Consider the following 72,089-nt stretch of genomic DNA (forward strand, 5'->3'; position numbering starts at 1 on the left):
ATTTTTAAGTGAGTTGCATCTGACTGCCATGGTTGTTAAGTGAATTGTCAAGATTTTTGGTGGGGGGGGGGGGAAGGATCTCCAATTAATATCTCTGAAGCAGGGGTGAAATCCAGCAGGTTCTGACAGGTTCTGGAGAACTGGTAGCGGATTTTTTGAATAGTTCAGAAAACCGGTAGCAGAAGTACCGGTAGTTTGGAGAACTGGCAAATGCCACCTCTGGCTGGCCCCAGAGTGGGGTGGGAATGGAGATTTTGCAGTATCCTTCTCCTGCCATGCCAACCAAGCCATGCCCACTAAGCCACACCAAACCCACCAGCCATAATCACAGTAGTGATTACCAGTAGTAAAATAAAAGTTGAATTTCACTACTGCTCTGAAGTAAGTTAGTGTTGCATCTGAATTTTTCTTGGTCCTGCACCTTTAAACAAACCAATCTGATTCATACTTTCTGGGTGACTATTTAGAACAAGCTCTCTTTGTCCTTCTGTTTTCTCATTTCACTGGATTTTGTAATCTAAATTGCAATTTAAAAATACACTCCAAAAGGAGTAATTTGTAAGCATGAGAATTTGAAATATGCAGGTCTTGTGTAACCTCAGCTTTGAGTTTTTTTTATGACAGCTTAACTGTAATTTGAGGGGGGAAATGTAATAGCTTTCTCTTTGTATCAGTATAATTTGATGGAAAATAGGAGAAACCACTGATACAAAAAAAAAAGTCTTTTTGTAAGCCCAAATAACATTGATCAGATGTTGCCACTCAATCTCTGGAAAAGAAAACAGCAGTTCTTAGTTCTATGCTGTGATCTTCTGTTCTTCTAGCCATTAAAAATCTTTGATAAAGCTATCATCCTCTGATGAAAACAGAAAAAAATGTTCTGATATTCAGCTTGATACCTTCCTCACTAAAAAAAAACCCTCAGCTTTTTCAAAACTGGGTTTAATGTTCTGCATTATCTTCCCAATTATTCGTAAACTTGGCAATTTTTTTGAGATTAAAATGTGTTAATTTTAGCCTATTTGCATGGGATCTTAATTCTGCTGTGCTTTGTGCAATTAAATTTAATAGTAATTAATGGCTAAATTGGTTATCATACACATCGTAGAACTGAGAGTTGTGGAAGGAATCACAAAGATTAGCAAATTGCTAATCTTGAACAAATTGGTGATAGCAGAGATAACAACAGATTATCTGTTTTAACCTTGATCAAATAAACTAACTTTAAATTCATTCCTTTTACTTTTGACAATTTTGATCTCTCACCCCTTCAAATAATGTACTAGAACATTATTACATAATTGGGAGCCTCTAATTTTAATTTCTAATAACACCCAGGAACAATTTTAATTTGGGCCTTCATGGGAAGTATGGGAAATCTGGCATTTGCCAATCTTAGAAAAGTTTGTAAAAATCAGCAAATGCTTGAGAAAGTGTACATAGGCAGCAGATATTTGGGGAAAAATAAATTAAAAATACAGAACTAAACTGCCCTTCAATATACAAACAAATGTTTGTATAATGGAAGTGGCATAAAGAAAACAAATATATCTTTGTGTAGAAGAGATTGCAGAATTGGGATATTTACATAAAGAAACAGTAGATATTGGGACAGTCAAAGTCGTTGAATGGATTGAATAGGAAAAAAGACACCTATTAATTATTAAATAGTTAATACACTAATTATTGGGGAAATGTCAAAAGGATTTGGCTCAAAAACTACTGGGCATTTCTTTTCGATGAGTCAGTAAACAATTACCTCCAATAGACCGATCAGATCCCACAGATTAGGCCTCCTCCGAATTCCATCCGCCGGCCAATGTCGACTGGCGACTACCCAGAGGAGAGCCTTCTCTGTGACTGCTCCGACCCTCTGGAACGAACCCCCCGTGGAGATTCGAACCCTCACCACCCTCCAGGCCTTCCGCAAAGCCCTTAAAACCTGGCTATTCCGACAGGCCTAGGGCTAAAAAGCTTCTTCCCCCCCTTCTCGAATGGTATGGTTGTTGTGTGTTTTTAAATTGTGTACTGTTGTGTTTGTTTTTTACCCCCTGTCTGTACCCCTTCCCGGACTGAATTGTGAGCCGCCCTGAGTCCCCTTCGGGGAAAAGGGCGGCATATAAATGAAATAAATCCAATCCAATTAGATGAACAGGCAGAATAACTGTAAATATGTCATGATATGCACTGAATTTCTCCCTATTTGTATGATTGCATCTAATTCTCATAGCAGACACTCAATAGCCAATCACTTAGTGTATTTCACAGTGTCCTCTATGTGTTCTAATTGTCATAGGCAGCAATCCAGGTGGATACGTAAATTGAATGCAACGTATTTTATGAATACTTAAAAAGCACATTCACATATTTTAATGGGTCTTCTGCTAGGTTAGGTCACATTAAAATCCCCCTTTTATAAATATGTAGTGTGGGAAAACTGTTGCTAACCTGTCATAATAAACTAGCTAACTGAAGCCTTCCAGGAAAGGGAAGAGGGGAAGGAAAGGAAAGGAAAAAGAAAAGCAAGCAGTATTTGCCTTTTCTATGAAGTTTATGAGAGTCTCTACGTACCAGCAACCGTAAACTGGTCATAAAATAAAATTGGAATTTATATCGAAATCATTCTTAACACCCTTGGGCCTTTTTTTTGGATCACTGCATATTTTACCCAGGGAGATTTAACAGAAGACGTTGATGCTAAGTGGCTAAAAATTATAGCAAGCCTGTCAGTAAAATTACCTTTTGGGGAATTTATATATCAAGACTATTTATTCTGATGTTACTATACAATCTACCGCCTTGGAAAAAATTCACAGTCTGGTGTTCTTTGCAGGAGCTGGTTTCTTCATTAGGCACCACAACCACAGATAAGTCTGTTAATAGTTGTGGATGGAAAAATGGTTATGTGCAAGAAACCCCCAATATGTCTAACGATCTGTTAGCTCAATCCTATAGATCAGTGGAGGGATCCTCCCAGCTTAACAACCGGTTTAGTGATTGTGCAATTTGCGCCCGCATGTACAGTTCGAAGAAATCTTCACTTCTGGGTTTCTTCAGAGGAGTAACCACAGCTGATTCGCGTGGCAAACTGCTCTGCCGCACGAATCAGCTGAGAAGATAAAGGTAAGAAAATAGCACAGATGGGCCCATCTGATCATCGGGGCGAACCAGTTCGCTCCCAGCTGATCATCGGAGCTACCGGTTCTCCAGTGGTGGGTTCCAGATCCCGTTGCAACCGGTACGCTGCAATGGGGCCGGGCATTCACCATCTGCACGCGTGCAGTGCGTGCATGCGTACCCACCGCCTGTGACGCTCCAGCTGATCAGCGGAGCGTTGCGCAGGTGCCGTATGCTCCGTGTGCATGCGCAAATGACCCAGTTGGGTCAAATACAGGTAAGAAGAGCAAGCGGGTGGGTGGGCCCTCAGAGCACCATACAAGAACGGTACCTGGTGCTTCCAGCAGGCACCTGTACGCCCATACCGGGGCGTACCAGTCATAACCCACCACTGTGGTTTACCCAAACCAGTCTGAACTGGTAGAATCCAACCCCTGATACAGATTGAAGAGAATATTTGTAGCTCAGAGGTGGACTGTGGAGTCCTTGGTGCTCTCTCTGCTTGCAAGATCCAATCTTGGTTGGTGACTGGGATCAGAGGGGGCTGCGCTGGCTCATATGGTAAAGTGCTACTCCTGTGCACTGCCGAGGTCAGCAGCTCGATTCCCAGTATTCAGGGTAAAGATAACACTGCCCCCACCCCCAAAAAAATCCTTTCATTTTATTAAACAAATGTGAATTCCTCTCATTCACATTCAGCAAAGGCCTGGTGAACAGTCTTTCAAACATGAATTAATAGCAATAGCAATAGCAATAGCAATAGTTAGGCTTATATACCGCTTCATAGGGCTTTCAGCCCTCTCTAAGCAGTTTACAGAGTCAGCATATTGCCCCCAACAACAATCTGGGTCCTCATTTTACCCACCTCGGAAGGATGGAAGGCTGAGTCAACCTTGAGCCTGGTGGGATTTGAACAGCCAAACTGCTGAACTGCAGTCAGCTGAAATAGCCTGCAGTGCTGCATTTAACCACTGCGCCACCTCGGCTCCTTGAATTTATGACCACGGACTTTATCTAGCTTGGAAAGCTGCCATGTAAAAGGTTTCCACAATTGTGACCACTACTGTACTTATTAAATTCCATTCAGATAGGAAATAATGACATGAGCTCAACTCAAACAGGACTTATTTACTTACTGACATTCCAAATGTCCCCAAAACAAAATTCTCTTCGTCCGTGAGCCTGAGAGAGGTCAACTCTTGGTTCCAAGCACGTTTTAGGAATACTTCTTCTCCCATCATTCATGGACCTCCTAAAATTTTGGGACACCATCTCTGAAAATAGAAATACAATCTCAGTTGTTCAAAAGAAAAGGGGGTTGAGAAAACCGACATGAATCTGAAACACAGTTGGCTGGACAGTTACTGCTTACTTTGGCCAAAGAACAATTTTGGCTCTTCAAAGGCTTAAAAAAGAAAATTATTCCCATGGTTCATGAGCTTGAAAGCCAAGGAAGATTTTCATAGAACTCTATTTCAGGATTATTTGCTTTAGCTTTTGTTTACCCAACGGGTAATAAGTTTAATACAATTTTTCCCAGGATTGTAGTGAGACACAACTCAACATGTAAACATGTGAATTGGGGAGGAAATACTGCATTTGCTAAACAAATCAAAACAGGCCATAGATTGAGGTGGGTGGGTGGGGAATTGTTGTGGCCCGCCAGCAGAGCTGACAGTGGATTCGGACAATGAGGAGGTTGGGGAGGAACACGGACCAGTCCTGGAGTCTGGTGAAGTCTTTAATGAGGGCTCTGTGTTGGAGGCAGATAAGGGGCCAGAGCCATAGTAGTTAGACTTATATACCGCTTCATAGGGCTTTCAGCCCTCTCTAAGCGGTTTACAGAGTCAGCATATCGCCCCCACAGTCTGGGTCCTCATTTCACCCACCTCGGAAGGATGGAAGGCTGAGTCCACCTTGAGCCGGTGAGATTAGAACCGCTGAACTGCAGATAACAGTCAGCTGAAGTGGCCTGCAGTACTGCACCCTACCCACTGCGCCACCTCGGCTCACTGGCCATATGCCAGTTATCAGCTGCCTTTGGAGTCAGTCATCAGTGGGACAGATGAACAGCTGGAGCCTGTTCCCAGTGTGCGCATGCACAGAGTTGCCAGACAAAGGGAACAGCTAAAGAACAGGGGTCGACTTGGGAGTAAGGCCACAGGTGGACAATTAATGGCCCCTCCCAGAGGAAATAAAAAGGGAGCAAAAGGGGAGTGGAGTTTGCAGGAGACAATTAGTTAGCTTAATTGGTTCGTGATTCTCCGAGACCCCTTGCCAAGTTTTGCAGATATTGGCCTGGCACCTCTCTACGCCAAATAAGGTCTGTGACTATAAATCCTCCCTTGGAAGACTTGGCTGTATATGAATGAGCAGAATTCACAGTAAATTAATAAAAGGGACTTTTGTCGGAATCAGGAGTTCATGCTCTTGGAAAGCCTAGGTCAGAACAGGGGGCTTAACAAATAATAGGAACAATATGAAAATTTCAGCAATGCAGGTATGTCTTGGTGCAGTTGACTCCTTTCCTTCTCACCTTCTATTATTTTAATAATCTCATGGGAAAGAGGAAATTTGGATAGGCTTTCAAAATTCTGATTATCTATCTTAGTACAAGAGATTCATAAAATCTCTGCTGGGCCATTTTTCTATCTTAGCTTACTCAAAGGGTAGGCAGTGCCATTTTCTTATCAACCAACTCAACCCAACTCAACTAAATTCAACTAAAGGATACGTAAATATCAGCCCTATGGACCCAGAGTAGAGTATTCAGAGATACACACCAATTACACTTATGGTAGCACTCCAAAGCCATCTCCATGTGTTAATAATGTTTTTTTTAAAAAAATTGAAGATTTTAGTCAAAATAGAGAATAGAGAGCCTTAATTCATTTTAGGGTTTAATTACTCCCAAAGAGAGAAAAACACACACCTCTGACTGTTAATATTTTGGCTCCAGAATGTTGGAATTTTCAAAGGTTATCAATGTACCTGTAGGAGCCCTACATGCTCCCCACCTCTTCTACAAGTTATTAATTCTGCATTAGATAATTACCAATCTGTCCAAGATGTATTAAACCAAGGAAGACATCTTTTGAGCAACTCATGATTTCCTGTAGAGTGAACAAAGGACAAAAAAAAAAAACTTCTTCAATTGATCACTGCAATTCTGTCACTAAGAAAGCATCTTTGCTTGAATTTTGCATGGATCTGTTTTTCTTAGAAACTCCACCAAGTCACTTCCTCCAAATAAATGGTCTTGTGTTTTTTTTGGACAGTGATTTTGTAAGGGTAAATATACCTCCATACCTTTTCTACATAGAAATGATCAACCATATTCAAACCATCCGAAAAATAACCAGAAACATTGGGTATGGATGTTTAATAGCTACGTAGCTCTGAAATTTAAGAAACTGCTGAAACACAATTTAAAAAAAAAATATTAAAAGGCTTATTTGGTTTACAACAGCTATATTAGCACTGTAAAAATCTAGAAGGCAGGAACAAGAAAAGTCAAATTCTTTGCTGCTAGTGAAGCTCTGACGGATTTTTGCAAAATAGGTTGTTCCTATGACCACTTGTTTAATCACGGTTTGAAGTTACAATGGGGCTGAAAAAAATGACTTACAACCTGTCCTTCAGATTACAAGCATTGCACCACTTTCATGGTCACACAATCACAATTTGGCCTGATGAGCTACCATATTTTTCAGAGTATAAGATGCACTGGAGTATAAGATGCAGTAAGGTTTTGAAGAGACAAATTTTAAAAAAAGTTTTTGCACTCTGCAAACATCCCAACAATGGCCCATTTTCATGAAAATGGGGCCGTTTTTTTAAAAAGGGGGCATGAATAGCCTTTAGGAGGCTTGTAGAGTACTCCTGGGGTGGGGGGGAGCAAAATGGTCCTTTTTTGCAAAAAAAGGACCCATTTCTATCAAAAAAGGAGTATGGATAGCCTTTAGGAAGCTTATAGAGTGCTCTTGGGGACTGTGGGGGGCAAAATAGAGCAAAAATGGCCCGTTTTTTGCTCGTTTCTGCCCTCCCCAGCCCCCAGGAGCACTCTGGAAGCTTCCTAAAATTTATGCACAGCCATGTTGGTGAAGGGGGCGGGGTTTTGGGAGGCCAAAAATGCTGCATTCAGTATATAAGACGCACCCAGATTTTCAGCCTCTTTTTTGAGGGGAAAAAGGTGTGTCTTATACTCCAAAAAAATACGGTAGTTAAATATATATATTTTGGCCAAGTATATAAGACGCACCCAGATTTAATAGCACTTGATATTTATTTTAATTCATTTTGAACTCAGACACAAACACAGAGGAAGAACAGCAGGTTTTCCAAAGAGGCAAAAATAAAAATAAAGTGGCATTTTACTTTAATGCTGAGGAAGTAAAATTCAGGAAAGACCCTTTTAATGTTAATGAAAACAAATGCATGGAGAGTAAAGCTGGGTTTAAAAGAGCAGATAAACTGAACTCCAAAGCTCAAAGGTTTGCTATTTAAGTATTAAAAGACCTGATTTCATTTACTCCAGATAAATTTTCAGCCATGGAGCTTATGAACTACAGTTCCCAAAGGCCGTGCATAAAAATTTTAAACTACTGAGCTGAAAATAGAGATCATTTGGAGAAGTAAAACATACATAGCTCAGGGTTGAACTACGGACTCCTTGATAGAATAGAATTCTTTATTGACCAAGTGTGATTGGACACACAAGGAATTTGTCTTTGGTGCAGATGCTCTCAGTATACATAAAAAGACAAGTTACATTCGTCAAGAATCATAAGGTGCAGCCCTTAATGATAGTCATAGGTTACTTATAAGCTATCAGATCATACTGGGAAACAAACAAAACAATATAAATTGAAAGATACAAGCAACATGATTATTGTCATAAGTGGGAAGAGATAGGTAGTAGCAAGGAAGAGAAGACTAATAATACTACAGTCTTAGTATATTATTTGACAGTGTTGAGGGGATTAGTTGCTTAGCAGAGTGATGGCATGTGGGGGGAAAAACTGTCCTTGTGTCTAGTTGTTCTGGTGTGCAGTGCCCTATAGCTTCGTTCTGAGGGCAGAAGCTGAAACAATTGATGTCCAGGATATGAGGGGTCTGTAGATATTTCCGCAGCCCTCTTTTTGACTCATGCAGTGTACAGGTCCTCGATGGAAGACAGGTTGGTAGCAATTGTTTTTTTCTGCAGATCTAATTATCTGTTGAAGTCTGTGTTTGTCTTGTTTGATTGCAGAGCCAAACCAGACAGTTATGGAGGTGCAAATGACAGACTCAATAATTCCTCTGTAGAATGTAGAATCAAAAAAATAATAATGATGCTCTCTGAACTAGGTTGTTTGCTTGCAAACGTTTCATTGCCTGACTTGGTAATATCTTCAGTGCACTGATGATGTGAGTGTGTAACATCATCATGCATGGATGGTGTTTCATAGTTTGGTAATGAAACGTCTCCAAGCAAACAACCAAGCTGAGAGAGCACCAATGACCCCAGAGTTCAAGCTTCTTGTTAGGCCTGTATAAAGTTTTATATGCCAATTACCTCCCACAGACCCATTAGATCTCACAGGGTTGGCCTCTTCCGGGTGCCATCTACCAGCCAATGCCACCTGGCTACGACCCGGGGGAGGGCCTTCTCTGTGGCAGCTCCGGCCCTCTGGAATGAGCTCCTCGCAGGGATTCGGACCCTCACCTCTCTCCAGGCCTTCCGAAAAGCCGTCAAAACCTGGCTTTGCTGGCAGGCCTGGGGGTGATGAGTTCCCTCCCCTTTCGACATGTATGGTTGTGCGACTGTTGTTTACTTTTATTATTTGTATTTTGTTTTTGTATTTTGTTCCCCTTTTCCCCCCTTGAATTGTTCGCCACCCTGAGTCCTCCCGGAGAAGGGCGGCATACAAATAATAAAATTCTATTCTATTCTATTCTATTCTATTCTATTCTATATCAAAATATATTTTATTCTTTATACTGTCTCCAATTTCCCTTAACCATTTACAAAATCCACAATTGACTGAGGCTAGACACAATGCATTAAGCAAAAATAAAAGCACTATTGTGGAAGATCACTGAACATTGTGCAGGCCTTGTGCTTGCCATGCGCGTGGGCGGAAGTGCTGAAGAGTTCAAATACAGGTAAAGACGATGGGCAAGTGGGTGGGTCCTCCAGAGCAACGTACCAGAATGGTAACTGGTGCTCCTGCAGAGACTGGTACGCCCGTACCAGGGTGTACGGCCTGCAACCCACCACTGGTTGCAGGAGGCCATGGCAGCTAAAAATGGAGCTCGGGAGCCTGTCTTCCCTGGCAGAGCACTTAGGCCGCCACAGGCACCCCTGACCGGAGTGACATTGAGCTGGCCACGCCCACCCCAGCCACGCCCATCCCATCCCCCTGAGGTCAAACACAACCCTGATGCAGCCCTCAATGAAATCGACTTTGATACATCTGCATTAGACTGTGGCAATTCAGGGGAGAAAAATGGAATGATTTGGTAAACCAGGTAAGCAGATGGCACAAACCTACTGTGTATCACACATCAAGGTTCAATCTTGTAGTGATTTATTAATGGGCCCAGGTGCTCTAGACGATTGATGAAAGAGCACACACAAAGTATTCATGATCCTCCTTTAAATGTCCTTTTGGATGGATTTTATTTTTAAAATTCAGGTCAGGTTTTATCAGCACTCACACGTGCTGTGCATTACAGTACCAGAGAGGATCAGAGATATATTTCTTGAACCAACTCAAAAATGAAGCAAATGGTTCAGGAAGTATATTTTTGCCTAAAACAGATATCTTGTTCAAATAGAACATTGATCTTTTCTTTAAAAAAAAAACAAATAAACTAGCCTCACTTTTAAAATAAAATCTAGACAGAAATTTAGACGAGGTTAGTTTGAAATCATCCAGAAATAAAATGGACGTAGACCTTGGCGGGGGGGAAAAAATTCTTTAATTTTGGTTTCACTCCTGTTACTAAGAAATATCCATTTGGTTCAGTTCCAAGTAGGAAGAAAGAAACTGGAAACCTGGAGGCTGCCTGGAAAGATGGTTTATTGATGGACAGGACCACATGGACTTGAGGTCCTGGACAGCTGACCACTTGGAGTAGAGAGTGAGAGGTATTTATACCCTCTCTTGGACTTTGAACTTGAGCCTTCTGTTCCTGTGCAATAATATATATTCTATTGGCTGCTGTCAGATTCCCATAGGGCTATGCAGGAGTCACAGCTGAGGTTGTCTGAGATAAGGTTGGTTGAACCTCGCTGGGTGATGCAATGTCCTTAGGAAATTTTGAAATGCAGTGAGCCCTGCTGCTAGATGGGTAGAGGGCAGAGGTGTTATTCAGCAGGTTCTAACCAGTTCTGGAGAACCAGTAGCGATAATTTTGAGTAGTTCAGAGAACTGGTAAATACCACCTCTGACTGGCCCCACCCCCATCTGTTCTCTGCCTCCAGAGTCCCAGCTGATTGGGAGGAAATAGGGATTTTACAGTATCCTTCCCCTGCCACACCCACCAAGCCACACCCACCAAGCCATGCCACGCCCACCAAGCCACGCCCACAGCACCGGAGTAAAAAAAATTGAATCCCGCCAGTGGTAGAGGGCGAATCTTTTAAAAACATGTTTCTCCTTTTCTCATCCAGGGAAATATAATATTCTGCCTTTTTAATATTTGCTAGAATATTTCATTCTTCTAGGAGAGGGGTGGATGCTAACTTTCTAGACTAAAGAAATGGAAAGAAAACCATAATCAGAAGGCCTTGTACCATGTTTTTTCTTCTCCTCCGATAAAGATATGAAACCAGACATCTCAGCAAAAATGACCAGGCTTCTCCGAAAGGAAAATGCATTATTGTATTGTTTTAACTGGGTTTTATTTGAGCTCCAGAATATTTGCTATTTTAAGTCAAGATCGTTTTTCACACATCAGACGGATGGCAAAGACACTGCCGTTTTCTTTTAAACAGTCTTCATTGATTACAGCAAAATAGCAACATTTGACCCAAAATAGAAATGATTTGAGCCATCTTTCTTTTTTCTCCTTTTCTTTCTTGGTATTTTTTTTTCCTTCCTTTAAAGATAAAGTTAAAAATAGCATTTTGTAAAAAGTAAGCCAACTTGCTGTAGCTTTTATATTGATAATGATCGGTTATCTTGCAGGGGAAGGAACACACAGCAGAAAGTACAACGCAATTAGACTTGCAAGACAGCTGTCGGCCTCACTAGGCCGACCAGACCAAGAAATCAATTTCACAGGAAAACTAAACTGGCAATCCATGCAGCTTGCAAAGCAGTGGTGTGACATATACTGTCCTGGAAGCACAGATAAACTGCCTATGTTGCTGTATTCTGCACCAGATACTCTTCAGAATAACAGAGTTTGGAGATCTTCTAGTCCTATGACATGCGGCGCGCAGGTGGCACATGAAGCCTTCTCTGTGGGCACGCAAGCCGTCGCCCAGTTCAGCACTACCATGAATGTGTGCATGCCTCCTGCCAGCCAGCTGATTTTTGGGTCTGCCACACATGCTGGAGATGTGCATGCATGCCCTTTGGGAGGGGTGCATGCGTGCCCCCCTATGGCTCATTTTTGGTCCAAGGAGACTTCAGGGAGGCCTGCTGGGCCCAAAAAGGCCATGGGGAGAGTCACACTCATGTGGGGGGGAGCATGGGGGGTTGTGCGGATACACCAGGGGAGCACATGGGTAATGTGTGCATGCACAGGGGGCGTATTGCATTATTGATGTGGGCATGCGTGCATGTGCTGTTGCGTGCATGCGTGATTTTGGTATGTGAGGAGAAAAGGGTTAGCCTTTTCTAGTCCAACCCCCTGCTCAAGCAGAAGGCCTTATAGTAATAGCAATAGCACTTAGACTTATATACCACTTCACAATGCTTTAGAGGCCCCAGGAAGCGGTTTACACAATCAGCCTATTGCCCCCAACAATCTGGGTCCTCATTTTACCCACCTCGGAAGGATGGAAGGCTGAGTCAACCTTGAGCCTGGTGAGATTTGAACTGCCAAATTGCAGGCAGCTGGCAGTCAGCAGAGGTAGCCTGCAGTACTGCATTCTAACCACTGAACTACTGCAGCTCTTACAGTAGATGGCAGTAAAGACATAAAACAAAACTATGTTTGCTGCCATCTTGTGGTCATCTGAAACTGTGCAGATCAGATATAGTAGCCCTACTACGCATGGATTTCTAGAAAGATTAAAGAAAGATAGATAGATAGATAGATAGATAGATAGATAGATAGATAGATAGATAGATAGATAGAGAGAGAGAGAGAGAGAGAGAGAGAGAGAGATAGATAGATAGACAGAGATAGATAGATAGATAGATAGATAGATAGATAGATAGATAGATAGATAGATAGATAGATAGATAGATAGATAGATAGATGATATAGATAGATGAGATAGATAGATAGATAGATAGATAGATAGATAGAGATAGATAGATAGATAGATAGATAGATAGATAGATAGAGATAGATAGATAGATAGATAGATAGATGATATAGATAGATGATATAGATAGATAGATAGATAGATAGATAGATAGATAGATAGATATAGATATAGATATAGATATAGATATAGATATAGATATAGATATAGATAGATAGATAGAGATAGATAGAGATAGATAGATAGATAGACAGAGATAGATAGATAGATAGATAGATAGATAGATAGATAGATGATATAGATAGATGATATAGATAGATAGATAGATAGATAGATAGAGAGAGAGAGAGAGAGAGAGAGAGAGAGATAGATAGATAGATAGATAGAGATAGATAGATAGAGATAGATAGATAGATAGATAGATGATATAGATAGATGATATAAGATAGATAGATAGATAGATAGATAGATAGATAGATAGATAGATAGATATAGATATAGATATAGATATAGATATAGATATAGATATAGATATAGATATAGATATAGATATAGATATAGATATAGATATAGATATAGATATAGATATAGATATAGATATAGATATAGATATAGATATAGATATAGATATAGATATAGATAGATATAGATATAGATATAGATAGATAGATAGATAGATAGAGATAGATGATAGATAGATAGATAGATAGATAGATAGATAGATAGATAGATAGAGAGAGAGAGAGAGAGAGAGAGAGAGAGAGAGAGAGAGAGAGAGAGAGAGAGCGAGCTTTAAAGGAACTCATCAGAAACCACGATCTGTTATTTATGCCCTAAGCTAGTCTTAATAGCCTAAAAGGGGTAAAAATGCATTAGCTGTTATTGCCCAACTTAGTGGATTATTCCTTAGCTTGTGGAACACTAAATCACGGTGGTCAGCAAAAGATTGGGCAGGAATGTGTGTGAGAGAAAAAGAATGATTACCAAATCATAAGTATTCATGATGAATCATAAGTACCAGAGGCATACATGCTGGGAATAATTAGTAACACACCTCAACATTACTGAATGTCAGTGATGTTTCTAATGCTTCTTCACAAAACAATGTCTACAAAGCAGCTGCGTGGATTTTAAATGGCCCTGTGTAATTTTGTTAATTGCAGAGAGATTGCTGGGAATAGAAAGGAAAAAGCTCCCCGAAGTGATAAGCTAACCACGTTAGGACACAAAAAACAACCTTCCACGTTTAATGATCAGGCAACCGTTCTCAGTGACAAGCAGAATTTTTCTTTCTTTATTTGCTTAACACATGTGAGGAAAAATGCTTTAAAATCACAAATTTCATCAGTGGCTGCTTTCACATACTTCACTGGGCTGACTTCTGGTTAGTGTGCTCTGGATTTTGCATATTGTGGTTTAACAGAATAACAGAATTGGAAGGGACCTTGGAGGTCTTCTAATCCAACCCCATGCTCAGCCGTTAAACCCTATACCATTTCAGACAAATGGTTACCCCAACCTCTTCTTTAAAACTTGCAGTGTTGGAGCACCCACAATTTCTAGAGGCAAGTGATTCCACTTATTAATTGTTCTAATGGTCAGGAAATTTCTCCTTAGTTCTAGATTGCTTTTCTCCTTGATTAATTTCCATCCATTGCTTCTTGTCCTGCTTTCAGCTGTTTTGGAGAATAAGTTGACCCCCTTTTTTCTGTGGCAGCCCTTTAGATATTGGAACAGTTATGTCACACACAACCACCCAAGTCCTTCTTTTCATTAAACTAGGCATACCCAGTTCCTGCAACTGTTCTTCATGTGTTTTAGCCTCCAGTCCCCTAATCCTTTGTTGCTCTTCTCTGCACTCTTTCTAGAGTCTTAGCCTTTGTTTTTTACATTGTGATGATCAAAACTGGATGCTTGTTTATTCAGCAAACCAGGGTTAATCAGCCCCATTGGATGTCTCTGAAGACTACATTGTCATCTTTCTAGGTTGCTTTAAGTAGATAATATATATCAAAATGTCTGTCTGTCGTCCGTCCATCCATCCATCCATCCATCCATCCATCCATCCATCCATCCATCCATCCATCCATCTAGCTATCTAGCTATCTAGCTATCTAGCTATCTATCTATCTATCTATCTATTATCATCTCTGTCTGTCTTACTGTCCATCCATCCATCTTCTATCTATATCTATCTATCTATCTATCTATCTATCTATCTATCTATCTATCTATCTATCTATCTATCTATCATCTATCTATCTATCTATCTATCTATCTATCTATCTATACATCCATCCATCCATCCATCCATCCATCTATCTATTATCATCTCTGTCTGTCTTACTGTCCATCCATCCATCCATCCATCCATCCATCCATCCATCCATCCATCCATCCATCTATTATCATCTCTGTCTGTCTTACTGTCCGTCCATCCATCCATCCATCCATCCATCCATCCATCCATCCAATCTCAGGAAAATATATATGGCTTATGTGAAGCGTCCCCATACAAGGCAGACATTTTCCTGAATTTTTTCTACCATTTTGAGATGTATGATCTCTATTTTTACCACCCGTGCTCCTAGAACTATAACCTGGCTACATTTGACCTATTCTAAAACCCTTTGATAGAAATTAATCCAAAACGAATGACTTTTTAAGAGTGAGATGGGCATGACTTAAATTTGACGAAACAAACGAACAAACAAATTATACGAGATCAAATTACATACCGCATTACTTTTGGGACCCTGCTCAGTTTAACAAGACTTCAGGGTGTTATATTTGCACAGCAGTTTCACTAACGTAGGTTAACGTGGAAGGCAGAAATACAGTAAAACCTGGATTTTATGTGTCTCTTCTATTTTATGTGTCCATTGTGTTGCATTAAAATAGAATATCAGTTAAGCCTGGATTTATGCAATCTAGGTAATGTTAACCCCAATTACCTCACAGTTATCTAATTTACATAAAATGTATGGCCATTGCCTGAATTGATTCAACGAACAATGGTCACCATTTAGCAAAGCAATCTGAATTCAGATTGTTCTCTCTTGCATCCCATGTCTGCTGAATGGGGGCCTGTAAAATTGAGGTTTTTCCTGTAGTGATTTACCAGCCAAAGTGTTTAGCAGTTCCATTAATCAGAATAGTCTGCTTCTTTCTATCCCTTATTTTCTTTTAAGAAATCTGAGTCAGCACTGCATTACACAAGTGTTGGAAGAAATATCCCTCTGGTTCAGTTCCAAGTGGATAGACACTGGAGAAAGACACTGGAGACATGGAGGCTGATTGGAAAGATGGTTTAATGGTGAAGCAGAACCACCAAGCACATGTGATTCTGGGTAGCTGACCACATGGAGTGGAGAGTGAGGGTTATTTATACCCTCTCCTGGGCCTTGCCTTTGAGCTTCCTGTTCCTGTTGCAAGGGCATGTATTCTATTGGATGTAGTCAGACTCCCATGGGGCCGCGTAGATAATCCTATTATAACCTGGAGGGTCATGTCTTAATCCCATCACCTTGGAACTGAAGGTCTTTTGTTTTGTAGATGGGATGACCCAGTCCTTCACAATAGGCACCAAATATCTGCTGGGGTCAAGGAGCTAAGGTTCTGATCTGCTGCCTCTCTTAAGATTTCTATTTGTCTTTTAGGGGAAATATAATATTCTGCCTTTTTAATATTTCCTAAAATATTTCATCCTTCTAGGAAAGGGGTGGGTGCTAGCTTTCTACACAAGTAACACAAACTGGATAGATACTGTCATTTTTATTAGATATTGTAGCTTCTAACTCTCTTTTGGGATTTGAACTATTTTTTTCAACTCAGAAGTATTTATTTTCGTTGTAAACAATAAACTTTGCATTTGGGTGACTGGATGGAGTCATAAATAAAGAAATTTGGCAGGCTGTATTTGGAACCCTTTTAGCATCACGCTACTGCAGAACAACAAAAAGGCAGCCCCAAATCATCCAGTTAATTGAACCATGGAGGAAGATAAAACATTAAATCTTAAAGGGACTACAATCCAGAGCTAAAACACAGCACTGTGTGAGATGGTTTAAATCAGAAACTAGTTCCTAGCTAGTTTCTTCTCACTAGGCCAGGGGATGGCAACACTCAAAGAGCCACAAGGGTCCTAACCGGAACTCCCCTGTTCGATTCTGGAGCTGACCGAAAGTCCAGTTTCCCCACCATAAAGTCTCCTCCTAGCACGGCATCCTTTTTCTCTACCTGTCCTAACTGAAAGCCCTATCAATTGTGGAGCTGACTGGAAAACCCATCCCTTGCCATAGAGTCTCCTCCTGGCGGACTCTGCTTCCCCTCCCGCCTAACAGGAAACTCCTCTCAAAATTGTAGTGCCGACTGGTGACAGGGAGCCACAGCAGAAGGATGAAAGAGCCACATGCGCCTCCAGAGCCACAGGTTGCTGACCTCTGTATTAGGCCATGGGAGAATGTATGAGAAGGCAGGGGATAAAGCTTCAGGGAGCAACAGGCCAATTTAATTCTGCATATTAGACACTCAATGTGAATACAGGTAGATCTCAAGAGCAAAGAGAAACATCAGCACTAAACCAGAAATATTAACTTTTCAGACTTATTTTCAGCTTCAAAAGGTAGCTTCCATATTAGCTGTTTCTTCCAATGAGGATATCCTTTTTTAATGAAAACCCAGACAAGATCACTAAAATTGTTTGGTCTTTTTTTAAAAAAAATATATCTAATTTGTGTTTAAATACAATTTCACCTGTTCCAAGTGAATGATCAAAAATGCTGCTGGTTCCTCCCCCACTTTGCTTCAGGTCCCAGAATTAGTTATTTCTGCTTGTCATTACTTCTTGTCAACTAATTAAAAGGCAGCTAATGACCAGAGAAAGTACCAGGAAATGGCTAATTAAAGAAAGCAAATGAGAATCTCAATTAAATATTTTAATCAAGGAGGGGGGGTAGAGGATAATTCTTAATTACATGGTAGAAAGGCAGAAACAGAAAGACCACTTCTGAGTAAATGTACATTAACATCACCGAACTACTAAAGGGACTATATTCCATACCTTAAATTGTACTTCCATCTCGAAGTGGAGAAACAGAAATGGGAAAAAAAATGGGATTAAGCAAGAATCACTCACGGATTAGCTACTTTTTCCCATCGCTAACACGGTAAATTAAAGTGAATGGCCAATTTTTTGCATCGAAGGCTTTTTTTTCTTGGCTAGTGAAGAAGAATATTAACTAATGTGTGTTCTTAAATTATAGTTAGTAACTACATAAATTTTAAAATAATGCTACGGGTTTTCTTTTAAAAAAGAAACACAGATAGAATATCAAAATAAGGAAGGAAGCAGACTTTCAGTGAAGTATTGTAATCATCAAAGTTCCCATATCCTCTTTTCTGAGTTTGTTAAATGCTTCCCTTAGCGGTGAGAATTAGTAGTGATATTTAGCCGGTTCGGACCGGTTTGGGCGAACCCATAGTGGTGATGTGCGGGTGGGGTGGGGGTGCGCGGCAAACCAGTGGTAAACTTATGTGAAACCCACCTCTGGTGAGAATCAAGAGTGTTTAGTTTGCTAATGGAAAGGACTAAAATTATATGGCAGATGGAGCCCAGATCTAGTTTGATATAAACACAGGAGCTAAAGCAGAAAGCTTGCATTCCAATACTAAAAATAAGTCTGACAACTCACAATAGGCGGAGCATATTTTCAAATATTCCAGCATGTAAATTGCTGAGTGGGAATTTAGGATTAAAAATGCTTTTTTTCCCGCAGGCCCTGATGCTGCTGCTCAGGGGTTCCAGGGGCTACGGGATTGCTACAAACTGGGGAAACATCCTGGGAACAAATCTCCAAGCTTAGATCATAAAAAGATCTGGGCCTCATCAGATGAAAAAAGTTGATCAAATCCTGTGGCCAAACTGAACGATTGTTCCTGCGAAGTATTTGTTCCCCTAAATAGATCCTTCCCAGCATTTTCTTTTGGTGCACTCACTGGAGAAGAGCCTAATGCTGGGAAAGATGGAGGGCAAAAGAAGAAGGGGACGGCAGAGAATGAGGTGGCTGGATGGAGTCACCGGAGCAGTCGGCGTGAGCTTAAATGGACTCCGGAGGACAGGAAGGCCTGGAGGAACGTTGTCCATGAGGTCGCAATGGGTCGGACACGACTTTGCAACTAACAACAACAATCATTTTCTTCTGGTAATTGGGATTAAGTAGTATGTGCCATGAACAGAGACGTTTTATTTGGTCAAGAAGCCGCTGACTTTTTCATCTCTTACTATGGAACAACCCAGGGGTGGGTTCCTGCCAGTTCTAGAGGCAGAATGTCTGGGGAAAGCGCTAAAACTTTTTATTTATTTGCTTGTTGGTTTGGGATGATTACACCAGGGGTGAGTTCCTGCCAGTTCTAACCTCTTCTATAGAAGAGGTTTCACAAATCTACAGTGCCATTTAGACCCAGTTCCAGCTCCCTCCCCTGGCCCATCCGCACATCATCAAGATGAAGAGCGAGAGGAGGAATTCTGGGAGTTGAAGTCCACAAGTCTTAAAGCTGTCAAGTTTGAACACCCCTGGGGTTTTTTTTCTAAAGGGTTAGGGGTGCAAGGGTCTTGTAACTTGACAGCTTTAAGACTTGCATGCTTCAAATGCCTGAGTTTCTGAGCCAACATTGGTTGCTAAGCAAGAGCATTGTTAAGTGGGTTTCACCACATTTAACAAGTTGGCCACACCCACCCAGTCACATGACTGCAAAGCCACTCCCACCCTGTCACATGGCTGGCAAGCAACTCCCACATGACTTATGGCCATTTTTTATATGAGGCAGCCTCCTCGTGGTCATGAAATCAGTATTTGGATGCTTGGCAACTGACTTGTATTTATGACGGTTGCAGGGTCCTGGGGGGGGGGGGCATGAGATCCACTCTTGTGACTTTCTGTCAAGACAAATCAAAGGGGAAGCCAGATTCACTCAACAACCACATGACTAACTTAACAACTGAAATGATTCACTTAATGACTGCAGCAAGAAAGGTCATAAAATGGAGCAAAGCTCCCTTGATAAATGTTTCATTAGCAATAGAAATGTTGGGCTGAATTGTGGTTGTGAGTTAAGGACTACCTCTACAAGGAGGGGCCAAAAAACTTCAAGATGTCAATCAGGAGCAAACTCACTTAACAAAATCCTTACTTAACATCAGAAATTTTGGGCTCAATTAGATCTTTTTTAATGCAATTACAACCAGAGATGTTTAGGCTGTGGAAAAACTGGTACGTTGCTCCTGGATTGGGAGGATCCATTCACCTTACAAAATAATTATACTGTGATAGGAATAAAGACCCACTGAAGTCAGTGAACCATCTGTCTGAAAACGTGGTTAGTTTCCTGCTAGGAAACTTGTTTAATGGCCGATTAGCAAACTTTTTTCCTTGCACAGCACACTTAACTTGGTTATTATTTTATCCCATTTTCTGAGTGGGGTGGGTGGGATTTTTAGTTTTTTGTTTTGAACCTACCCAGCCCATCTAACAACCATTAGCATTAATCAAGCCGGTCCCTGGTCGAAATCCAGAGTCCCTGGTCGAAATCCAGAGTCCCTGGTCGAAATCCAGATGCAGCATCTTTTAATTGGATTGCTCAAACTTTTCCTGCGAGTCCAGCCACGGTGGGAAGATCCGAAAGTCGCGTCAGAGGCCCGCGTCCAAAAGAAACTTGGCCAACGACGAGGCAAGTGGGCTTCTTGATTCTCCCTCCTCTCACATCGTGGGATAAAAGGGGTGTCGGAAGCCACAAAACCCAGCCTCACAACGCGGAATCAGGAAGGGGGGGAGAGTGACCCGTTCAGACGACCATTCATTCCGACTTAATCGACGGGCTGGGAAAAGAAGAGGGCGGATCTTCGATCTCCGTTCAAACACACACACACACACAGACAGACAGATCGACGTCCGCAACCCGAGAGGTTATATAGCCGCGGGACGGTGCAGCGGGCAAGCCGAGTTGCTTCCCGGGCATCGCAGGGGAAGCAACGGACAACATTCCAGCGAGGGTCTCCGCTGCTGCAGCAGCATCTCCACGTCCCGGGTCAGCCCGCCCGGCGAAGAAGTTGACTGACTTTTGGCTGAGTTGGGCGCTCGAAGTGGCGCCGGGGATGAATGGCGTGCGGGTAGCCATGCTGGGCAGCGAAGGGACGGGCAAATCCGGTAAGGCTCTAAGGCAGGTGGCTTCGGAGCGGCGCTTCTGGCGGGCCGGCGGGCGGGTTTGCTGGCTATGGGAAGGGGATCGTTACGCTCACACGTACACGCGCGGTCACGGGAATCGCACCCTCTGTCTGAGCACCATAAGGAGCTGGTGAAAAAATAACAGAATAACAGTTAGACGGGACCTTGGAGATCTTCTAGTCCAACCCCCTGCTCAGGCAGAAAACCCTGTCATTTCAGACTATTCCTAGGACGTTTTCAGAGTAATAGAATAACAGAGTTAGAAGGGACCTTGGGGATCTTCTAGTCCAACCCCCTGCTCAGGCAGGAAACCACATTTCTGACAAAAAAAATTGGTTGTCCAATCTCTTCTTAAAAACTTCCAGTGTTGGAGCATCAACAACTTCTGGTGGCTGGTCGTTCCAGAGATTACCTGTTAAGAAATTTCTCCTCTGCTCTATGTTGCCTCTCCTTGATTAGCTTCCATCCATTGCTGCTTGTCCTGCCCTCATGTGCTTTGGAGAATAGCTTGACTCCCTTCCTCTTTGAGGTAGTCCCTTGAGTTGAGCTTCTCTCAACTCTTGCAAAAATATGGATGACCACCAGATGGCAGAGGAAGACCCACACTGAATTGATCTGTTGGCTGTACCTGTTGTAGTAGCCCAGATAGAGTAGTCCTTATTCCTGACGCCTGCATGGAGACTTTTCTTAGCAAGCTTATTGATATTCTTTGCATGTCCTAATTTTGGGGAGGATTTCCTCACTTCCCAGGCCTATGGTTTCCTAGTGGTCTCTCATCCAAGTACTAACCTGCCGCTGTGGAGCTCTCATCTCACAACCAGGAGGTTGTGAGTTTGATCCTAGGTAGGGTCTCCTTCTTGGTCAGGGGGGCTGGACTAGATGACCTGCAAGGTCCCTTCCAAATCTGCTAATCAGTTCAGCATGTTTTTGGAGACCACTTAAATCAGCTGCATGTTGACCAACTCCAATGGCACCTGATGGTAACAAGCCATCCCAAATTTTACCAAATATATTTGCTATTACAGATGAATAGTAAATTGCAGCCAGTTGTGTGTCTGATATACTCTGAGATAGATAGATAGATAGATGGATGGATGGATGGATGGATGGATGGATGGATGGATGGATGGATGGATGGATGGATGGATGGATAGATAGATAGATAGATAGATAGATAGATAGATAGATAGATAGATAGATAGATAGATAGATAGATAGATAGATAGATAAATAGATAGATTAGATTCAATTGTGTCTGATTCTGCCAGAGACTGCCTGGGCAAATCCCTACAGATTTTTTGGCAAGGTTATTCAGAAGTGGTTTGCCATTGCCTCCTTCCTAGGGCTGAGAGAGAGTGACTGGCCCACGTCCTAGCTGGTTCCGTGCCCAAAGTGAAACTAGAACTCAGGTTTCCCCATCTCTAGCCTTAACCATTACACCAAACTGCCTCCCAGCGACTGGTTTACCTGTTGCAAATTCATTTTCCAGCCCTTGAAATACATTCAGCTGATGCAGCAAAAGTATTTTGATAATAGGTTCATACTATTCTTTTTTTTAAAAAAAAATAACTTTTGGGAGTTGCAAATTGCAGCTTATTAATTTAGAATGGGATTCCACTTTTTATTTTAAAAAAATCCTCCAACTTGAGACACAATTCATGAAACCTCTAAGACATTGTCATAAAGAAGAGGGACTCAAAGCACCTGAGGGTAGAACAAGAAGCAATGGGTGGAAACTAATCAGGGAGAGAAACTTAGAACTAAGGAGAAATTTCCTGACAGTTAGAACAATCAATCAATGGAACAACTTGCCTCCAGAAGTATAAATGCTCCAACACTGGAAGTTTTTAAGAAGTGATTGGACAACCATTTGTTTGGGGTAGGGTTTCCTGCCTAAGCAAGAGGTTGGAGTAGAAGACCTCCAAGGTCCCTTCCAACTCTGTTCTTCTGAAAATGTTCTAGGAATCGAAAAAAGTGTTGACTTCCAACTCGCTCTGTTGCAGTAGAATAAAGCAAGTAACATCAAACCTCAACTTTTTACTTTTCCAAAACAATATAAACTAGCCATTTCTATGACAACAAATCAACAAATCTCTCTCCCCCACCACTTTTCTTTCCCCCTTTCCTCCTCCTTCCTTTCTCCTATTATTTGCTTTCATATTTTTGTATTTTATAATTTATTCTATAATCTAATAAAATGGGGACATGTTCTAGGAATAGTATCTTAGTAAGTAGGATTGTCAACATTTCTCCGGGTCTCCTCTCCTTTTCACAATTCCTTAGTATCTTATTTAGATACTAGTGTAAAGTTTAAGTAGAGATGATTGCATAAATGTCTACCTGCTTGACCTGTTTGTCCTTGAAGAGTTACAAGCTGTATCATCAATCTCTTTCCTCTTTTCCAACCTGCTAATCTATTGCATTCCAGTTTTTCTACTGTAGTTTCCTGAACCTTAACGAGCAAATTATATTTTCCAGTCTATTATTCACTTGTATGACACAACAAAGTATATGATGTGCCCAGCTGGTCAGATGATGTAATTATTGCAAGTGATAAAAATGTATTCAAATGATATACATTTGGATTTAACAGACAATTGGATTTAACAGACATTCCTTTCTCTGGAAAGTTGAAGTTTTATCGGAAAATAAATGAGTTGTATTAGTCTTGGCATTTCCATTTTCCCAATCCATAATTCCACTAAGCTAGTGAAAGAAGCAATGGAATTTAGTTTAGAACCAATGATTGAAATATCCATCAACAAATCTGGTGCAAAACTGCTTTTTACCGTGGTAAGTGGAGGTTGAGAATATTTACTAAAGATCACATTGTAAGTTATAGTGAGAGAAAAGCTGTTAATGTCTCAATTTTGCATAATGCTAGACTGTGGTTTATATTTAGGTTATAATGCACAGAGCTATAGATTAGATTATGATGTGATAAATGAACGAGATTATTATGAGTTATTTGACAAAACGTGGTTAAAATTCAGGATCATTTTTAGGATTTAATTCTAAATTTAGAAGTCCTTTGGGCTTTCACAATCATGCTAAATACCAGAATGATGAGTTTTTGGTTTGGATTTAGCAAAATATATGAACAAGCCAATGTGCTTTGTGCAACATGGTTTAAGTCATAACCCATGCGCAGGGAACCTTGATGGTCTCTCTGATCATGGTTAGAATAAATTATGGCTTAGAGCAAAACATAAAACCTGCAACAGCTTTCCTTCTAATTTTAGGTTTTACTTCTAAGGTTCCAATTTTGGATGAAATGCAATTCTGCTCTAGTGTAGCTTGTAATAAGCCCAAGGCATAACTTAAAGATACACGATGCAACAATCATATCTGAAATCTGATCCAGGTGAAAGATTTGGTAGGTGTTCTTGCATCGTGGAAGATAAGCAAGAGAGAGATAATCTCAAAAAAACAGATGTTCAGCTGGGTATTACCCATAATGGAAAATATAATTCCAGATCGCTATCTTTTTTGGCTTTTCCAACCTTCTTTTCAGTTGTTTCTATGCAAAACTATGTTAACAACATCACCCCCAGGCCTGCCGGCAAAGCCAGGTTTTGACGGCTTTTCGGAAGGCCTGGAGAGAGGTGAGGGTCCGAATCCCTGCAGGGAGTTCATTCCAGAGGGCTGGAGCTGCCCCAGAGAAGGCCCTCCCCCGGGTAATAGCCAGGTGGCATTGGCTGGTAGATGGCACCCGGAAGAGGCCAACCCTGTGAGATCTAATGGGTCTGTGGGAGGTAATTGGCAGCAGGCGGTCTCTCAAGTACCCAGATTTAATATGGCTGTGCAGATTCTTTTAAAAAATCCATATAATAGCAATAGCACTTAGACATGTATCACTTCATAGTGCTTTACAGCCCTCTCTAAGTGGTTTGCAAAGTCAGCATATGAACTCTAACAATGCGAGTCCTCATTTTACTGACCTCTGAAAGATGGAAGGCTGGAGTGAAGCTTGATCTGGTCAGGATCGAACTCCTGGCAGTGGGCAGAGTTAGCCAACAATATTGCAATCTAACTATTGTGCCACCACAGCTATATAAACATAGCCACTATATAAATATAACCACTATAAATGACTGTCCTATGGAGAATTGTGCTGTGTAAATATGGGAGTAATTGCTATCATCTGCTTGGAATTTGGTATGTCTTCGCCTTCTTTGCATTTGCCCTTCACAACAGGGGTTGAGGAACAGCATGCAACAGGTAGTAGGGAAGACTGGCCTTCATAGTGTAGGTAGTCCTCAATTTACAACCCCAATTGGGGACCAGAATGTCTGTTCCTAAGCAATGTGGTTGTTAAATGAGTCGTAACCAATTTTGCAACCTTATCTGCCAGGGTTGTTAAGGAGACGACTGCAATTGTTAAAGGAATCCGTTGAGTTGGTTTTTAAGCAAATCTGGATTCCCCCATCGAGTGTGCTTGTTAAGCCGCAATGGTGCAGTGCTTAGAGTGCAGTACTGCAGGCTACTTCTGCTGCCTGCCGGCTGCCTGTAATTTGACAGTTCAAATCTCACCAGGTTCAAGGTTGACTCAGCCTTCCATCTTTCCGAGGTGGATAAAACGAGGACCCAGATTGTTGGGGGCCATAGGCTAACTCTGTAAACCACTTAGAGAGGGCTGTAAAGCACTCTGAAGCGGTATATAAGTCTAAGTGCTATTTTTATTGTTGGAAGCCCCTGGGAAGATCTGAAATAGTAATCATGTGACCCTCAGGATGCTGCAGTCTTTGTAAATACATGCTAGTTGTCAAACACTTGCATTTTGATCATGTGGCTGCAGGGATGCTACAACAGTCATAAGTGCAAGGACCGGTGATAAGTCACTTTTTTTCAGAGCTGTTGTTACCTTTGAATAGTCATTAAATGAATGGTCATAAGTCAAGGACTAGCTGTAAGATAGCTGAGGTGGTTCAGTAGGTCCTAACGTCAGCTCAGCGACAAAAGAGAAACTATCCCTTTTATGTTTTATTGGTATGCAATATTAAGGGCAACACAATGTATAGCTACAGCAAATAGGTTACATCTGTGCAATCCAAGTGGCCTCATCAGTGTTTACTCAAACAAACCACATTAAGTAATTCATATGACACCTGGAAGAAACAACAACATGACCACTAGATTGGCATCTTAAAAAAAACAGCTTTCTATATTTCTTTCCTGCCATCTAGCTTTAATACTGATATTTGCAGTGCAGAAGTATAGAAGACTTTTTCCTGGGTGAAAGAAAGAAAGAAAGAAAGAAAGAAAGAAAGAAAGAAAGAAAGAAAGAAAGAAAGAAAGAAAGAAAGATAGATAGATAGATAGATAGATAGATAGATAGATAGATAGATAGATAGATAGATAGATAGATGATAGATAGATAGGCTGGTAGTAGGACCCAAAATCCAGGTTTCATTGTATATACCTAGGAGGAAAAAAGGCAGCAATCTGGAGATATTCTCTTTGGAAAATCATGCCTTCAAAATTAGAGATAGTGGATAGTTTGAAATGTTGCTTGGTTCCGCCCCCCGCCCCCCCCATCAGCATTTTTTCTGTGTCTCTTTGCTGCCATCTAGCGATTATACATTTGTCTGAAGTTGGGTAGGGTTTCCTGCCTGAGCAGGGGGTTGGACTAGAAGACCTCCAAGGTCCCTTCCAAACTCTGTTATTCTAACAAACCGTTGGATGCAATTCATGAAACCTCTAAGACATTGCATAAAGAAGAGGGAGTCAAAACACCTGAGGGGTAGGACAAGAAGCAATGGGTGGAAACTAATCAAGGAGAGCAACAACTTAGAACTAAGGAGAAATTTCCTGACAGAACAATTAATCAGTGGAACAACCTGCCTCCAGAAGTTTGAAACTTCCAATGCTCCAACACTGGAAGTTTTAAAGATGATGTTGGATAACCATTTGTCTGAAGTTGGGTAGGGTTTCCCGCCTAAGCAAGGGGTTGGACTAGAAGACCTCCAAGGTCCCTTCCAACTCTGTTATTCTGTTATTCTGAAAATGTTCTAGGGATAGAAAAAGTGTTGACTTCTAACTCGCTCTGTTGCAGTAGAATAAAGCAAATAACAGCTTTTTACTTTTCCAAAACAATATAAACTAGCCATTTCTATGACAACAAATCAACACATCTCTCTCCCCTCCTTACTTTTCTTTCCCCTTTTCCTCCTCCTTGCTTTCTCCTATTATTTGCTTTCATATTTTTGTATTTTATATTCTATAATCTAATAAAATGTGGAAATGTTCTAGGAATAGTATCTTAGTAAGTATGGTTGTCAACGTGTCTCCAGGGCTCCTCTCCTTTTCACAATTCTTTAGTATCTTATTTAGATACTAGTGTAAAGTTTAAGTAGAGATGATTGCATAAATGGTTACCTGCTTGACCTGTTTGCGATTATACATATGATTGCAGTCCAGTTTGGGCAGCCCGAATATGCTTGAATAAATAAATTGTGGTAAAATAATAGCCAAGTACAGTGGGTGAAGCCAGACATTGCTTTTGTAGTGCTCCTGTTTAGAAAGTCTTCGGTGAAGTAGGAATGATCACATTCACATAAATACACCTTAACATTCGAGGCTCTGTTCATTTCTCCATCTCTGGCGTCAAGAGTTGATTCCTGGTTTACATCTTGGGACCTAAATAAGCCTTTCATTGCATTGGCCAATTAAATTGGGAAACTAAAACAATATACTATTTTCAGAACAGAGGTAAAGTAAGAGTAGAAAGGACTGTGTATCTTGTCTGCTATATATAGGTTTGTAGCCTGACTCATAATCCAATTATTAGCTGGTGTAGAAAGTTACCCCCACCCCCACCCCTCCTAGAAGAATGAACTATTTTAGGCAATTTTAAAAAGGCAGGATAAAATATTTTCTCTAAAAGAGCAATAAAAATCTTAAGGGAAACAGAAACTCAGAGCTTCAGCTCCCTGCCCCCAGCAGATATGTTGGTGCACATTAAGAGAAACTGGGCCAGCCTATCTACAAGACAATTAGACCTTCAGCTCCAGGGTGATGGGATTAAGACATGACCCCCTCAGGATATAATAGGATTGGCCCTTTATCCATCTAGCAGTTGGGCTCACTGCATTGCGAAATCACCTGGGGATATTACATCAGCCCAAGGTTCCACCAAACTTGATTCAGACAAACACGATTCCACATGGGAGTCTGACTACAGCCAATAGAATACATGCTCTTCCCCCAGGAACAGGAAGCTCAAGTTTCCTCCCAATCAGCTGGGACTCGGGAGGCAGAGAAAAGATGGAGGCGGGGCCAGTCAGAGGTGGTGTTTACCAGTTCTCTGAACCACTCAAAATTATCACTACTGGTTCTCCAGAATGGGTCAGAACCTGCTAAATAACACCGCTGCCCTCTACCCATCTAACAACAGGGCTTACTGCATTTCAAAATTTCCTAAGGACATTGCATCACCCAGCAAGGTTCAACCAAACTTATCTATGACTCCTGTATAGCCCCATGGGAATCTGAGAACCAATAGAATATATTTCTTGCATAGGAACAGGGGGCTCAAGTTCAAAGTCCAAGAGAGGGTATAAATGCCTCTCACTCTCCACTCCATGTGGTCAGCTGCCCAGGACCTCAAACCCATGTGATCATGTTCACCAATAAACCATCTTTCCAATCAGCCTCCATGTTTGGAGAGAGAGAGAGAGAGAGAGAGGGAGGGAGGGAGGGAGGGAGGGAGAGAGAGAGAGAGAGAGAGAGAGAGAGAGAGAGGGAGAGAGAGAGAGAAGGCTAAAATCCAGAGAGATTTTCTTTAGAAAAAAGCAGCCCTCCCATGCCCCTTTACTTTGTCTTTTCAGCTCTTACGGTGCGCTTTCTGACGAAGCGTTTCATTGGAGAATATGCCTCCGATTCTGGTAAGTTTCCACTCACTTTGAATCTTCCTTGCATTTTATTTACACTCACATGATCTAGATTTTACTGCTGGTAATGGAAGGGGTATGTGTATATGTGTCATTTTAGAAATAGGGCATATAATAAACGTTGTGAGCTCTGTGCTTTCAAGAAAAACACAAAGATATTATGTGACTTTCTTTTGGGCCTGAAGATTAACATTTATTTTTCAGATTGAGGCAGGGAATGGGTAGCAATAGATTGATTCATCGTTGTTAAATTGCCTTGGGATGTATAAGTGATGGTTGCCTTACCCAGTCTGTTTATTCCTCTTTTTTCCCCCTCACAGAATGCATTTATACAAAACATTTGTATCTGGATGGAAAACAAATTAACTTGGAAATATATGATCCTTGTTCCCAAGTAAGTTGGAAAACTGGACAATGAACACACATAATGAACACTCCTTCCTCCTCCTATTTTTTTCTGCAATGATGGGTTGGGTTGCGAAAAAGTGATTGGCCCAATGTCACTTAGCCAGCTTTTAGGTCTAAGGCAAGATTAGAACTCACAGTCTCATTGTGATTGGCTCAAAGTCATCCAGCCTGGTTTTCATGCCCTAAGGCGGGATTAGAACTCACTGTCTTCTGGTGATTGGCCCAAGGTTATCCAGTTGGCTTTCGTGCCTAGGGAGGGACTAAAACTCACTGTCTCCTGCTGATTGGCCCAAGGTGTTCCAGTCGACTTTCGTGCCTAAAACAGGACTGGAAATAAATAGCAGAAGGAATTCAATGCCACAGGTTGCTGAGAAGGGAGACATTTACCCAGTAACCTTAGATGATGATTAAAAAAGAATTAAGCCTGTTCCCAAGACCAGCTGTGTTTCAAAGTGCCTTTAAGATCTTTTGGATTACTTATATGACAATATCTGGAATGAAGGTTTGATTTAGTAAGGCAGAGAATTCAACTAAATTGCATTTCTTTTTAAACAGATACAGGTTGTGTAATTTGCTTCAGAAATAAAAATTAGAAAGGAGGATATATAAAAAGAGTAAATGTTAATGTGGAGAGAATTTAAAGATGACGATGTTATGTATTGTTGTTATACTATTATATAGTTATATTATTAATACTATTGTGATGAATATAACAACAAATATGTGGATTATGACTGTACAAATAACTCTACCTAGATCACACACTGTTTGATGGAAATGGAAAGTAATATAAATTAAAGAAATAAAACATTTAAAAAAAAACAAAAAAAAAATACCCTTCTCATCTGGGAAAAAAATATATGCCGGCATAATTACAGCGGGAATTAATTTCATTCTGTCTATATAACCCAACCCTTTGAAATCCCAAAGTGTTGGATTAGGGACAGCTCAGGGGTGGGTTCCTACCGGTTCAGACCGGTTCTGCGGAACCAGTAGTGGTTTGCAGCCTGGGTCGCTGGAACCAGCAGCGACCGAGGCCTGCCATGCCGCCGAACCATAGGTGCTGCCATCTTGTTTTTTGCTTCTGCACATGCACAGAACAATTTTTATTGCACTGCACATGCACATGCTGTACGCCCACGAGCAAACTGGCAGTAGTGCCTGCTGCAACCTACCTCTGGGACAGTTCCTCCAGGAGAGAATCTATGTACGTGGGTCCTATGTGTTGATACCAAGATCAGTTGTGTTTCTATTAAGCTCAAGCAGGCTCTTCTCCAACCGAAAACACAGTATAAACTGCTTGCCTTTTTTTCCCTTCCAGCCTCGACCAGGGAAATTGTTACTTGCAGATGAACTCCAATGGGCAGATGGATTTGTCGTGGTCTATGACATCAGTGACAGAACTTCATTTGTGTTTGCAAAAGCGTTGCTGTACAGGATCCGCGAGTGTCATGGAGGAGCTTGCAAAAGGCAAGTTAGCTAGTGACCTTGAGTAGGAAAGCTGAAAGCTTGGTGTGGCTCATAAGGTCGACTCGCAAAGCATCCCTGGCCTGCTTGCTTTCTTGCTAGGGAGTTTTAACCTCAAGTATTTTGTGGCGAGGTAGACCTTCTCCCCCAAATGGAATAGTCATTATGGAACTTGGTGTTTGTCTGCCTGTTCCTTATAGTTTGTGCCGCTTTAGCTAGCATTTTTTTGACATTCTCCCAGGTTGCTTTCAGCGTTGACTCTAGGTCCAGTCGGTCAAGCTGACTGAGGAGGGGGGATCCCTTGGATACTCAGACATTGGGACGAAGTCCATGCCACTCACCACCCTGTTTCCCTGAAAATAAGACCTCCCCGTTATAATAAGCCCAATTGGGCTTTTGAGCACGTGTGCTAAAATAAGCCCTCCCTTGAAAATAAGCCCTCCATGAAAATATTGCAACACAGCAGCAGCCATGAGGTGACCACGCTCGCCGCCTCCTGCACCTCAAAAATAATAAGTCCTCCCCGAAAATAAGGCCGTGCTTATTTTGGGGCTCAAAAGAAAATAAAACCCTGTCTTATTTTCAGGGAAACACAGTACTTTGAATGGAGTTAGTTCTGTGCTACTGTGAACAGCATTATTATACACTACCTCAGCGAAAGGCAGGAGGTCCGCCCAATTGGACTGCTGATAGTTCATGTAGCACCTGAGGTACTGCTCTACCATAGCTTTCAGTCTCTCTTCCCCCCCATCGGTGCTTGGATGACAGGCTGAGCTAAGGCACTGGGATGACCCAATGGATTGCAGGAATTCCCTCCAGAACTTAGCCATGAATTGGACCCCTCTGTCTGGGGTAATGCTTCATGGTACTCCATGCAGGCAGTAGATGTGCTTCAGAAACAGTTTGGCCAACTGGTGGGCTGAGGGTAGGCCACTGCAGGGTATGAAGTGCACCTGCTTGGAAAATAAGTCTATTACAATCCAGATCACTGTTCCCCCCCACTTTTCGGCAACTCCACTATAAATAGCAATAGCAGTTAGACTTATATACCGCTTCATAGGGCTTTCAGCCCTCTCTAAGCGGTTTACAGAGTCAGCATATCGCCCCCACAGTCTGGGTCCTCATTTCACCCACCTCAGAAGGATGGAAGGCTGAGTCAGCCTTGAGCCGGTGAGATTAGAACCGCTGAACTGCAGATAACAGTCAGCTGAAGTGGCCTGCAGTACTGCACCCTAACCACTGCGCCACCTCGGCTCCTAAAATCCATTGCGATCTCCTCCCATGGCCACATTGGCTCTCTTACCGGTTGCAACAGTCCGGGTGGAGATGGGGCTAGATTCAGACTTGGTCCCTTTAAGTCAGGCGTGGGGAACTACAGCCCTTTTATGACTTGTGGACTTCAACTCCCAGAATTCCTGAGCCACCATGGCCATGGTTTCCCACGCCCTGTAAGGAAGCCCCAATAAAAACTAGGAACAATGAATCCAGTTGTTTGCCGTGTGTCTATCTAGTTTGAGTCAGTCGGGCCTCTTTTTACACACAGACCTTCCAAATAGAAATTCTACATAGTTTAAAAACCAGTTTATTAAGGTCAGCTTATCTACAGCCCTAGATCAAGCCACCTCGGAGTAGGTTTTATTGAACTGTGTGACATTTACAACTGTCAGCCCACTGACATTCAATCTCCGCTTTTAATTGCGGTGTGGGAAAGAAATTGCTAGTGTGAAGGATGATCCCCATCCAATAAAAGCAACTCTCCGATGACTGGTTATTTTTCCACAACCTTTGTCTTCATATATGTGAATCTGTCACCATCAATAGTCCAACGTGAAAACTTTGCGTCTGTTCACCTTCCGGAGAAAATGGCCAGCGGTTGCTCACATTTCACTCTCCTCTCTTTAAAAGCAAACAAAAACACCAGGGATCAATCAGGAGTCTAATAGAAACATTTAAGAATTTTGCCCTAATGGTTCCCCAAACATTTCTTTTGAAATCAAAACAATTCCATCTTTGCTGATTTTTAATCTAGGCACTGCACATTGAATATGATATAAATGGAAAATATTTTTTTTGAAAAGAGAAGTGTATGAATTACCATATTTTTCGGAGTATAAGATGCACCTTTTTTCCTCAAAAAAGAGGCAGAAAATCTGGGTGCGTCTTATACACTGAATACAGCAGTTTTTGCCTCCCCAAACCCTGCCCTCTTCACCAAAATGGCCATGCAGAGCCTTATGGAGGCTTTCAGAGACCTCCTGGGGGCTGGGGAGGGCAGAAATGAGCAAACAATGGGCCGTTTGTTGCTCACTTCCCCCCCCCCCAGCTCCCAGGAGCACTCTACAAGCCTCCTAAAGGCTATCCATGCCCTTTTTTTTTTGACAAAAATGGGACTGTTTTTGCAAAAAAATGGGCCTTTTCCCCCTCAATTTTGCCCCCCCCCCAAATCCCCAGGAGTACTCTGCAAGCCTCCTAAAGGCTATACATGCCCTTTAAAAAAGGGGGGGGGCTCGTTTTCACAAAAAAACAGGCTGTTTTTGGAAGGTTTGCAGAGCGCAAAAACTTTAAAAATTTGCCTCTTCAAAACCTTGGTGCGTCTTATACTCCGGTACGTCTTATACTCTGAAAAATACGATACATAGATGAGCTCAATTGGGAATGTCTATCAGTATAAAAACACAGTTGTGTGTCTCCCTTCTATCATTTAATGTTGTCATCTGGGAGGACCAAGGATTTACGCCTTCTCTGTAGTAGTATCTGCCTTATGGAACAGCCTCCCTTTTGAGAGTTGGAAAGCTTCTATTCTATTTGCCACCTCTCTCTCTCCCTCTCCCCACTCTCTCATCTCAATTGTCTGTCTATCATCTGTCTTTCTCTTTGTTTGTCTTTCCCTCTATCCATCTACCTACCTACCTACCTACCTACCAGGGGTGGGTTTCTCGCCCCGTTCCAACCGGTTCGGTTGGAACGGGGCCAGCGGCGTCCTCATGCACGCGTGGAAGCGCAGAACTCGTCAAAACCGGGCAAGGAGCGCGCGTGGGTGGGCCCTTCGCCGTTCCCGGAAGTTACTTACTTCCGGGTTCGCCGACCAACCGGTTCGCAGGGACCGCCGCGAACCGGTTGAAACCCACCCCTGCTACCTACCTACCTACCTACCTACCTACCTACCTACCTACCTACCCACCCACCCACCTTCCATCTCTCTCTCTTTCTCTCTGTCTCTATATCTATATAGATGCCTTCGATTTTATGAGAATTGAATTTGTATATTTAATATATTTACTATTTTGATGCCCAAGATTGGATTGTACAGGTAGTACTCAGGTTATGGCCTGGCTGTCATGGTTGTAAAACAGCATGGTTTTTAAACGAACCGGTGATTCACTATAGCTGCGATTGTGCTGAAAACTGAATGCAAATAACAGTTTTTGGCAAAATCACATGGTTAATGGAAACTACAAACAGCCATAAATATGGCCCAGTTATGGAGTGCCTGAAGTGCTGTCATGGTACCACAGGGATTATAGATAAAGATAGGGCCATTGAAACTTTGAACAGTCGCTAAGTGGCTAGTTGTAAGTTGAGAACTACCTGTATAAGATGGTACTTTAATATAAACAATTTAACTACCGTATTTTTTGGAGTATAAGACACATCTTTTTCCCTCAAAAAGGAGACTGAAAATCTGGGTGGGTCTTATACATTGAATACAGCATTTTTTGCCTCCCAAAACCCCGCCCCCTTCACCAAAATGTCCATGCAGAGCCTTTAGGAGGCTTTCAGAGAGCTCCTGGGAGCTGGGGAGGGCAGAAATGAGTGAAAAGTGGCCCATTTTGTGCTCATTTCCCTCCCCCAGCCCTCAGGAGTACTCTATAAGCCTCCTAAAGGCTATGCATGGCATATTTTTGACAAAAATGGGCCCATTTTCATGAAAAATGGGCTGTTTTTTGCTCATTTTCAGGGTGGGGGAATCCCCTAGGAGTACTCTGCAACCTCCTAAAGGCCATTCATGCATTTTTTGGGGAAAAGGGGGCCAATTTTCACAAAAAAGAGGCTGTTTTTGGGAGGTTTGCAGAGTGCAAAAACTTTTTTAAAAAAATTTGCCTCTTCAAAACCTTGGTGTGTTTTATACTCCAGTGAGTCTTATACTCAGGAAAAAATATATGGTAAATAAAAATGCATTGCCTCTTGTAGAAGTTCCATAAGGAAGTGATCTAACGTTTTAAAAACACTTAACAGAAGTAAATGATCTAAGCAGAAGAAAGTTCTTTGTTTATCACGTTTCTTTTTCTCAACTTACTTTGTCCAGAACACCAGAGTGCACCGTGGTTTTGGTTGGGAACAAGCAAGATTTGTGCCACGTACGAGAAGTCACTTGGGATGAAGGACAGCATTTGGCCCTGGATTACAGATGCCAGTTTTGTGAACTATCCGCTGCAGAACAATGCCAAGAAGTAGGAACGATGTTCAGCCAAGCTTTGAAAAGCCTCATGGCTCATCCCAAGGGGAAGGAGAAGAGACGGCCCAGCGGCTCAAAATCCATGGCCAAACTGATCAATAACATGTTCGGAAAGAGGAGGAAGTCTGTCTAGTGAGAGGCCCACCAGAAACGGGCAGGGAGCCAAGACACTGTCTCTCACACATATATGCACACCAGTGGTGGGATTCAGCCAGTTCGCACCTATTCGGGAGAACCGGTTCTTAACTTTCTAAGCAGTTCGGAGAACCGGTTGTTGGAAGAAATCTCATTTTGTTTCCCCCCTCCACACACACACTTTACAGAGCTAATCCTGTATAGAATGCAGGAAGGAAACATTCTGGTATTGTTTCTAGCCTAATCTTTATTACCCTGCTTACAGAAACTGCCTCTCCGGTTAACCCTTGTTACATTTTAACAGCTAAGGCGAAGCGCCCATCAACCTGAGTGACGTTGAGTCGGCCACGCCCACCCATTCACATGACCACTGATCCCCGCCTAGCCAGCTGGTCATCAAGGCAGAGAACCGGTTGTTAAATTATTTGAATCCCACCACTGATGCACACGCATGCACAAAGGATCTAGTTCACACGAAGATCTTAGCATGTCACCCAAGGAAGTCACGGAAATGATTGCCGTATTCCCACCCAGCATGGCAAAAATCATCGCTTAAATCTAGCCCTTTGATAACTCTTCTGGGAATATAGTTTTTTTTTTTTTCATAGCAGCAGATTGACCTTAGAGCATACTAAAGTTCTGTATATGGTTATTAAGGAATGAACTGCAATTTCATCGCTAATAATCTTAACTGAATCCAGGCAGGAAATATGAGTAAGGGCCAGGAGAACAATGTGGTATGGTGCCTTTATCGGTGTTCCCATGCTTAGCCATTTTTAAGACATATGGACTTCAACTCCCAGAATACCCCAATGCTGGCTGGGATATTCTGGGAATTGAAGTCCACATATCTTCAAAATGGCTAAGCCTGGGAAACATTGGTCTAAATCAATTATGGTGTTGATTTCAACAACAACAAAACTCTTTTGGTTGATGTGAAAGAGAGGCTGTCCACAATTTACATTGGGAAAGGACTACCCAAGACATCACCAAGGTCTCTAACCAAGCAGGAGGGAAGGAAAATGTTGAACTATTAGCATCTTTTCCAGAAGTGACATTAAACTCATATCAATTTAAGCATGTGCTTTCCTGGCTACAGCTCCTTTCTTTAGCTTGGAACAGACTTAGGGAAAGATTAAAATCTGATTGAAGTCATCTCAGATCATTCCTTTTGCCAGCTTTTGTCTGCAATCAACCAGTGTTCCTTTCTAATATATTTTAGTGTCTTTTAAATTACTTAAGTGCAGAGTCAGGGGCTTCTTGCTAAGGCTGGCCTTTCATTAAATTGTTGTGGCCCGCCAGTGGCCAGTGGATTCAGACAGTGAGGAGGTTGGGGAGGGACATGGGCCAGTCCTGGAATCTGGGGAAGGCTCTGATGAGGGCTCTGTGTCGGAGGCAGAGAGGGGCCAGAGCTGTATGCCAGTTATCAGCTGTCTTCAGAGTCAGACATCAGTGAGGCAGACGAACAGCTGGAGCCTGTTCCCAGTGTGTGTATGCACAGAGTTACCAGATGAAGGGAACAGCTAAAGAACAGATTGACTTGGAAGTAAGGCCACAGGTGGATGGTGAATGGCACCTCCCAGAGGAAATAAAAGAGCGAAAGGGGAGTGGAGTTTGCAGGAAACGATTAGTTTGCTTAATTGGTTCATGACTCTCCGACGCTGATATCGGCCTGTCAGGTCTCCAAGCCAGATAAGTTCTGTGACTCGAAATCCTCCCTTGAAAGACTTTGACACCAAGAGCAGATCAGAGAGATATGCAGCTGCCACATGATTCAAGTTGCTCTGCCCACACCATAAGTTCATCCCTGCTCCATCTCTGTCACCAACAGAGAAGGTTGTGCCCTAACAGTACTGACCCAACTCTGTGCCTATTGGATAGACTCTTCACCTTGCTATCTATTCTCAGGGTGTATCACTCCCAAAGCACCATCAGGGGTGGGCATCAAAAATTTCAGCAACAGGTTCTCTGCCCGGTGTTGGGTGGGTGTGGCCATGGTGGATGTGGCCTAGTTAGGCTCCTGCACTTGGGGGGGGGCGTTTTCACCTTCCCTACGCTCCAGAGGCTTTTTCTTGAGCCTCTAGGAGGGCAAAAACTGCTTCCCCCAGGCTCCAGAGGCCCTCCAGAGCAGTGGTGGGTTCTTACTGATTCGGACGAACTGGTAGTAGCTTGGTGCCCTGGATCACTGGAACCAGCCGTGACCCAGGCATGCCATGCCCCCAAACCACTTCTCCCGGCGGCGCCACAGGCAGCACCATCTTGTTTTTTTAGTTGCACTGCGCATGCAAATGCAGTGTGAATCAAGCATGCATGCACACAGTGTGCCCCTCAGCAAACCGGCAGTACTCTCTGCTGGAGCCCAGCCCTGCCCCAGAGACCAGAAACAGGCCCATTTCCGGCTTTCCAGAACTTCCAGGAGGCTCTTTTTTCCCCCTCCACGTGCCTCCACACAGGCCTTGCACTTACCTCGCATCCAAAACAGGCCACATGGAGATTCCTGGGAGGAGAGGCCAGGGTGGGCGGGGCCAGCCAGAGGTGGGATTTGGAGGTTCTCTGAACTGGCCATAATCTTAGCTACGGGTTCTCCCAAACCGTGGCGAACCTGTAGCAGCCCACCCTTGAGCACCACCCTTAGCATGCTACTGTTGCTATGGTCTTCTTCCAAGAGGTGAGAGAGATGAATTGGTCCAAAGTCATTCAAATGGCTTCCTGCCTCAGCAAATCTAAAACATACATTCCCTCAGATTGTAGTTTTGTAGCTTTAACCCCTACACCAGTGGTTCTCAACCTGTGTGCCCTTTGGGGGTCAAATGACCCTTTCACAGGGGTCACCTAAGACCATCGGAAAACACATATTTTCGATGGTCTTAGGAACCAAGACACCAATATTATGGTTGGGGGTCACCACAACATGAGGAACTGTATTAAAGGGTTGCGGCATTGGAAAGGTTGAGAACCACTGACCTACACAAAACAGTTTCTCACTGCTTAAGAACATGCAATCGAAGCTGATAATTTTAGCGTCAGGCCTGGAAGCCATTTTGTTTTTTGCATTGGGCCTTCCGGCCTGCCACATTTAATGCTGAGGGAAATTGGGAGGGGAGATTATATGGAGTATGGGAGATATATAGTCAAAATAACATTCCTTTCTCAGAGAGTCAAGGACATCTTGCCCCTGCACCTGGGGGAGGGGGGTATGACTAGGAGGCACTTCAAGCCTCTGAGTCTTTTGTTGGGGGTGTTACTTGGAACCGTAACATTCAGCTGGTGGGAGGGGATGTCTAGCCAAAGTTTTGAAGCAAACTTTATTTAAAAAAAATAATAAAACTAGCATAAAGGTATCCCGTCGTCTCTTATTTCCAAAAGGAGTAAAGAAAATGTCTGCCTCCTGGCTTAAAGTTAACACCAGCCTCTTATTCTTGGAAGGAGTAAAATAAACTTTAGCCAAATGACGGTCGCATCCAAAGGCAGTAATTTTCCTCTTTCTAAAAACAGAACACTTGACAAGCTGCTAACTATAACACACTTTTGGACAGACCCCCAGTCTTTTATCTTGTCCTTCTCAAAAAGAAAACGTTTTCATCAGCTGTTGATGGCGATTCACAGTTCACACATCATGCTGTTACGATTCCTTCCCTGCGTAAAACAGGAATATGCACTGGGAGCCATTCTATTCACTCAGCACTGAGACTCACATCTGCCATGTAAACAGAATAAAACTATTTCCTTATCGTTTAAAAAAAATAATGTTTCATGTCTTTTAGAAGCCTGGATTTATTGATAGATGGTGGTCTTTTCCACCAGCTGGGTAGCAGCTGTGATCTTTCCTGAGCTTGTCTCTTTGTGCAGAAGAATTTTGTAATTTGGTAATCGTTTGGTTTGACCTGGCTGTAACATAGACAATAATACAATGCAATGCAATGCAATGCAACGCAACGCAACGCAATGCAATGCAACACAACACAACACACAACACACACAACACAACACAATACAATAATATAATACAATAATACAATACAATAGCAGAGTTGGAAGGGACCTTGGAGGTCTTCTAGTCGAACCCCCTGCCTAGGCTGTAAACCCTGTACCGTTTCAGAGAAATGGCTATCCAACTTCTTCTTAAAGACTTCCAGTGTTGGAGCATTCACAACTTCTGGAGGCAAGGTGTTCCACTGATTAATTGTTCTAACTGTCAGGAAATTTCTCCTTAGTGCCAGGTTGCTTCTCTCCTTGATTAGTTTCCACCCATTTTGCTTCTTGTCCTGCCCTCAGGTGCCCTGGAGAATAGTTTGACTCCCTCTTCTTTGTGGCAACCCCTGAGATATTGGAAGACTGCTATCATGTCTCCCCTAGTCCTTCTTTTCATTAAACTAGACATACCCAGTTCCTCCAACCGTTCTTCGTATGTTTTACTCTCAAGTCCCCTAAGAAGTCCATCCTTGGAAAATGTCTGCAACAGTGATGGCTAACCTTTTCTGGAGTGAGTGCCCAAAGTGCGCACATGTGCAAATGCGTGTGCCTCTGTCTGAACCCCCAAAATGCAATGGATGTGTGGCCCCTGCACATGCGCCCCCACATGCGCCCCACCACTGCATGTGCGTGCCCCCCACGTATGAGTGGCAGAGACCCAATGACCAGCTAGCCGGCAGGAGGTGTGCGCACATGTGTGGAGAAGCTGAACTAGGGTGACGGCTGGCGTGCCCACAGAGTGGGCACTGTGTGCCACCAGTGGCACGCGTGCCATAGGTTCCCCAACACAGGTCTAGAAGTTGCAATTGGTATACAATGTGGCAGATCCACGGGTGCCCATAGAAAGGTGGTGGTGACCAGAATCCGCAAGTTGCTAACAATAGTGTTGTTGCTGAAGCTCTGGCAGTTTTGTATATGCATGCGACATTTCAAAATGTACAAAAGGAGAATTACTTTGACTGCAAAACAAAGCTACCATCTTGCTGATTTTGTACTTATACTTGTCCTGCTATTTCATGTCCTGTTATGTCACCTTCAAAGCCCTACAAGGGCTTAGGACCAGGTTATTTCAAAGGATCTTCTTTTCCCGATCACATCTGCCTGACTCACAAGAGTGGAGGCTCTGGGGCCTCTCTCCTAAGAAAGTTTGTCTAACGTAGGGGATGTCAAACTGAATTTCATTGAGGGCTGTTGTTGAGTTCAAACTGAATTTCATTTCATCAGGACTGTAGTTGACCTCAGGGAGACGGGTGGGTGTGGCTGACTGAGTGGGCATGGCCAGCTTGATGCCGCTCACTGGGCATGGCCAACTGGATGGGCATGGCCTGCTTGAAGCCACTCCCCAAACTGCTGCCATGTTTCCTCTTTGCAGTAGGTAGACTGGGCTGAAGCCACATTTGCTCAATGTTTCTTCTTGGCATTGGGTACACCCAATGTGATATGGGCTGGCACCTTACATTTTCCAGGATGGCCCTGCAGGCCATATCTGACCACATCATGGGCTGGATGTGGCCCGTAGCCCTTGTGTTTGCCACCATTGATCTAACGGGACCAAGAAGTAGGGTCTTCTGCGTGGTGACTCTCTCCCTGTGGAACATCATCCCCATGGACATAGTTTTGGTCCCCAGTTTGACACTCTTTCAAAAGGCTCTGAAAGCCTGGTTTTGCCAACAGGCCTGGGGATCGTAGAGTGGACGGAGCTCATCAATTGTCTCATTCAATTGTGGTTGCCAAGGGGGTGGGGGATTAACAGAATAACAGAGTTGGAAGGGACCTTGGAGATCTTCTAGATCTTCTAGCTCAAGCAGAAAGCCCTGTAACATTTCAGATGAATGGTTGTCCAACCAGACCACTGTCACTGTTCAGACGTATTAAAAACAACCCATGGCTCAGAGTACTGGAGGAGCCCAGTGTGAAAGTATACCCAGAGGTGTTCAGACCCCCCTCCTTACGGTGAGTCACACTGACACATGATTACTGCTAGACAATTTATTCACAGTAAATTAACACACCGACAAGACTTTGGCAGCAACCCAGACTTCCACAGATAAGAAATACACACGAGAGCTTCTCCAGTTTTAGTATAATAGTTGTGTCCTGCAAATAGCCTCCTCCCAAATCTCTTCTTATATACTCTCTTGGGAGGAGCCTAATCACAACCACCTGGCCCCAATTATCTTCTGTATCTCCGTAGTTGCTGTCGGTGCTTATCTGACCGTCTTTGCCTGGTGTCTGAGACTAACTCCCTTTGCTCCACGCCACTGCTCCAGTGCCTGATGTCAGGGACAAACTCCCTTTGGCTTTCACAGCTGCTCCATGCCTCAGGCGCCTCCTGGTGGCCAACCAGCCTCTCTGGTCCCTGCTCGGAGTCTGAACCCTGTCCAGGGTCCTCCACATCTTCCAGAGCTGACTCATAGGGTCCCTTGCTATCGGAGTCTGTTTGCAGCTCCAACGGCTCCTGCTGGGCCACAACACTGAGGTATGTCAATGATGATGTTACCCAGTTGGGTGGTGAAACATCTGCAAGATGTTTGCTTTTTAATTGTTTTTATATTGAGTTTTAATCTTTGTAAGCCACCCAGAGTCACTGAGAGTCAGCTGGCCGGCCGTATAAATTTTCCTAAACAAACAAACAAGAAGACATAGCAATAAACATCGAACTATCAACAGCCTTTCCCATTGTTGTTAAGACCAGAAGATATTCTTTTTCTTGGTGTTTTCTATGTAGTCAACAAAAATGAATTTTTAAGAAGGGAAGAAACAAAAGCAGAGTAGCTGCTTCCAATTTATATCAGCAAGAGGAGTGAGGCTATTTCTGCTTTTTTAAAATCGGCAGATGGCTATCCAGCTTGATGGTGGACACTTTATGCATAAGGTGAAGAACCAGAGGACATGACAGGTGCTGATTAGCTGCAAGGCAACAAGCAGGTGCAGGCCAACTATTGACGCGACCAGGGAAGTAGCCAAAAAGCATGCGTTATCAGATTATAACTTCATAATTTAACAAAGACCGTTCTAAAACTATCAGTGTAATCCAGTGGTGGGTTTCAAAATTTTTAGAACCTCTTCTGTAGGTGTGGCCTGCTTTGTGGGAGTGGCTTGCTGGCCATGTGACTGGGTGGGCGTGGCCAACTTGAAAAATGTGGTGAAACTCACTTAACAATGCTCTTGCTTAGCAACCAAAATGTTGGCTCAGAAATTCTGGCATTTGAAGCACGCAAGTCTTAAAGCTGTCAAGTTACAAGACCCTTCCAGCCCTAACCCTTTAGAAAAAAAAACCCAGGGGTGTTCAAACTTGACAGCTTTAAGACTTGTGGACTTCAACTCCCAGAATTCCTCCTCTTGCTCTTCATCTTGATGATGTGTGGACGGGCGGGGGGAGGGAGCTGGAACTGGGTCTAAATGGCACTGTAGGTTTGTGAAACCTCTTCTATAGAAGAGGTTAGAATTGGCAGGAACTCACCCCTGGTGTAATCATCCCAAACCAACAAGCAAATAAATAAAAAGTTTTAGCGCTTTCCCCAGACATTCTGCCTCTCTTCCATCAGTACACATATCTATTTTCCTGTCCTAGGAAGAGAATATCTGTAGCTCGCAGTTGAGTGCTGGAGTCCTTGATGCTCTTTCAGGCTGGTTGTTTGCATGCAGATGTTTTGTTATCTGACTAGATAACATTGAAGCACCACAATCTAAAAAAGATGTTGAAACTCTGGAAAGAGTGCAAAGAAGAGTGACAAAGGCAATTGATGGGCAAGGGGGCTAAAACATTACGAAGAACGGTTGCAAGAATTAGGTTTGTCTATTGTAGTGAAAAGAAGGACTAGGGTTGACATGATAGCAGTGTTACAATATTTGAGAGGCTGCCACAAAGAAGAGGTCAAATTATTATCCAAAGCACCTGAAGACCGAACAAGAAACAATAGATGGAAATTAATCAATGAGAGAATTAATTTCCTGATAGAACAATCAGTTAGTGGAACAGCTTGCCTCCAGAACTTATGGGTGCTCCAACACTGGAGACTTTTAAGAAGAGACTGGACAGTGATTCAGAATGATATAGGTGTCCTTCTTGAGTGGAGTGTTGGACTAGAGGACCTCCAAGCTCTCTTCCAAGTCTATTATTCTGCTAAGCAAATTCACTCTTGCCTCTACACTGGTCTAGTTCAGTGCTTGTCATTTTTAAGGCATGTGGACTTCGGTTCCCCAAATTTTCCAGCCACCCATAAAGTCCACACATCTTAAATCTGCAAAAGTTGAAGAAAAGCTGGTTTATAGCAATAGCACAAAGATTTATATACTGCTTCACAGTGCTTTACAGCCCTCTCTAAGTGAGCACATTGCCACCAACAATCTGAGTCTTCGTTTTATTGTCCCTTCGAAGAATGGAAGGCTGAGTCAACCTGAGATGGTGAGACTTGAACTGCCAAAATGCTATGAGGATTGAACTCCTGGCAGTTGGCAGAATTAGACTGCAATACTGCAATCTAACCTCTGTGCCACAAGGGCTCATCCTTTAGAATCAATGACCCTCAAGACAAATGGTTATCCAAGCTCCTCTTTAAAACTTCCAGTGTTGGAGCATTAACAGATTCTGGAGGCAAGTTGTTCCACTGAATAATTGTTCTAACTGTCAAGAAATTTCTTCTTAGTTCTAAGTTGCTTCTTTCTTTGATTAGTCTCCACCCATTGCTTCTTGTTCTACCCTTAGGTGCTTTGGATAATAGTTTGACTCCCTGTTCTTTGTGGCAAACCCTGAGATATCAGAAGACAGCTATGTCACCGCTAGTCCTTCTTTTCATCAAACTAGACATACCCAATTCCTGCAACTGTTCTTCACATGTTTTAGCCTCCAGTCCCCTAATCATCTTTGTTGCTCTTCTCTGCACTCTTTCTAGAGTCTCCACATCTTTTCTACATCGTGGTCACTAAAACTGGATGCAGCATTCCAAGAGTGGCCTTACCAAGGCATTGTAAAGTGGTATTAACACTTCATGTTAAGATAAAGATCACATCAAGATAAAAGACTGCAAGGCAATAAGATATCAGTTCAAAAGCCCTCTCAAAGAGGTCACTTTTAAAGGACAAAAAAAATTGCAAGAAAACAAAACCAAACTTGTCTCACCCATGAATTTTTAACTCTGACCAAAACCAAACTTGCAGAGGGAAATAGAAGCTGCTTCAGACGATAGAAAGCATGTCAACAAACAATTTCCCTCTTCTTCCTGCTTCCATTTAATCCTAAAAATCCTTCCTCCTACCAGCAATTTCTAACCATCTTTTTTGGGTGGGCTCCGAAGGCAGAAGCTTCTTAAGGATGAACATTGTAAGCAAGAGGAAGGCTTAAATGTCTTAAAACGTTTCTTTCTTCCCCTTCTTTAAAATGCAGTCCATTCCTGGCATTCTTTTTATCCCCTTAAATCAGGGTTGGGAAGACACATTTGCCAAGATAATATGTTGCTCTGCCCTTTCACTCTATCAGAAGAGGAGCCGTGCTGAGTTTCAGTGGCGCGGTGGGGAAATAATAAGATAGAGTAAGATCTTAGCATGCACACATAAATTTGCCAGACATCTAAACAGATTGGTAAGTCAAGTGTTCTCAGGTCAGCTGTTACCAGAATGGAGTGCTTATTTGTCTCAAATTAGAAATAAGATGCTTGGTGACAGATAATAGAGATGAGAAACATGTGAAATCAGGCAGGGAAGACTTTTCTTCTTCTCTTTATCAAACTGACTTGATTTAATACAAGGCATGCACAGTTAATGATGGATTTGAGTGATACCTGTATGTTTTATGGGGGGTATAAATTGGTCGGAGTAAAATCTTATATATCCTATATCACTGGATATTGTTTCAGCCTATTACAGGTAATACCTAGCCCGAGTTGGCTGGATTGCATTAATCTGAACCTAGTTTAATGATGCCTTAACATTTTTATGAGAGAATTTAATGTTTGCAATATCCATGTTCCTTATTTGAACGTGTGACTTATAGGTTCTCATCTCCCTTAAATTATGAAATCCTTCAGCTAATAAAGGAAAATGATTATGCTTGGCAGAAAAAAAAAAGAAAAGGAGGAAAAGATATTTAACAAGCCATATAGCTGTCTATAGTAGGACTTTGCATAATAATTGTAATTTGGCTATTAGGAATTCTAAAGGCAGATTATCAGTCATAACCTATAATTTGAAAGGAAAGGGAAGCAAAAGAAAGGGAAGGGGAGGAAGGAAGGCAAGGAAAGGAGAAGAAAGGAAGGGAAGGGAAGAGAAAGAAAGGGAAGAAAAAGAAAGGATCACTGACTATTATTTCTTATTTATGCATTACCTGAGGAAAAAAATCACTCAGGTTAAGATATAGTCTCCAAGGATACCTGAGTGCACCTATTCCAATTGACAAAAATGTAAGCTGAGAATGAATATGACCTCCCTTTTCATTTATTTTTTGTGTGTGTAAATGGCAGAATAGATCAGCTTAAAAACCACCTAAACTGGCAGAGAGAAATATTGCCCAACCGTAAGGTGCAGAGGATACAATAATTCTCAGAAGAAAACCTTTCGGACTTAAAAGTACCTTGAATGCCATTGTGAAGTACTGTAACGAGGACAAACTGGAATTTTTATTTTATTTTATTTTATTATTATTTTATTTTATTTTATTTTATTTTATTTTATTTTATTTTATTTTATTTTATTTTATTTTATTTTATTTTATTTTATTTTATTTATTTTATTTTTATTTTATTTTATTATTATTTTATTTTATTTTATTATTATTTTATTTTATTATTATTTTATTTTATTTTATTATTATTTTATTTTATTTTATTATTTATTTTATTTATTATTTTGGTTTGGTTGGTTGGTTTGGTGTATTGGATTTATATGCCGCCCTTCTCCCAAGGACTCAGGGCAGCGTACAACATTAAAAAAACACATATTACAAAAGTTTTTAAAAAATTAAATAGAATATCCAAAACAAACCCAATTAAGATTAACAATAACATTTTTTAAAAACAAATTTGATTAAAATTAACAATGATCAATAATTTATTTTGTTTTGTTCAGGCCAGGCCTAACTGAGGACTAATTGGAAATTTATTTTATTTTATATTTTATTTTATTTTTAATTTATTTTATTATCTGGTTTGTCAAACATGTACCAGATAACAGGTATGTATAAACATGGAGATGAGCACATGAAATGGGTACGAATAAATGGGGACAGTAGGACAGGGATGGTAGACACGCTGGTGCGCTTATGCACGCCCCCTTTACGGACCTCTTAGGAAAGAGGGGAGGTCCACAGTAGACAGTCTGAGGGTAACGTTTTGGGGGTTTGGGGATATAACAATGGAGTCAGGTAGAGCATTCCATGCATTGACCATTCTATTGCTGAAGTTCTATTTTCTGCAATTGAGTTTGGAGCGGTTTACCTTGAGTTTGTCTCTGATGTTTACCCGTATATTATCGCGGTTGAAGCTGAAGAAGTCATTGACAGGTAGGACGTTATTCCAAAATTAACATTATGACATTTGCCAATCAAAGCATGAAGCTCTCCTCATCTTTCAACAGCAATGTCCTCAATGAATAAGCACCTGTGGGGAATTCCCTGGGGACTCTACAACAAGGCGTTTTCATTTACAGAATCACTATTTGGTTTGGTCAACATCATCCAATTGATTGGAGACTTATAAGCCTCCCAAGAGAGGAGAAGAAGCAACAAACAATGACCTGGGAAATATTCCACTCAAGAGGTACTCGAAATATCTAAGATCTGCTTACTCTGCAGATCTTCCAAGTTGTTTCCTATTGTGTAGTGGGCTTCAGTAGGCAACAACCAGACCAACATAGCTGCAACACCATTTATTGACTCAAAAATGGAACTGTGGGAACTGCAGGCAAATGCCTGTGATTTATACTCTAGGCCAAAGGTGGCACACGGAGCCATTTCTGCGGGCACGCGAGCTGTTGCCCTAGGTCAGGTGCAGCGCGCATGTGCAAGCCAAACCAGCTGATTTTCAGCCTATGGAAGGACCTCTGAAGGGCCGGGGGAGGCTATTTAATGGATCTACTGGAAGTTCAGAAATGGGCATCATGTGATGCATCTGGCCCACAGGCCACGAGTTTGACACCCCTGTTTTAGAGGGTTGTTGAAGCATTTGGAGGTTTATCTGTGTCCTCAGGGTCACCTGAGTGGTGCTCCTGAGTCCTGTTCCTGAAAAAGCTCCTTTGGGACAATTGCTCTTGAGGTCCATGGCGTGAGGTACATGTGTAGCTATCCCAGTGGCTAGTGTTGGGAAGAAGGATCAAAGGATGTTTTTTCTAATCTAGCTTTCCTTTTTTTTTTCCAGATTGCCCAGCTTTTCTTCCCTTACATCCACCCCTTTGTGCCATCGGCATTGTCTCACGATTTCTGGTTCAGCTTGTTAATACAAAAGCTTAACCATCTGACCATGTATGAATTAGTGTCCAAAATTTCTGTGCCTTTATACAGGTCCACCATATGGTAATACGTGCCAGGAATTTGTTCACATTTCCAACATTTTGGGAACATACCATACTATGTACAGTATATATTAGAATGCACCATATTTTTCGGAGTATAAGATGTACCCTTTTCCCTCAAAAAAGAGGCTGAAAATCTGGGTGCGTCTTATACACTGAATACAGCATTTTCTGCCTCCCAAAACCCCACCCCCTTCACCAAAGTGGCCATAGGAGCCTATAGGAGGCTTTCCGAGAGCTCCTGGGGGCTGGGGAGGGCAGAAATGAGCAAAAAACAGGCCATTTTTTTGCTCAATTTTGCCCCACCCAGACCCTAGGAGTACTCTATAAGCCTCCTAAAGGCTATGCATGCAATCTTTTTGACAAAAAACAATAAATGTATGTTGAATGTTTATTTTATTTATATGCCGCCCTTTTCCCCCGAAGGGGACTCAGGGCGGCTCACAACTCAAACCAGGGAAGGGGTGATACAGACAAAATTAAAAACGACACAAAACAATGCATAATTTAAAACACACAACAGTCATACCATTCGAGACAGGGGCAACAGCTCTTTAGCCCCAGGCCTGTCGGAACAGCCAGGTTTTAAGGGCTTTGCGGAAGGCCTGGAGGGTGGTGAGGGTTCGAATCTCCATGGGGAGCTCGTTCCAGAGGGTCGGAGCAGCCACAGAGAAGGCTCTCCTCCGGGTAGTCGCCAGTCGACACTGGCCGGCAGATGGGATTCGGAGGAGGCCTAATCTGTGGGATCTAATCGGTCTAGTGAAGGTAATTGGCAGCAGGCGGTCTCTCAAGTATTTGTACAACACTAGCACTGTTTAAAATAGTAGATAATGTTATTTGTTTTTATCTTTGTTTCATGGCAAGTGGAATGCCAGGACAATTACACTGTATTGAATATTTTTATATGTAAACAATAAAAATATATATTTTAAAAAAGCTTACCCATCTGAGTCTCCCCATATACCAGCTCTTCTTTTGGGGCACTCACAGCCAAAATCAGATCACATTTGAGCAAGATCTTCAGCCCTAATTTAGAGGGTTTAGGTTTAGGTTTCGTTTTATTTATATGCTGCCCTATTCCCAGCGGGACTCAGGGCGGCACACAAACCCAAGTGGGGAAAGGGAGACACAAAAAGTACAAATACAAGCATTTAAAAAATAACCAACAGCCACACAGATCGAGAGGGGAAGGGAACTCATCAACCCCAGGCCTGCAGACACAGCCAGGTTTTAACGGCTTTTCTGAAGGCTTGGAGAGAGGTGAGGGTCTGAATCTCTGCGGGGAGCTCGTTCCAAAGGGCCGGAGGTCTTCTCCTAACAGCCACAAGGGTCACTTAAGAGGCACAAATGAACAGGACTGTGTTTGTAAAGAGCCAGGGGTAAGAACTCAGTCACCCAGATGTGATTGTGGATACTAGTCTTTCTTTATAGTCATGACTACAGATCTGATCAGCTTGCAAAGATCACGTCATGACACTCATCTGGATATTAAACTAGCATCCTCCCTTTGGAATGACTTTCAATTTGCTGGTGCTTTGGGCAAAGAATCAGACTTAAAAATCGATGAGGCGAAACTTTTGAAAGTCTTGTCAAAAGTTTTCCTGTCAGCTTTTTTAAAAAAAAAACTCAAAAGAGATCAATTTCCAAATTACATCCGATGAAGCTAAGTACCCTGGGAAAAACAGGCGCTACCGTGATCTGACAGAGGATACATTATCCTCATGAATTACTGGTGCCCTTTATAACTCACTTAAAGATGGAGTAATGCACAGAGCCACAAGTGACTTAGTTAAAGGTCTGAGGCTGGTAAAAATGAAGATGAATATGTTCCTAGGCTGGCAGGAGAACTGACTCAGAATAAGCAAATGCAACACGGGAGAGGGAATTTAAATGAACTCTTTCCTTACTTTATAATTTGTTGACACCTCCTGCAGGCTCCTTTGATATTCTACCATGGATATGTCTGAAGTGCTGTTTTAAGTTGAGGGGGTAGTGGTGAAATTAAAACAAGGGCAACTATCTTTGCATTAGCAGTGAATGGGATGCATTATATTTGATCTAGCTCTCCTTTGAACCTTAGTTCATTGTGGTCATACCTGGAATGTTAATCTCTCCATAGCCTTAGTGCAAGATCACATCTAGTAGTATGGATATAGCAGAACAACAGAATAATAGAGTGGGAAGCAGTGTGGGATTCAAATTCTTTTACTACCGGTTCTGTGGGCGTGGCTTGGTGGGTGTGGCGTGGCTTGGTGGGCGTGGCTTGGTGGGCGTGGCAGGGGAAGCTTACTGCAAAATCCCCATTCCCTCCCAAATCAGTTGGGACTCGGGAAGCAGAGAATAGATGCGGGTGTGGCCAGTCAGAGGTGGTATTTACCGGTTCTCCGAACTACTCAAAATTTCCACTACTGGTTCTCCAGAAGGTTAAGGTTTAAGGTTTATTAAAATTTGTATGCCGCCCACTCCCATCGGGACTCTGGGCGGCTCACAGCAAGACAGAAACAGTTTAAATTTAAAAAAAAGAAAAATACAATATTAAAAATTCACATCATCCATTACATCTAAGCGGGGGCTGGATATCCATCAACAGCCCCAGGCCTGCCGGAACAACCAGGTCTTAACGTCTTTATGGAAGGCCGGGAGAGTGGTAAGGGTCCGGATCTCTGTGGGTAGATCGTTCCACAGGGCCGGCGCAGCAACAGAGAAGGCCCTCCCCCAGGGAGCCACCAACTGGCATTGTCCGGTTGACGGCACCTGGAGGAGGCCCAGCCTGTGCGATCTTGTTGGTCGTTGGGAGGTGAGTGGCAGGAGGCGGTCTCTCAGAACTGGTCAGAACCTGCTGAATACCACCTCTGGTTGGAAAGGACCTTGGAGCAGTGGTGGGATTCAACCGGTGTAACAACCCGTTCGCTGAGTGCATGCACAGCACATTTCAAACCTTACCTTCTACTGCACCCCTGGTGCAAAACAGCTGAGGTGCGGCAATCCACTCTATTACCTGCACTTCAGAAAAGAGAATACAGGTCAATATAGCAGCAGGGGTGGGCGGGCAGGCCCACTTGATTGTTGGAGAGAACCAGTTCGCTATCAGCTGATGGTCAGAGCTACTGGTTCATCTGAACTGATCTGAACCAACTGAATCCCACCCTTGCCTTGGAGGTCTTATAGTCCGACCCCCTACTCAGGCAGGAAAACTTATACCATTTCAGACAAATGGCTATCCAACATCTTCTTAAAAACTTCCAGTGTTGGGGCATTCACAGCCTCTGGAGGAAAGCGGTTCCACTGATTAATTGTTCTGTCAGGAAATTTCTCCTCAGTTCTGTGTTGCTTCTCTCCTTGATTAGTTTCCACCCATTGCTTCTTGTCCTGCCTTCAGGTGCTTTGGAGAATAGCTTGACCCCCTCTTCTTTGTGGCAACCCCTGAGATATTGGAAGACTGCTATCACAGACCTTCATTCATTAAACCAGATGCAATCAATTTGTTTCGTGTGTGAGACGGGATACATTTGTACAGTTCTTAATTTTTAGGGCTGCTTTCCAACAAGGAGAGAGGGATGTTAAAATGTTTTATATCACATCAAGAAATAGGTCTACAAGTTCTTTTCAACTTAGAACCTTCCATTCAAATTTACAATGGCAATGAAAATAGTGACTGATGACCAATTCATACACGACCATTGCAGCATCTCAACCTTCATGTGATCAAAATTCAAATTCTTGGCAATTGGCATTTATTGATGAGGGTCATGGTGTCCTGGAATCATGTGATCACCTTCTGTGACCTCCGGAGGGCAAGGTCAATGGCAAGGCAGATTTGCTTAAGGACCATGTTACTAACTTAACAACTGCAGGAATTCTAGTTAACAATCTGTGGCAAGAAAGATGGTAAAATGGGGCAAAATTCACTTAACAACTGTCTCGCTTAGCAAACAGAAATTTTGGGCTCGACTGTGATTGTAAATTAAGGATTAGTTGTATTTTGTTCATTATTGTCTAAGAGGATTGGTCGCTGTACTGAATTTGATTCTGAGAAGACATTTCAGAGCAGCTGAGAGCATAAATATAGTATCTGACGCCAACGAGTTGTATCTTTTCTCAGGATTTCATGGTTTCCATTTGATCCCACCAAAAAAGATACAGCTGCTTTAAGAGTTGCAGGCAGATGCCACATCTGTGTTCCTGTGTGTTTTGAAGCACTGTCACCCTTTATGGGCTAGTTTCAGTGGTGGGATTCAGCCAGTTCGCACCTATTCGGGAGAACCGGTTGTTAAATTTCTAAGCAGTTTGGAGAACTGATTGTTGGAAGAAATCTTATTTTGTTTTTTCCCACTTTACAGGGCTAATCCTGTAAGGAAGGCAGGAAGGAAACATTCTGGTGTTGTTTCTAGCCTAATCTTTCTTGCCCTGCTTACAGAAACTGCCTCTCTGGTTAACCCTTATTACATTGTAACAGTTAAGGCAAAGCGCCCATCGATGTGAGTGACATTGAGTTTGCCGTGCCCACCCAGTCACATGACCATTGAACCCTGCCTACCCAACTGGTCATTAGGGCAGAGAACCGGTTGTTAAATTATTTGAATCCTACCACTGGCTAGTTGGCTTCTCAGATACACCCCGACAAACTCCAACATGCAATGCCCTTCTTCTGAACTCCTTTCGACTTTATTTGTGTTTTATTTCAAAGATAGAAAATACTGCTTTCTCTTTTAACCATGCAAGGCTAATCATGAAAACAGCATTTAGTTTAAGTGGATCAGCAAACAGATCTTCCCCTTCCCCTTGCACCTGACTTGAAAGTGAACTTTGACATGTCTTAGAAAGCAATGAATTACTTCATGATATTAATAGCTGCCACCATTCAGCAATTAACTATATCACTCCTTGCAAATTAATGCCTCTTTTGAGGTCAATGTGCTAATTCTAGGATGTAGCTAAGACTTTGTGTATAACCATGTTAAATTTACCCCATAGAATTAATCAAGAACATTAATTACTGTTAGCTTGCAATCTATCAGGGGCAATGGCATTTTAATCTTCTTGGGTTTCCTTCAGATCTTCTTATCTCTCCCGCCTGTGCAGAGTAGACATGATCCCTGATAGTCCGATGCTTCAATATCTTTGATGATCTTAATGTCACACCAGAACTCTTTTGTTGTGAGTTGCCCAGAGTTATTGGGAGTCAGGCAACATGCATTCTTCAATCATCATCATCACAACACCCTAGTAAGACCACACCTGGAATACTGCAACCAATTTTGGTCACCATGCTACAAAAAAAAAGACGTTGAAACTTTGGAAAAAGTTCGGAAAAGAGCAACTAAGATGATCAAAGGCATGGAGACTAAACCATATGAAGAACGCCTGCAGGATTTGGGTTTGGCTGGTGTAAAGAAAAGAAAAATTAGGAGTGACATGGTAGCCGTATTCCAATATTTGAGGGGGTGCCACAAAGAAGAAGTGGTCAAATTATTCTACAAAGCAGCAGAGGGCAGGACAAGAATTAATGGTTGGAAACTTATCAAAGAGAGAAGCAACTTGGAATGAAGGAGAAACTTCCTAACAGTAAAAACAATTAACCAATGGAACAGTTTGCCTCCAGAAATCGTGGGTCTGAGATTCTTTTTTTTTAATTTTTAATTTTCAAAACAAACACAACACATAAAATCTTCCTTTTTTACATACTGTAGAAAGTGTATCAGTTGGTTTCAAAAGATTTTCGTGCATCTCTTCCACAGTCATCAAGCATAATTCATATTAACTGAAGTATTTTAACTCAGATATTTATACATATTACCATCATTATACCTCCATTTGACTACAATTGTTTAATTGTTATCCCTCCTTCCTTCCCTCCTTCCTTCCTTCCCTCCTTTCTTTTCTCCTTCTCTCCTTCCTTTCCCCCTTCCTTTCCTCCTTCCTTTCCCCCTTCCTTCTCTCCTACATTCCCTCCTTCCTTCCCTCCTTTCTTCTCTCCTTCTCTCCTTCCTTCCCTCCTTCCCTCCTTTCTTCTCTCCTTCCTTCCCTCCTTCCTTCCCTCCTTTCTTCTCTCCTTCCCTCCCTCCTTCCTACCCCCTTTCTTCTCTTTCTTCTCTCCTTCCTTCCTTCCTCCTCTCCTTTCCCTTCTCTCCTTCCCCTTCCTCCCCTTTACCCTTCCCCTCTTCTTCCCATTCCTCCCCTCTTTCCTACTCTTACATTCCCTCCCATTCTTCCTCTGCCTTTCCCTTTCTCCTATTCCTCGGGTCTGAGATTCTATAGGTTCTCCTGCTTGAACAGAGGGCTGGATTAGAAGACCTCCAAGGTCCCTTCCATATTCTATTCTATTCTATTCTATTCTATTCTATTCTATTCTATTCTATTCTATTCTATTCTATGCTATGCTATGCTATGCTATGCTATGCTATGCTATGCTATGCTATGCTATGCTATGCCATGCCATGCCATGCCATGCCATGCCATGCCACTCCACTCTATTCTACTCTTCATCATCATTCCTAGATCCTTCAGATCTTTGGCAGTGAGAAGTACCTCAATCCAGCCTAGTTTGCTAGTTTTGATCTTCCCCATTTCTACCACCACACCGCCAGAGTAGAGCTCTCTTCCTGCCAACCCATTAGCTCATTTTCAACTTCCTTTGACCTCCCCTACTCCCCAGCACAAGAAACTCTATTTGCATGCAAAATCTATTTCACTCCCTCCTATTTTCTCAGAGTGACTTCATCCGTCCCGAGTACAACTTGTCTGGCTGAGAGATTACATGACAGGATGGCCGACGGAATCCCTAACGTCTACACTTTAGAGCTCTTGGCATTGCCCCATTATTTCTGGTTCAGTTGGTTAAGACCAAAGCTTACCCACCTGAGTCTCCCCTGTTCCAAAGATGGTGAACCTTTTAGGCTTGATTCTGCTGGCGTATCACTCTCCACTGTCCCTGAACAAAACAGAAATAATTTTCTATTTCCACCTCATCTAGGTCACTGCCAACAGTGGCACTCGTCGGCAGCCTTGGGGAATGGTGAAGTGCGCGCGAAGCAAACTGGTTGTTAAACTGATAGGATCATACCCCTGTATTAAAGGGGTGTTTAATGTTATAAGTGTATTATGAAAAAATCAATATGGAAATCTGCTTTGTCAGAGCCTAGAAGTATGATGTTTTGGAACTTTATTGTCAGTGTCTGTCTTCATCTTACTCCATCACCCTGAACCTTTCTTCACTACCCATATTTCCGTAACTTGAATAAGCTCAAAGGGAGAAATCCATTCCCGAAAGCTCTCCTGGGGGATTTAATAGGAATCTCAGAAGCCAAGAAGGTTGCAGACTGTTGAAATGACGATGATTTAATAAACAAGATATTCTCACAATTCTTGCCCACCACTAAACTAAGTAATTATCGCGTTTATCACATTTCACGTAAAGGAAACTATTTGAGATTCTCCTCTCTTGAAATAAACGTCAAATGAAAATTGACTTTCATCAAAGCACGCACAAATTGGTAGGGGAAAAAAAAATAACAGTACAATATTTTTTTTTCTGCATGGTGCAAATCAAGATTGTTTTCGTGTAGCATATTGCCAATCAATGAAACAAGGTAAAACACTGCACATGGTGGAACTATAACATAATCAAGTTTTGTTTGTTTCTTAACGTTTAACACAAGTAGCTTAATTTGATTGTTTTTTCCCGGTGAGACTGGTCTATCAAGTCTGTTATGGGACGGAGCCAGAGGTGGGTTCCTACCAGTTCGCACCTATTCGGTAGAACCAGTTCGTCAAACCGCCGAACCGGTTAGAAGAGGTTCCACCAGTGGACCCAGAAAGCAGGCCACACCTACAGAAGAGGTTCCAAACTTTTTTGAAACCCACCACTGGTCCTTGGATATGATTATTCTACACTATCATGCTCATATTTATAAAACTCAGTGCCTCTGTGAAAGGTAAGGATGACTACTGCGTTTGTGGTACAATCAGAACATTGCGTGTGTTGAAGTTGTTTTGACGCAAACCAAAGATGCCTTTTAAAAAACAAGTTTACATCATATTCTTATGCATGCCAGTGCTGGGTGTGAGGTAATTTAAGGTGGTTCTGACAAGTGTCATCGGCATCTTCATATCTGGCCACATGGGCGGCAAGCCACTCCCATCCGGTCACATGGGCAGCAAGCCACTCCCACAAAGGAGGCCACACCCACAGAGTAGGTTCGAACAATTTTTGAAACCCACCACTGGACGGAGCATACTGCTTTGGCTTTCACCTTTCAGTCCCAATCCAGGAGCCTTCACAGTCGCTTTCGTGAGAAACTATTTTTGTGTTGAATTTATATTTACCATCAAATAAATAAAGACTAGTATAGATCTATTTCAAGCTACTTAGCTCTCATCAGCTAGCCATACCCTTCTGGGATTCGAACCTGGGCTGCTTGCATATTAGGTAGATGTATGTGGTGGCTCAGTGGCTCAGGTAGCTCAGGGACTAAGATGCTGAGCTTGTCGATCAGAAAGTTCAGCAGTTTGGCGGTTCGAATCCCTAGCACCGCATAATGGAGTGAACCCCCATTATTTGTCCCAGCTTCTGCCAACCTAGCAGTTTGAATGCACGTAAAAATGCAAGTAGAAAAATAGGGACCACCTTTGGTGGGAAGGTAACAGTGTTCTGTGCACCTTCGGTGTTTAGTCATGCTGTCCACATGACCATGGAGAACATCTTTGGACAGCGTTGGCTCTTCAGCTTTGCAATGGAAATGAGCACTGGCCCCTAAAGCCGGGAATGACTAGCACATATGTGTGAGGAGAATCTTTACCTTTATTAACCTCCAAGCCATGGGCTCTCCTCGCTTTGTCAGCTATACCAGGAGAGAGATTATGGTGGGTATGGCTAGCTGATGAGAGTTAAATAGCTTGAAATAGATCTATAATAGTCTTTATTTCTTTGTCAGTAAATATAAATTCAACACAACTTAATTTAATATCAACCGTAGCATTTATCTGCACCATTGTGTTGAGACAATCCTAAAAAAAAGTTACAGGATTCTTATTAATTTGAAGTAAGCAGGCGCATCCTCAACAAATAAAGAAAGCAGGACACACATGACTTAAAATCTCTTATAAGCAATAGCACTATAGCACTTAGACATATATACACTGCTTCATAGGGCTTTTACAGCCCTCTCTAAGGGCTTTACAGAGTCAGCCTCTTGCCCCCAACAATCTGGGTCCTCATTTTACCCACCTCGGAAGGATGGAAGGCTGAGTCAACCTTGAGCCGGTGAGATTTGAACTGCTGAGCTGCAGCTAGCAGTCAGCTGAAGTAGCCTGCAGTACTGCATTCTAACCACTGCGCCACCTACAAGACAGAATAGTCTTAACTATTATTCCAGTTAAATCTGAAACTAGAAAGACAAGGAATATTCGAGGGGATGAGGTTTGTTAAAAGAAGACAATTCAGAAATGCAAGCTTGCTTCCAATGCTAGTTATGGAGGTCCCCAAGAGCCATTTTGATTGAATGGATTATAGTAATCAACACTTACCATATTAAACATTAAAGTGGATGCATCCATTGCCACTACTGCTTCTCATCATTGTTTGATTGGATACTAATAGTTTGCTTTGAAGGACGCTGAAAAGGATGGAGCCTACGACCACACTTTAAGGAATACTGATTTGGATTAATGTAATAGTCCATTTGCCACTGATTAGTCAAGTTAACTAAGCTATAAAGCCCCTTTTAATATATGAATAGTAAGAAATTGGGTCATTAATAATTATTATTGCAAATGTCATTGGTTTCAGATGATGAAACCTAATAGACTATGGCCATTGCAGCATGGACATCTCCAAATGAGGCTGTTTACTATTCAGTTCACACAAGGTTGCTTCCACACACAGCTGCTTCAGAGAAACATCATGGACAACTAAGAATACACTCAATAAGACCTCCCCACACAACCCTTCCAGTTTCCAATGCAATTGCTGTGATGGGAGGACTAAGGAATTTTATCAATTGCTGATATATCATAGGACTTTGATAAATAGGAGAAACAGTTTTTTTCCTTTGAGTAATAATCAGTGTTTATCTGCATCATTATATCTATCTATCTATCTATCTATCTATCTATCTATCTATCTATCTATCTATCTATCTATCTATCATCTATCTATCATCTACCTACCTACCTACCTATCTACCTATCTATCATGTATGTATGTATGTATGTATGTATGTATGTATGTATGTATGTATGTATCTATCTATCTATCTATCTATCTATCTATCTATCTCTATCTATCTATCTATCTATCTATCTATCTATCTATCTATCTATCCATCTATCATCTACCTACCTACCTACCTACCTACCTACCTACCTACCTACCTACCTAACCTACCTACCTACCTAACCTACCTACCTACCTACCTACCTACCTACCTACCTACCTACCTACCTACCTACCTACCTACCTACCTACCTACCTATCTATCTATCTATCTATCTATCTATCTATCTATCTATCTATCATCTATTCTCTATGTATCAATCATCTATTCTATCTATCTATCTATCTATCTATCTATCTATCTATCTATCTATCTATCTATCTATCTATCTATCTATCTAATCTATCTATCTTCTATTCTATCAATCTATCAATCTATCAATCCATCAATCTATCAATCTATCAATCTATCAATCTATCAATCTATCAATCTATCAATCTATCAATCTATCAATCTATCAATCTATCAATCTATCAATCAATCAATCAATCAATCAACCAATCAATCATCTATTCTATCTACCTATTTTTCTTCAGACAGATCTCTCCAGAAAGATGAAATATACGGCATTTTGAATGACTCTGCCTGGCTCAATTACTGCTTGAAATACAGGACTCTAAAATTTGGAACACATCTATCATTTGGGCCGAGTCCACAGGAGTGATTCTTAAGTCAGCTGCACCTGGCAGGCTTGATTGTACGATGGTATCTTTATAAATAGACTGCTGCTTTCTGAATGCTTGATGTTACCTCTCCTAAAGCCATGCAAGGATAGGCTGTAAATACAAGTGTGCTTGGATTCAGGGATTCAGTCCCTTGATGAGATGCTCAATGATGATCCAACAGTTTGTTAGAATAACAGAGTTTGGAAGGGTCCTTGGAGGTCTTCTAGTCCAACCCCTTGCTTAGGTAAGAAACCCTATACCATTTCAGACAAATAGTTATCCAGTCTCTGTTTGTCTGTGTCTATCTTCTATCTATCTATCTATCTATCTATCTATCTATCTATCTATCTATCTATCTATCTATCTATCTATCTATCTATCTATCTATCATCTATCTATCATCTATTCTATCTACCTACCTATCTGTTTATCCTTCTCTGTCTCTCTGTCTCTCTCTCTCTCCCCTCTATCTATCCTTCTATCTCCATCTTTCTATCTATCACCTATGTTCCTCTCTATCTTTATGTCTCCATCTCTTAATCTCAATGACTCGTAATGATCTCATAGAAAGATTTTCTTCACGAAGGTCTGTTCCTAACTGTTCTTTCAAGTGTATTGATAAGTCCATCCACCCTGCTGCTGATTGTCCCTTTTTTCTCCATCCATCCATCCATCTGACACACACACACACTCCCCCCTTCCCTTCCGCTCCATACTAAAATAATATGTTTTGTTCTGAGGACCCAGCCAGTGAAAGTTGGCACAACCCTCTTGCGTTTCTGTTTCTATACACTAGGGATATAAAGCTCCTCCCCAGACTATAGGCAGTATATAAGATAGGAGTTGACACAATCCAGATGTCATATCATATCAGGAGGGGAGTTGCCACTAAATCTGGAGGAGAACATTTCTAAACATGACTAGTGAAAGTACAGAAGCAGTGCCCTGGGTAGCAGAACAACTGGGAAATGGCTTGTTTAATCTCATGCATTTTCCTTATGAGGAGTACATATTTTGAATGGTTAGGACAGTCCTTTCATTCCAATTAATCACAGTGGAGTTGTAAGATATGGCTTACCAGCAAGTGTAATCCGACAATTATTACAGGATTCAAGGAAAATCAGATTCCATGCCAAGTGGCAGTTGGTAACTCAGGGAAGGGGACAACATGAACATAAAAAGGGGGGGGGGACTTAACTGGCAAGACAACCTGTTCCTTACAGCAAATAAATGAGCTTCTCTCCACCTCCGCAGCTCATTTGATCATAAGTTCATTATTCTCCTAAGCACAGATGCAGTTCTAATGCTTTTTGTCTGCATGAGCAATAGACAAATTAAGATTTGGTAGCCTGCCCCTCTCCATAGGGGGGAAAAATACCCTTGAAATAGCTGGGGCAGCCAAAGGCTTTAAATATCTCATCCTTAAAAATGAGATTTGTTTAATGCAAGAGTGCATGTAATTTAAAACCTTTTAGACCTGTTCAGTCCATGGATGGAATGACAGATGGATGAAACTTCAAATCCCATGTGTCCTGAGTAAAAATATATTCAACGGCGGCCTGGTGGCTCAGTGGTTAAGATGCTGGGCTTGTCAGCTGGAAAGCCAGAAGCCCAGGTTCAAGACCCAAGCTCCAGCAATGGGTGAACTCCCATCTGCCAACTTGAGAGTAGATAAATAGGTACCACTTCGGTGGGAAGGTAAGAGTACTTCATGATGTCTGGAGTCCTTCGGGATTGGGTGGCATATAAATACATTTAATAAAATAAATAATAAAATAAATGTATGCTGGTCACATAACCACAGAAATGTATTTGGATAATGCTAGCTCAATGGCCTTGAAACAGAGATGAGTACCACCCTCTAAAGCAGGGGTGTCAAACTCAGGGCCCGTGGGCTGGATTCAGCCTGTGGGATGCTTAGATCTGGCCCACGGGGCTGCCCTGGAAACAGTGAAGGACCAGCCTGCAGTGCCTCTGCCAGCAAAAATTGAGTTCATGGAGCCATGTGCAGCCTGCCCAGGGTCCATTTTCAGCCACAATGACCTCCTGTAGCCCTGCGCCAGTGAAAACGCTGGCACAGAGTTGCAGGAGGATGTTGCGGCTGAAAATGGAGCCTTGACAAGTTGATGTTGAGCTGGCCATGGGCACCCTGGCCACAGCCACCCCAGCCACACACACACAGCCCCTACCCCCCCCCCCCGAGGTCAAAAACAATCCTAATGCAGCCCTTGATGAAATTTAGATTGACACCCCTGCTCAGAGGTGGGTTTCTACCAGTTTACATCGGTTTTGGCGAACCGGTAGTGGTAATTTCGCCTGAGTCGCAGAACCAGCAATGACCCAGGCTGGCCACGCCCTTGAACCGGTTCCCCAGTATCTACTGCCACTGCCGGCATGTTTTTTATTAGTTTTTCATGGTCTTTGCACATGCGCAGAACAGTTTACAGTGAACTACATGTGCAAAGCTTGCGCAAAGCAAACTGGTACCAAAACAGTTAGAAATGCACCCCTGCACTCTGCTCTATAGTCAGTGATGACTATCAGAGATTCTTGAGGGACAGTCTGTTTCTGATGGTTTCTCACCATCCGATCAGATCTGGCAAGGCAGCAGTGGTAGGTTGCAGGCAGTACATCCCGGTATGGGCATACCGGTGTGTGCCGGGAGCACTGGGTACCATTCCAGTATGGTGCTCCAGAGGGCCCACCCACCTGCCCGTCCTCCTTACCTGTATTTCAGCTCTTAGGCGCTTCTGTGCATGCGCACAGCACATACGGTGCCTGAGTGATGCTCCGCTGAACAGCTGGAGCATCGCACAGGCTCGTGGAGGTGTCGCAAGAGATAAGGATGCTGCGCACATTCATGTGGTGGACACCGGGCTTGTTGCACTGTACTGGTTGCAACGGGATCTGGAATCCACCACTGCAAGACAGACATGTTCCAAGTTTTCTCTCTTATGGGATCTAAGGAGGAATTCTCTGTCACAATGCATGTGCTGTAGATTAGCATCCTCCTTGTAAAATTTGGATGCCCAAAAACTGTTGGCCTGTTAATCTTAAAAAAAAACCTATCTTTTCCTTCAGGTTTTTGGGTCAGGTGGATAACAGCAAAGCCAAATTTTTGTAGTTTGCCCTTTGTTGGTTGAAGTTTTGATTATCTTTACATAGATATCTATCGACTCTCATATCCGCAGAAATGAAATGATATTCCTAAGTATGCCTTGAGTATTCAGATTTTAAAGTTTTCTTTTAGGACTAATGGATAAACAAAAAGAAGCCACGAAAGATTATTTTGGTACCAATAAAAGGAGAATATTTGTAGCTCTGGATGGGAAATGAAGGGACCATTATCAGCACTGACGATGTTAGCTGGTTTGGGTAATGAAATGACTGCAAGAAAATAACCAATCTCAGAGTGCACCAAGGACCTTTTGATTATTTTAGTATATGATTGTCGCGGCAAGATTATTATATGCACATAGATGGAAAGTTTTGACAGTACCACCTGGGGATGGAATGGTTGGCGAAAATTGACAGATCTTGCTGAGATGGATCAACTAACTTCCTTGATTAGAGAAAAGACACTATCTACATTTATTGGTCACTGGAAACCTCTTATGGACTTTTTGTGTAAAATGAAAAAAAAAATGAGCCTGTGGTTTTGATGATTAGGCAGATTAGATTATAGAAAGAAGAATATTGTGCTGTAACTTTAGAGACAGAAGTTAAAATGCAATTGTGCTTATAACTGCTGTGAAGACTATTGGGAACTTAGTATCTTTTTTGTCTCTAGTTTTTTTTTTTCATTTTCTTGCAATTTTTGCTTTTTTTCTGCTTTCCTTCTCTTTCCCTTCTCTTTGTTATTTTGTATTATTTTGTATTAGTTTCATCTTCTATGTTAGAAAGTTTTAATAAAAATACACAGGTAGCGTTCAGATTTTAAAGACACACAGCTTCTTTTCACACCGGTAACTCTTGGTTACCGTTGAGCTTCCTTTTTTAGAGGTGTAATTTGGTCTGAAAAGAGGCAAAACTGGCTGATAGAGAGAACTAACAAATTCCACACAGATCTTAGAATTAGTTTTAGTACCATGCCGATGTTTTCCCCCTAACTGTCCTCAGTTTGATGAAAGAGAATTTGATTTACACATTCTTTCAAAGAAGACTAAAACTTCATTCCCATTGGTAGTGTGTAATCTTCTTGCAGATATTTAGTGAAGAAAACACTGAATCATAGAGTTGGGGGCATCATCAAGTCCAACTCCCTGTAAAGAGGAGGCCAGCCTATTCTCCAACGCATCTGAGAGCAGGACACAAATTAATAGGTGGAAGATCATGGAAGAGAGAGGCAAACCTAGAAGTAAGGAAAAATTTCCTGATAGAACAATTAATCAATGGAACAGCTTGCCTTGTGGGTGCTACAACACCAGATTTTTCAAGAAGACAATGGGCAACCATTTGTCTGGAATGCTACTGATATATGGTCTCCTGCTCAAGCACGAGGTTGGACTAGAACAGGAGTGTCAAAGTCAATTTCATTGAGGGTTGCATCAGGGTTGTGTTTGACCTCAGGCAGAAACCGAACCGGTTCTATTCGGTAGAACCGGTTCGTCAAATCTACCGAACCGGTTAGAAGATGTTCCACTAGTGGACCCGGAAAGCAGGCTACACCTTGAGAAGAGGTTCCAAAAATTTTTGAAACCCACCACTGGTCCTTGGATATGATTATTCTACACTATCATGCTCATATTTATAAAACTCAGGGCCTCTGTGAAAGGGAAGGATGACTACTGCATTTGTGGTGCAATCAGAACATTGCGTGTGTTGAAGTTGTTTTAACGCAAACCAAAGATGCCTTTTAAAAAACAAGTTTACATCATATTTTATGCAGGCCAGTGCTGTGTGTGAGGTAATTTAAGGTGGTTCTGACAAGTGTCGTCGGCATCTTCATATCCAGTCACATGGGCGGCAAGCCACTCCCATCCGGTCACATGGGTGGCAAGCCACTCCCACAAAGGAGGCCACACCCACAGAGTAGGTTCAAACAATTTTTGAAACCCACCACTGACCTCAGGGGTCCAGTGTGGGCATGGCCAGCTCAACACCACACATGTCGCGGATGCCTGTGGTGGCCCAAGCACTCTGCCAGTGAAAACAGACTCCCGAGCTCTGTTTTCAGCTGCGACAGCCTCTTGCAATCCTCTGCCAGCAAAAACAGAGCTCCCAAGCTCCATTTTCACTGATAGAGGCACCAGCAGGGGGGTCCTTCGCTGTTTCCATGGTGACCCCACAATGGCTCAGTGTCTAAGTTGCTGAGCTTGTCAATCAGAAAGTCAGCAGTTCAGCGGTTCGAATCCCTAGCGCCACATAACAGAGTGAGCTCCCATTACTTGTCCCAGCTTCTGCCAAGCTAGCAGTTCAAAAGCATGTAAAAATGCAAGTAGAAAAATAGGAACCGCCTTTGGTGGGAAGGTAGCAGCATTCCACCTTCCGCCTTCAGCATTTAGTCATACCTCCACATGATCATGGAGATGTCTTCGGACAGCGCTGGCTCTTTGGCTTTGAAACAATGATGAGCACCGCCCCCTAGAGTCAGGAGTGACTAACACATATGTGCAAGGGGAACCTTTACTTTTACCTTTAAGGCAACCAGAAAACAGGGTTGCAAAATAGAAACCAATTTTGCAAATGAAAACGAAAAACACCTTTCCAACATTTAAAAAGAAAATTTCAGATTAGACTTAGCTGACTGGGGTTCAGTTCATACTTTTAGGAAGGAAAGGTGCAAAATAACTGGCTATTTTAAAGAAAATAAGTAAAAAAGCAGCCTTTTTATTTTAAACGTGTGATTCACTTCAAGCTAAATTTTAAGCAGGAATTTAAAACTCTTATTCAATTACAAGTGGCCCTAGTTTAGCAACTGGCTCACTAAGCAACTGGCTTATTTAGCAACTGTTTGCAGTTATGTCAATGATGAAAAAATATCTTTGCAACTAATTTTCATATTTATAACCTTTTGAAAGTCGGGAAAGGAAAGGAAAGTTGAAGTAAGATAATCAGGACAATTGCAGTCCCCATTAATACCTTCTTCACTTAACATCTGAATGGCTGGTCCCAGTTGTGATGACTAAATAAGAACTACCCATACTCTCATATGTATTTATGATCATGATTTTTTTAAAAATGTCCCTTTTTCATCCTTAACATTCTTAATTACTCCCATTTCCTCCTACTGCCCACATACTTTTGTAAGTATTACCTCTTCCTGTACTTCATTTGCGAAGTCATACTTTCTTCTAAAGTCAAAGTATGAAATATTTCTATGTGGGTTTCTTGAAGAAGTGTATTAGAAATAAAATTATCAGAAGGCCTTTTGTTCTTTTTATTGTTTAGATCACTCACACCCTCTAGTGGGCCAGGAAGCTCTTACAGTTTCTTTCTGATCACACAATTTTATTCATTATCAATTTTTAAAGTAAACATAGTCCCACTTTAGGAGGGGGGTGGGAATGTGAAAAAGAAAGGAATACAATGATTTTCAATCTGGAAAGGAACAGATTAGTTCTATCTCGAAACCTATGTATTTGGGATTTTATTTTTTAAATTAAAACAATCTGAAATCCCTGTCAAGAGATTTTGGCTGGATAGGTGTTTAGCCTACACCCGTGATGGCGAAACTATGGCACACGTGGCAGAGGTCTCACGCAGAGCCCGGTCTGTGGGCACGCTCACCGTCACCAGCTTACTTCTCCCACCTGACAGTTAGAACAATTAATCCGTGGAACAGCTTGCCTCCAGAAGTTGTGAATGCCCCAACACTGGAAGTCTTTAAGAAGATGTTGGATAGCCATCTGTCTGAAATGACATAGGGTTTTCTGCCTGGGCAGGGGGTTGGACTAGAAGACCTCCAAGGTCCCTTCCAACTCTACTATTATATTGTATTATTATTGTATTGTATTGTATTGTATTGTATTGTATTGTATTGTATTGTATTGTATTGTATTGTATTGTATTGTATTGCATTGTATTGTATTGTATTGTATTGTATTCCATTTGTCTGGAACGGTATAGGATTTCCTGCCTAGGCAGGGGGTTGGACTAGAAGACCTCCAAGGTCCCTTCCAACTCTGCTAATATATTGTATTATTATTGTATTGTATTGTATTGTATTGTACTGTACTATATTGTATTGTATTGTATTGTATTGTATTCCATTTGTCTGGAACGGTATAGGATTTCCTGCCTAGGCAGGGGGTTGGACTAGAAGACTTCCAAGGTCCCTTCCAACTCTGCTATTGTATTGTATTAAAGTAAGTGAGACTGCCTGATCATAATAACTGCCAATCTGCAGATGTTGCCTTTGTTTCTTTGTCTATAGGATAGGGGTATCCAACCTTGGCAACTTTAAGACTTGTGCACTTCAACTCATAGAATTTCCCAGGCAGCATTGCTGTATAGGCAAATAACATGGCTGACTGGGAATGCTGGGAGTTAAAGTCCACAAAGTTCCTGTCGTGGCCTGCCAGTAGCCAGCAGAGCTGGTAGCAGATTCGGATAGTGAGGAGGTTGGGGAGGAACATGGACCAGTCCTGGAGGCTGGGGAAGGCTCTGATGAGGGCTCTGTGTCAGAGGCAGAGATGGGACCAGGGCTGTCTGACAGTTACCAGCTGCCTTCGGTGGGGCAGAAGAACAGCTGGAGCCTGTTCCTGATGTGTGCATGAGCAGAGTGACCAGGAGAAGGGAACAGCTAAGGAACAAGAGTTGACTTGGGAGTAAAGCCACAGGTGGACGGTGAATGGCCCCTCCCATAGGGAATAAAGAGGAGCGAAGGGGGAGGGGAGTTTGTAGGAGACAGGTAGTTCAATTCATTAGGGTGAAGATCTGTTCCTGACTTCTTGCTAAGTATTGGCTGCTACAGAGTAGTGTTTGGAAGATATCAGCCTAGGAAGCTCTCCAAGCCTGATAAAGGTCTGTAGGTGTGAAATCTCTTGAGAGACTGTTGGCTGGGACTTTACTGGAGATGAATTCACTTTAAAGTAAATAAAAGGAGTTTTATTGGGACGAAGAGTTGGCTTCGTGCTTTTGGGAAGCCTCAGTTAGAACAGTTGCCAAGGTGGGACACCCTGCCATAAGCCATTTGTTTTAACCTTTCTTACTATGCACACACACATATACCAACACACTCCTTCCCCCCTCTGCCTTAGCATTTGCTAAGCCTGGGTGGGGTGAAGCTGCCTCTGGACATCCTTGAAAATTTTGGTTTGAATTGAGCAATATTAAACTGAATAAGCAGACAGAGTATTAAAGACATATTTACAGGGCTGTAACATCTTGCAAAGCTTAGAAGGGTGGAGTTGACACAAAGGCAATAGCCTGATTTTGTGGAAGGGGTTTGTTGCAATAAAGCAATCTGTACGGATTTGTGACACTATTTTGTGTCCTGTCCTTGGAAAGCAAGAAACGTCAAATACCTGCATGATCCATCTCAGGACACAGAGTGGTATGTCATCCACCAGGCATTCACCGAACTGGGGTTACACAAGATACTCAACTAGACTAAAATCAGTGGTGGTATTCAGCCGGTTCGTACCGGTTCAGGCAAACCAGTAGTGGTGACCTGCGGGTGGGCCTGCCCATCCGCCCTGGCATTATGCCGTCCTATTTAGCCACATTTTCTAAGCCTCGTCCATGTGTGCTAGTCGTGTCCGTAAGCAAAGTGCATGTGAGGAAGGTACTCATATTTTTGGTGCGCGGTGAATCAGTGGTAAAATTATGTGAAACCCACCTCTGATTAAAACGAAATGGCAGATTATAGTTCGACATGTTTTGAGAACTCTAGCCAAGTTGTGTGAAAGCCGGCTATCCTTTTATGATGGAACATCATTGATTTGTTTGGCCTTAACATTTAATTCAAAGACAGCAGTTGTGCTTTGTTAATACGGGTTGTGGGTTTGGAGTGTTGTGCAAACAGCCAGCAGGTGCCACTACAAGCTTAGGTTACAAGGACCATAAGTAATCATCCCCCCTCCTCAAAAAAAAAATCTTGGCCGACATGCTAAAATGACTTGTCCAATGAGTAAGAGTCCTCATATCTGGTTTTATGCTAAAATGCTTGCCTGATCAATAGGGCCTAATTGTAACCTGCTAATTGCAAATTACTTTCCTATATATAGTTACACAGCATTATGGGCTTTTGAATCAAATAAACCATCAACCCACTTTTCCCCCTTTTGTAGATATGGACTGTGATTTGCTTGCAGTCCTAGTGGATCAGGAAATTGTACTGGTATGTGGAAATAATTTTAGGAGACAGGAAAAGGAGCTGGACAACCAGTGTGTAACTGAGGCCACGCAAAGAAGGAGAGTGTGAACACATTTTGGAAGGGACTCACCATAGTTTTCCCAAGAGTAAAAGGAAAAAAGGACAGAAATGCTTTCAGTCTTGCAAAAGTCTGCTAAAGGTAAAGGTTCCCCTCGCACATATGTGCCAGTCATTCCTGACTCTAGGGGGCAGTGCTCATCTCCGTTTCAAAGCCGAAGAGCCAGCGCTGTCTGAAGACACTTCTGTGGTCATGTGGCCGGCATGACTAAATGCCAAAGGTGCACGGAACACTGTTACTTTCCCAATAAGGTGGTCCCTATTTTTTTCTACTTGCATTTTTTACGTGCTTTCAAACTGCTAGGTTGGCAGAAGCTGGGACAAGTAACGGGAGCCCACTCCATTACGCGGCGCTAGGGATTCAAACCACCGAACTGCTGACCTTTCTGATCAACAAGCTCAGCGTCTTAGCCACTGAGCCACCTTTTAAAAGCCTGTGAATATAACCTTACAACAAGGATAGAGTTGCTACTCCAAGTTAACAAAATAAGAAAGCTGGAAGGGAACTTGGAGGTCTACTAATCCAATCCCCTGCTCTTTTTCCACATCAGGATCTTTTCCAATGAGTGACCATGTCAGTGGTTGGTTTTCAAAAATTGTTCGAAACCTACTCTGTGGGTGTGGCCTCCTTTGTGGGAGTGGCTTGCTACCCATGTGACCGGATGGGAGTGGCTTGCCACCCATGTGACCGGATATGAAGATGCCGACGACACTTGTCAGAACCACCTTAAATTACCTCACACACAGCACTGGCCTGCATAAGAATATGATGTAAACTTGTTTTTTAAAAGGCATCTTTGGTTTGCGTTAAAACAACTTCAACACACGCAATGTTCTGATTGCACCACAAACGCAGTAGTCATCCTTACCTTTCACAGAGGCACTGAGTTTTATAAATATGAGCATGATAGTGTAGAATAATCATATCCAAAGACCAGTGGTGGGTTTCAAACAATTTTGGAACCTCTTCTGTAGGTGTGGCCTGCTTTCCGGGTCCACTGGTGGAACCTCTTCTAACCAGTTCAGTAGATTTGACGAACCGGTTCTACCGAATAAGTGCGAACTGGTAGGAACCCACCTCTGGGCCATGTTTTTCCACATCTTACAAATACCAACTTAAAAATGTTCTCTCCCTCTCCCTTCTCTCTTCTCTCTTCTCTCTTCTCTCTTCTCTCTTCTCTCTTCTCTCTTCTCTCTTCTCTCTTCTCTCTTCTCTCTTCTCTCTTCTCTCTTCTCTCTTCTCTCTTCTCTCTTCTCTCTTCTCTCTTCTCTTCTCTTCTCTCTCTCTCTCTCTCTCTCTGTATGTCTGTGTGTATATGTATATCCCCACACTATGGAACATCGTATAAGCAAAATCATTGTATGGACGAAGATAACTTGTAAAATGTATGTTCGGTAATACGATTCCCCCCCCCCAAATGTATATTCAGAAAAGAATGATGACTCCACTTACATGAATTTGTCCTGCAAGAAACCCTTCAAAAAAAAGATGACAAAACACAAATGGATACACAAACACACCTTTTATTTTTATTTATTTTTTAAAAACGGATTGGGTGAAAAAATATGCTCACATATTGTAACATATGCTAAAATGTCTGTGAGAATGGCTTTGGGTTAACATTCCCACTGAGTATAATTCCATCTTCTGTCATTGAGGCACTCAAAAAATAATTCCATCTGCACTGATTTTTGGTAAAAGAGATTGCATGAAACGCTGAGCACCAATAAGGATCTTGAATTTCTCCACTTTGTATTTCGAGGAAGAAGGAAATGGAAAAAACAGGCTGAGCTGCCATTGAAAGAGGATGCAAAACTGTCATGGGGCCATTTGTCCTCATCAATGCATCAATAAAAATATCTACCGTAACTACATTTTCGGAGGGTTTAATGGGGGGAGGGTTATCTCTAAAGGAATATTTAACCACATGGAACTTTCTCCACTCCCTCATGTCTTCTAGACCCAAGGTCTCCAACCTTAGCCACTTGAAGACTAGTGGACTTCAATTCCCAGAATTCCTCAGCCAGCAAAGCCTTTTGTATTTGAGCATCTAAGATGGGACTGGAGAGGAAGGGAAAGAGGAAAGACAAAGAAAAAGAAGGGAAGATGGGAAGAGAGTGAGGAAGGAAAAATAAGGGAAGAGGGGAAGGAAGAAGAAAGGAGAATGAAGAGGGAAGAAAAAAGAAGAAAAGGAAAGAAGGAAGGAAGGAAGGAAGGAAGGAAGGAAGGAAGGAAGGAAGGAAGGAAGGAAGGAAGGAAGGAAGGAAGGAGATTATAGTGAGAGTGAGGAAGGGTCTGAGGGAAGTCCTACCTACTTAGCCCTTGGCCACCACAGGTGCCCCCAACATGAGTGTCGTAGAGCTGGCCACACCCACCCTGGCTACACCCATACCATTCATGGCTCCCCTGGCCCGCCGAGGTCAAACATAACCCTGATGTGGCCCTCAATGAAATCGAGTTTGACACCCCTGGGTTGGATGTTACATTAAGCATTTGGGCACTACAAAAATGATTGCAATTGAGTCCAAAATTATGGTTGTCAATTGTGACAGTCACAAAGTGGGTCATTATGTGACCGTGACTGGTTTTACTTTTTTTGTGTAGTTGTAAAGGGAGCACAGTAACGTGAAAGTTGTGATTGTTAAGCAAAAGCCTTTTTTTTTTTCGTGCTGGAAACCAGAAGCAAATGTTAGTTTCTTGGGGGGAGAAACCATTGCAAATTGCAGTCACATGACTGTGTGTGGCTGTGAGTGGCTATAAAGTGAGCCAGATGTTCAAAATATGGGAGGTGGCGGGAGCGACTGTCAGAAGCGCATGCTATAAGTTCTTTTTCTGTCATAACTTCAACAGTCATTAAGTGACTGATCATAAGTGAAGGAGAACTTGTAATTAAGTGGGTGATTACCGTCTTCTAATTTAATAATAATATTCTGCTCTATTTTAGGACTTGTTTTTCTACACCATGGTACCCTAACATCTCCTCCTCCTCCTCCTCCTCCTCCTCCTCCTCCTCCTCCTCCTCCTCCTCCTCCTCCTCTTCTTCTTCTTCTTCTTCTTCTTCTTCTTCTTCCCCTCCTCCTCCTCCTTCTCCTCCTCCTCCTCCTCCTCTTCCTCTTCCTCTTCCTCTTCCTCTTCCTCTTCCTCTTCCTCTTCCTCTTCTTCTTCTTCTTCTTCTTCTTCTTCTTCTTCTTCTCCTCCCCCTCCTCCTCCCCCTCCCCCTCCTCCTCCTCTTTTCCTCTCATCCATTTTTGCCCTAAGCCCACTCCCTATCCCCAGCCTCGCTATTACAGTATTAGCCTTCCTCCATAAGAATTTGCTCCCTAGGCTGGCTATTTTTGATTGCCATTTTGTATTGCTTCCCCAAACTCTAAAAGAATCCTCTTAGGGATTGCACAACCAGCTCTACCTACAAATGGAAGCTCCTTTTCCCTTTTGTAACAATGGTGGATTTGATTTCACATCATTGCTCACCTTTGCATCAAGGACAGTACCTTACCGGCAACCTTGGAGAGTGTATTTTTGATCAATTGCAGCCTTCTACTGAAGTTCTGCAGACAGAAACTCCACATCCCTCCCCCCCCTAATATTAAGAGAATGGTGGGGGAGAAAAGGAAAATCCATTCTGAGGATACCTTGCCGGAAAGGTTAATGACTTGACTTACTTCCTCACTTTCTGGAGAAGTCCATTTGCTTTTCCATTCTCTCCTTGCTCTTTTTCCCCACCTGAAGCCCCAAGACGATGTTTAACCTCCTAAAAGGAAGCAATCTCCTTCCCTTCTCCAGGTATTACTGTTATCAGAGAGCCCACCCCGCTATAGAAAATGGAGGCATTCACTATCTGGTTTTGATCACATTGTGAACGGGCTTTTCAGCGGAGCCCCAGGGATACACAGTGTTATCTATTTGGTCTCTGTGGACTTTGGTTGGCTGTGTTGTTCAGATGCCTTTCTGAAAGTTTAGACAACTATGTCAAATCTCTCTGAGATGCATACTAATTTTAGATGCTCGCTTGGCATTGAAAGTGTATGCCTATAGCATGGAAAGTTGCCTTTTAATTGATTAGACCAGTTGTCCATCTAGCTCAACATCATTGAGACCTTCAAATTTCTAGGTTCTATCGTATCTCAAGACTTAAAATGGACACCTAACGTCAAAAACGTCAATGACGAATG

General features: G+C 42.3%; 1 protein-coding gene across 1 annotated transcript; it reads left to right on the forward strand.

The window, feature by feature from the left end:
• The first annotated feature begins 20,497 nt into the window (after nucleotides 1-20,497).
• On the forward strand, nucleotides 20,498-36,918 carry RERGL (RERG like). The gene is made up of 5 exons (XM_014069122.2): nucleotides 20,498-20,751; nucleotides 28,599-28,655; nucleotides 28,982-29,055; nucleotides 30,391-30,539; nucleotides 34,843-36,918. Exons 1-5 carry the CDS (start codon nucleotides 20,700-20,702, stop codon nucleotides 35,123-35,125), a joined length of 615 nt encoding a protein of 204 aa, XP_013924597.1. The 5' UTR covers nucleotides 20,498-20,699; the 3' UTR covers nucleotides 35,126-36,918.
• The last annotated feature ends 35,171 nt before the right edge of the window (nucleotides 36,919-72,089 follow it).

This window comes from Thamnophis sirtalis, unplaced genomic scaffold (assembly GCF_051295495.1).
Source record: "Thamnophis sirtalis isolate CommonGarterSnake01/CBP01778 unplaced genomic scaffold, rThaSir2_p1.2 scaffold_9, whole genome shotgun sequence".
In the NCBI taxonomy this organism is placed as follows: Eukaryota; Metazoa; Chordata; class Lepidosauria; order Squamata; family Natricidae; genus Thamnophis; species Thamnophis sirtalis.

Bases quoted from the DNA above. Each gene is read 5' to 3' on its own strand.
- RERGL (XM_014069122.2), top strand. From the start codon at position 20,700: ATGAATGGCGTGCGGGTAGCCATGCTGGGCAGCGAAGGGACGGGCAAA. The intron at 20,752-28,598 runs GTAAGGCTCTAA...TTGTCTTTTCAG, and splicing joins CGAAGGGACGGGCAAATCCG to CTCTTACGGTGCGCTTTCTG. The intron at 29,056-30,390 runs GTAAGTTGGAAA...TTTCCCTTCCAG, and splicing joins TATATGATCCTTGTTCCCAA to CCTCGACCAGGGAAATTGTT.